Below are 70,152 nucleotides of genomic sequence, written 5' to 3'. Positions count from 1 at the left end.
TATTTTTCCTGCTTTAGTCTTAGCCCGATTCCCTTCATAGTCCAATTAAACCCATTTTTGTAAATACTTTAAATCTTCTTCTAAATAGTTTGGTTTTTCTGGTAGGGCTGGAGCCGGGAGTGTAGCCAGTTCTTGTACTGTTCCTCAGGCTCCTTGCTTTGCAGTTTGATCTGCTAATTGGTTTCCTTTTGAAATCAGATCAGTCCCCTTTTGGTGACCTGGGTAATGCATAATGGCCACCTCTTTTGGGTCCCAAATAGCCTAGAGGAGAGCCAATACTTCTCCTCTGTTTTTAATTCCTTATCATGCTGCTGTTAATAGGCCCCTTTCTTTATAAATAGCCACATGTATATGGAGAGTAGCAAAAGCATACCTGCTGTCCATATAGATGTTGGCGGTTTTACCTTAGGCTATCTGCAGTGCTTTGGTGAATGCAATCAGCTCCACTTTTTGCACCGATGTTCCGTGTGGCAGGGCTGCTGTCCAGAGTTCCTGCTCAAAAGAAACCACCAAAGCCCCCACATACCTCTTTCTATTGACCATGTAGCTACTCCCATCTGTGAACAGAGTCATCTCGGCATCTGGGAGGGAAATGTCTCTGAGATCCGGCCTTATTCCTGTGACTTGGGTTAGGACCTCCCCACAGTCGTGTAGGTGATCAGCCAGCTCCTCTGGCAGCAGCGTGGCTGGATTTAGCACCACTGGGGACTGGAAGGTCACTCTTGGTTCATTAAGGAGGAGGGCCTGATACTCCGTCACTCAGGCGTTTGTCATCCATTGGTCTGGTGGAGCCCAGAGAAAGCCCTTGATAGCGTGTGTGGTGGTTATGATGAGATTTTGACCCAAAGTCAATTTACTTGCACCCTTGACCAAGAGGGCCGTGGCAGCAATTATGTGGAGGCAAGGGGGAACCCAGCTGCTACTGGATCTAGTTTCTTGCTAAGATAGGCTACTGGCCTTTGCCAAGGCCCCAGAGTCCGAGTCAAAACTCCTTTGGCCACCCCTGCTTTTTCATCCACATACAAGTGGAAGGGCTTGGTAACATCTGGGATGACCAATGCTGGGGCACTCAGTAAGGCTGTTTGTAATTCCTGAAATGTTCCTTCGGCCTCAGCTGTCCACTCTTATTATAGCGAGCCCCCCTTTTGCCAGTTTGTAGAGAGGTCAGGCAATCTCTGCTAACCACGGTATCCACAGCCTACAGTAACCCACCATCCCAAGAAACTCCCTCACTCTTCGGGACATGGTGTGGCAGGGGTATCGGGTGATCACCTGTTTCCTGGACTCAGACAGTGAACGCACACCCTCGTGGAGATCAAAGCCTAGATAAGTGGAATGGCTCTGACAGAGCTGTCTTTGCTGACACCCGATATGCTTTTTCCTGGAGAGTCTGTAAGAGAGCTCTCGTCCCCCACAAACATGACTCATAGTCCTCAGCGGCTTCTAGCCAAGTTATCAACATACTGTAACCGAGTGACTCCCGGGTTGGAGGTTCTGTACTCACACAAATCCTAGTGTAGAGCCTTGGCAAAAATGGTGGGTGAATTCTTGAATCCTTGAGGAAGTCTTGTCAAGGTGAGCTGGCCTTGGAACCCTTCTTGTGGGTCGGACCACTCAAAAGCAAAAAGGGGCTGAGATTCCCTTGCTAAATATATCCAGAAAAATGGATCCTTGAGATCTAAGATGGTATACACAGTTCTTTCGGGGCCCAGGAGGGAGAGTAGGGTATAGGGGTTAGGCACCATCGGGTGGGTATCTACAACCCGTTAACTTCTCGCAAGTCCTAAACAGGTCGGTACTCCCCAGTCTCAGGCTTTTTGATGGGCAACAAAGGTGTGTTCCATAGAGATTTGCAAAAAAATAGAATCCCATCTCCTCTGATCCCTTCCTTTGCTCCCTGGGGCAGGGGGGACTGCCAAACGCGAACAGCCATAGCCATCGCCTTTAATTGCACCACCACTGGCTGTTGTCCCCTGGCCAAGCCAGGCGGGTTCCCTTCTGCCAAGACCTAGGGAAACTCGACCTGTAGGGTTTGGAGAAGGCTCCCCCCCCCCCTTTGTCTCCTCTGGTTTTGAGACTGGCTCATAAAGGAGGTATTCATCTACTGCTGCCATAAGCACCTGTACAGTGGGTTGTCTCAAGGTTACAGTCATGTCTCCTTCCAAGAACTGAATGCCAGCTCATAACTTGTGGAGGAGATCTCTTCCCATCAAGTTATATGGGGCATTAGGAAGGGAAAAAAATCAATGTTTAACTACTCCTGAGGCCAAATTTAAAGTCCTTTCTGTTGTTCATTTATGCCTCTCTGTGCCTTTTGCTCCTTGTACCTAGACTTCCTCTCCAGATAGTTTCCCCATAGGTTTAAGTAATGATGAAAATTGGGCTCCTGTGTCCACCAAAAAATCAATTGATTTTCCCTCCACGTCAATTTTTACCTGAGGTTTGGAGAGGGGATTCGAACCATGGCCCCTTCAGTCTCTGGTGGCAAGCATTGCTGTCTTCTTTTGGGGGCACTCCTTGGCCCAATGTCCTTTTTCCTTACAGTAAGCACACTGATCTGAATCTAAGTCTTCCCGCCTGCCTTCTCTGGGCTTAGGCTTTTCCTTCCATTTACTATCCCCTACCTGTCTCCTCCCCTCCTCATGTAATGCCAAAACCTTAACCAGTTTTTTTTGTCTGCTTTTCATCCTCGTGTGCATCCCTGTTGTTAAACACCTTTTCTGCTATTCCCACTAACTCAGTCAGATTCTTCCCTTCAAATCCTTCAACTTTCTGAAGTTTCCTCCTTATATCTTGGGGCTGACTGACTGGCAAATGCAAGATTCATTGCCCTCTGATTTTCGGGTGCCCTAGGGTCAATCTGACTATACATTTTATAGGCTTCAATAAGCCTTTCTAGGAAAGCTCCTGGAGACTCATTCTTACCTTGAGCCACTGTACCAGTTTTAGATAAATTTATGGGTCTCCTTGCAGTTGCACGGAGGCCTGCCAGTAGAGCCTGGTGGTAGAAATGTAAGCTCTCCTTGCCTTCATTGGAGTTTGGATCCCAGTTGGGGGGTTCCCTCAGGCAGTAGTCCTCCATTCAGCAGGGATCGAGGTGAGGTCCCTGCCAAGTATCTCACTTTTCACCTTATGGGTTTCTCGCATGATGCGATCCCTCTCTTCTGCGTTAAAGAGAGCCATAAGGAGCTGTTGAATATCCACCCAGGTAGGTTGGTGGATAAGAAAGACAGTCTCCAAGAGACTAATTAAATCCTGAGGGAGGACATAAAAGGATTTGTGTTAGGCCTTCCAGTTATAGATGTTAGAAGAGGAGAAAGGGATATAGGTTAGGTGGGGGTGCCCTCTCCTGTATGGTAGAGCAAACTCACGGAGAGGCAGCATTGGCGCCAACAGCACTGGTGAGGTAAAGGGAGGCAGAGGGGGATAGAGGAAAGGGGAAAGATCAGGGCGGTCTCTCTGCTTGGTGGTCCCATAGGTGGACCCCAACCGCATATGAGGTGGACTGGTAAGGGCATCTCAGGACTGAGAGTCAAGTTTAGGGGACAGATGGGGACGGGGAATTCCACATCCTCCACATCCGATGGGGGTAGGACGGTCTTCTTCCCTGGTTCCCCTTTATCTGTCTGCTCTGGTTTTGGTCTTTGACCTGCCTTAGAGGGAGAGAGATGGTTTCATTAGCAGGGGAAGGTGGGACTTGAGCCATGACGGTGGCTCTTCTATCAGATATCACCAGGCCACAATGTAAGGTATTTGGTCTCGATGTAGATTGAACACCTCACTCAGGGTAGAATAGATCTGAGCCTAGGCAAACGTTCCTTCCGGCAGCCACCCTGTGGGCCACTCTAACTGGCAGAGTATTTTTAGTGTTCCGGGGAAACCTTGTCACCTGACTGGGTGGCTTTACCTTGAAAATCCTTGAAATGTTCAAGAACAAGACCTAGGGGTTTCACAAGTCCCTTACTCTCCACTTGTCCCATTTCTCCAAATACAACAAACAACACAACAGACAAGAAAAAAACAAGGCAAAGACAACCACAGGCCCAGCAATTCCCATCCAGAGCCCACTGATGGTGGGGACTTTCTTGGTCCCTGACAAACCAGACAATGGACAAAAAAAAAAAAAAAAAAAAAAAAAAGCTAGAGTGAAGACAAAAATAATATGTTTAACTAAAACTACAATAATTAGTTAAAAGATTTATATTTTAAAAAGGTTGTGACATCAAAAACATTAAACATGTGGTTCCCCACAGTATAGAACTTCAACAGTTTATATCAATGGAAAAGTCATCCACACAGAAAGTCAATAAGAAAAACATCAGTCTTAAATGAACCATGTATACTGAGGTGAATGGATAAAGATATCACACAAATCAATACTATTCAGCCATAAAAAATAATGAAATGGTGATGGTTGTGGTAACATGGAGAACCTTGAGAATATTTTGTTAAATAAAATAAGAGAAAGACAAATACCATATAGTCTCACTTGTATGTAGAATTGGGAAAAAAAAAAAAAAGAAACAGATTCATAGATACGGAGAAGAGATTGGTGTCTGCTGAGGGGAGGGACTTGGAGGCCTGGGAGGGTGGAGGGATAGAGCCACAGGGTGGGGCTCCCTCCCCCTCCCTCAGGAGCCCTTTGTGACCAGACACTAGCTCTGTGATGTGGGCCTGGGCCTTGTATCTGCACCTCCACACCCAGGGCTCAGTTGTCTGAGGACAGCAGTGTGGTTGGACGCTAAGTCTCAGAGCTCAGTTGTCTGAGGGCAGCAGTGCGATCAGACATTAATGTCTGCTGAGGGAAGAGATGGAATATTATCTCTTCCCTCAGCAATTCTTTTTTAATGGTTGGCTGAGCTCCAGTCCCATTATCTGGGCAGTTAATGTCATCTTTGCCCTTGTTTGTGGGATAGGGCTCTTTGTATATTTAGTTTCTTATTTCCAGCCTGATCCATCCTCACCACCAGGGAAGAAATACAGGAAGAGCGGGAAGGTAAGGAACCCTCGGACCAGACCCAGCAGAGTATGATTCTATCTTCTTTTCTATTATTCCTTCCACTTTTCTGAGTCACTGGAGAGACTCCTGAAATGGGAAAGAATAGAATGGGTATTCTCAGGAGAGAGCAGACCACCATCCATCCAGGACAAGCCAGACTCAGCAGGGGTTAGAGGGACACGAGGATTTCTCCCTGAAGATCTCGGGCCAGAATCCAGGTGTGGTGGAGGGGTCCAGGGCAGTGTCCCAAACACAGTGACCGGTGGACAAGGACCAGAGGCTAAAAGCTGCCTCTGTAGCGGAGGTCAGGCCCCTGAGCACTGTGTCACCAGCCACGGTCCAAGGACAGGTATTTCAGGTGAATGTTCCCCCTTCAGGGCTGATTGAGGGCAGTACTGAGCCCAGGAGGTCCCAAGCAGCAGCTAGAGTGGGGCTCTGGCCTTGGAAAGTGGGGTCCTATGTGAAAAAGTCCAGTTGCGCCACCAGGTCTGGTATTGTGTGTGTTTCTTGAGCAGAGGAACAGTGGCAAACTTCTCACATAGGATATCCTTCTGTACATTCTTCAAAGAAGGAAAACTGGAAATATTTGTATCCATTTTGAAAAGGAAATGAGTAAAACTAAAGAAAATCACAATCCGCCCACCCCCTTAGTTAAATATAGGAAGTCACACTACTCATGAGCAGTGAGCACCTGCTGCTGGGCTGGGGGTCCCAGCCTCCCAATGTTCTCTTATCTCAGTACCAAGCAGAGCCACGGAGGAGCATCAACAGAAGCCAGAGAAGCCAGACTCTGAAAGGTGAGTGTCCACCACTCACCCCTGCGTGCCCCAGTTACACTGTGCCCCCTGCTCTGAAACCCGGCCCCACCACCTCCCAAGACACCAGGGCCTGAGCCCATCCCTCAGGAAACAGAGCCCTGGGAGGCAGGTTGGGGGCTCCTGGGAGGGAGATCACAACCCACCCAGAGGCTTCCCAGATTCTGCACCAGAACAAAGCCCTGAGGGGCTGGAAACGGGTGTCGCCCAGCAGGGGCCCCAGGGCCTAGACTAGGGGCAGGACCTCCTTCTTCTACTGTTGACAAGCTGTTCAACTCAGCTCAGATTCCTCTGTAAAGCCATGCAGTCCTTCCTCCCCCAGCAAGGTCATGAGTGAGAAAACACTTTGGAAAAGACAAAGTAATCCCCAAAATGAACCCTGTAATCACCGTGTGGGCACGTGACCTTTGACAGTGCTGTTTGGGGCTTCCAAGTCCAATCCCCCAAAGGTTTCCCCTAAAGGGACATTATACCCAGTCTCCTGTAAGACACCTGGGCCCCCGCCTTCCCCTTGACCCAGTCTCCTGTTTCCAGCTTGCAGAAATTGCCTGCACGAGCTGGAAGAGTTCCGCAGTTTAGTCTCTCTTCTGCAAAGGTAATGAATCTGCCCCCCTTATCACCTGGGTGGGCCTCCCCGAGTCTGTGGTGTGACCCCCAGGGCTGCAGGGAACCGGCCTCTGGGGCTGCTTGCGGGTGCTGGGAGGAGCCCTGGGACAGATTGTGACCAAAGCCCCAGGCTGAGGGACAGCAAGAGCATTGTGATGTGGGTGTGGGGCGTGGAGAGCCATGGGGTCCTCTCCCGGCCCCAGGCTGCTGCAGCGACAGCTCACACCTCTTGTCTCCCACAGCCACCTGACAAGGGTCTCTGACCAGGGGGGCTTTCACCAGTCCTTACATCAAGCAGCCCCTGGTCAGGTGTGCCAAGGGGCACCAGCTGGAGCCCATCAGCCATGCAGGGAGCCTGTGGAAGGCGCTCCTCCTGCCGTGGCCTCATCACCTGCTCGTGCTCCACTGACAGGGCCCCCTCGGCCTCTGGCCTCCACCCTGCCAGTGAGACCTCAAGAAGAGCAAACTAACTTTAAAAAAATCCTACCAGACACAGCGAGAAAGAACTTTCTTCCAAGTCATTCCAACTGGGCCTCTCTCATTCCAGCCATCTCAGGCCTTGGCCATGCCAGCTACCCCATTTTTTCCTTTTCCTGGTGGTGGGAAAGTACCAAGTCCTTGTTCTTGCCTGGCACATTACAGCACAAGTGCCAGCAAGAACACGTGTCCTGCCACCCACCAGATGCCTCGTTCTGGGCTGGCCTTGCTAACAGGCAGATAGAGATTCATAACCCTCCATTTGTCAATTCGGATGTCCAGAAGCTCCTTGAACTACTAATCAGCAAAAGGGTAGAACTGAAGAGTTGGAAGGAGAAAGAAAAGGTTGGGTCAGTTTTCAAAAAGTGGTGCCCAGATGACCACGTGAGCTTCTGGGGGACTCTGTGGAAGCTTCTGGGTACTGAGCAGACCACCACCACCCCACCATCCTTCTGGAACATGAAAAACAAAGCAGAGCCACTGGCCCAACCTCAGCCGTTCTCATCTCCCAAGGTCTTGGAAGACCACTTGCAATGGAAACGCAGCCAGCTCTTCTGGGGTCTCCCCTCTCTGCACAGTGAGTCCCTGGTGACCACTGCCTTGTTTTCTACTCACTCTTCTCCACTACAGTCTCCCTCTGTTTTATTCAATGGGACCTCTAATTGCTTGCCCGTTCTAAACCAGGATCAAGTATCTTCACAGTTTTCCCATGCCCCACCATTGTTCCACCGTGGGATCCAAACTCAACCCTCAACACTAACCTTGCCCCAGCCCCAAGTCCCCCTTGCACCCTCTGTCCCAATAAGACCACCTTCTCTCCCATCCCAGAGGAGGACCAGTAGGGTATCTTTTGCTACATCCCAGAAAAAGACACAATCCTTCACCCCAACTAAAATGCAACATCTGGAGTGGCCCTTGTTGCCAAAGCAACAAGGAAGGGGGAAGACTTTACCCACTATGGAGGAAAGATCTCCAAAATTCTTTAGCCAAGTCCCTCCCAAGCTTCTAGAGGACCACCAGGCCTCCCGGGCCCACAGATCAGGTTCTACCTATCAAGGGGACTTTGTCATCTTTAATATCCAGAAGCCACAGCTTCAGAGGAAGCTCAGCAGGGATAAACAGCAAAGCTGCTTGCCCCACAAGGTTCAGCTGTCTCTGGAACTGAGATGGTCTCAGGATGAATCCCCGGGAATGAGTCAGGCACAGAGAGAGCAGGGGCTCTCAAGGCCCTTTGTGTTTAAAGGTAAAAGCAGCCAAGCTACATGGAGGACCAGGTCCAGATACTACAGGAAGTATAAAGCAAGATTCAAACTAGAGAAGAACTTTGGTAAGGGTCTATGGCAGTGTCTGAAGAGGACACCAACAGGTCTCTCCAGGATCTCAGCTAGATTCCCAGTGAAGGTTCTGGGAACCAACTCTGAGAAGGAGTTTGGAAGACCCTTAATAGGGGCCTTGGAGGGTGATCCAGGAAAATACTTAGCCAGGGGCCCAGACAAGAAACATATAGAAAAAACTTTAAAGGTTCATTTACACAGGAAATTAGGACAGATCAGTATAGGTCTGATCCCTGTGACTGTGCGTCGATCCTGGTTTGTGGCCAGCCATGCTTTACCCAAGTCCCAACCCCACATGGCTATCAGAAATCTAGCACCCTTAAAGGATCAGGAGCTCTGCGTAAACACCTCCCATGAGCTGTCCTTCCTTTGTCCTAACACTCAGCAGAAGCTGGAAACACACATCATAAGTTTTCGAGTGAGGCGTAAGTGGGACCTACCTCTCCAAACTGTTGAGCCCACAGATCTCAAACTACTTGAAGCTCAACATTTGCCTTTTCCCCAGTCCCCCTTTCCATGCTCAGCCACCTTTGTACCTGGGGCCCCCTCAAAAGCCAAATTTTACAAGTTCTTGGGGAAACCACCTCAGCCCCATCCAGAAGAGAAGGGTATAACTGAAAAGTCTGATCCCACTTCAGGGAGTCCCCTGCCTGTTCCCTCACCCATACGTGAGCAAATCCAGCAGGCCCTGGGAAGGACTTTACCTGGTGATGGCCATCAGTCCTCAAAGATGTCTTTATCAAGACAGGAGGGCAGTTCACCTTCTTGGGCCTCCATTCTCAGCCTCCCAAACAGAACCCTGCACAGCAAGACTGGTATGGGGGCCAAGAAAGACAACCTGGAACCAAGTCCAAGTTTAGCAATGGCCAGGGATGAGCTAAAAGAGAGTGGGGGTCAGGCCTCACCAGACATGGTAGCAACACTGAAGATGAAGCTCAGGTCCCAATCTCCAAGGTCTGAAGGGGCCACAGAGGCTATGGAGGCCAAGAAGGCTCCTGCTTGGAAAGTTGTCTTAAGACCCAGTGGGCTGGCCAACAAACCAGCCATTTATGTGGATCTGATATCAGGATATCCAGGTGCTAGGAAAAGCCCCTCACCATCTACAGTGTTGGTTGCTCAAGATCCAGAGGAGGTAAGCCTTGAAACAAAGGTTAGTAAGGTTGAGCTCCAAGAGAAGATAGAGTCGGAGAACCAGCCTAAAGGCTCTACCACTAGTGAGCTTCCTCAAGATTCTCCCAGTGACCTCCTCCTTCCAGACTTTGCCACTTGTGTGCTTGTTGAAGACAGTGGCACCAATGTGCTCCCACCAGACTCTCACACTAATGCTGTCCTTGCTGCAGACAGCTTCACCACTCAAGAGTCACCCTTCTGTTCCCAAATGGAACGTGCCAGTGGAGAGACACCATCTTCCCCGGTGTCACATAACCTTAGCTCAAGTGGATCAAGCAGTGAGGGGCAGCAAGAGCCCTGTGGACCAAAGGTTGAGGAACCAAGTGACAGCCAGAGCAACAAAGAGACCACTGATGAGGGAAAGGACGAGAAGAGACCCAAACCAGAAGAGAATGAAGACAGGTGTGCAGAACCATTGGCAATCAGGGCTTCCCAAGCTAGCAAGATAGGCCACCCTCCCCAGGTCAGAGGATCAGGAGAGAGCCTTGGGAGCAAATACCTCCGGCTCATGCCACCGGAAAAGGGACATGTTTTTCCGGAAAGCCACTTTAGACAAAGGATGAAAAACTTTATGCAGTGCCTTAATCCCAATAAAAAGAGCAAAGGACTGGAAGGCCCCCTTCAAAAAGGCAAGCCTGCATCGACTTCTGCCCCGAGCTGGGTACCAGTCAGAAGCAGATCAGTTATGGACAACAGGGCTGCCGAAACTCAGACGGTAGTGACAGCCGTGAGACAAATCCTGATGGAAAAATTGGGACTCCACCAAGGAATTCGGGCCTCAGAGATGTATCAGCACAAGGAATTGCAGGCCCCAGTACATAGGCATTCTTGCCCTCACAGGGCTTTCGCCTCTACAGACCAGAAGAGAATGATGGGAGGAATAGCCTCCAATCAGCAAGGTACCTCCAAGGGCCATAGCTGCCCTAGCAAAAGCCAGCTGACCAGAGACAGGAATGGTGAATGGAAAAGCCTCCCCAGGAACCTGGGGTCCCCAGGCAGACCCAGCCAGCACCAGCCGATGGTGGCAGGTGTCTCAGGTCGAGTTCACCATTATCCTACATGCAGTTTTCGAAAATATGCCTCAACCTATCAGGCAGAGAACGCTTCACACATCTTTTCTGGTCAGAAAGATTTCCCTCAAGAAAAAATCGAGTATATGCAAAGAAAGTCCATTTTTTCCCATATTAGCACATCCTCTGTGTGCTAATGACTTCCCCATGCCACAATTTTGTCTCCCAAAAATATATGTTTGGTGTTTTTTCTCTCAGGAGTGGTGCTGGACTTTGTGTGTGCCCTGCTTGGGTGGAGGGGATCAGAGTTTTCTCTCCCCAAAGGCCTTCTTTGGTTTCCAGAATGATGGGGCCTTGGAGGGCCAGGGACCTTGGGGTCCACCCTGTCCCCTTCCTCACACACCTTCCATTTCCACGACAAGGTGAACAAGACCCAGAGTGGGACCTTGCTCTGCCCATCCTCTCCTGCTTTCCTTCCACCTGAAATTTGTGTGGTTGTAGGGAGGGTCTGCTGAGGCATAAATCCCACTCAGGCTCCAGGAAGACAGAGTCTTAGATCAGAGTGGGGCCTGCAGTTGGGAGACGCAAGGCTGGCCTTGAGGGCAGAGGTGAGAAATCATGCCCCCATCCACGTATCCTGTGGGGAGTAGAGGACGGCCATCCCAGGAGCCTTCTCACCCCCAGATAATCTCATCTTAGCTCCATGCAGCCCCTCTTACACTCGGAGCAGCAAGGGATGAGCTCTCTCCCAGCACTGAGGGTGTGTGAGATGCCACAGAGACCCCTAGGCACCAGCCTGCCCAGCCCCAGGGCACTGAAGGGGCCTTCTCACCAGCACCCCCTTCCCCTTCTGGGGGATGGGTGGGGTGTGGCTGTTGGCAGGGGGACCCTGTACTTAGGGTGGGAGGCCAGGAAGAAAGCCAAGTGTCAGGGTAAGCCCATGCCTGGTGTGACGACTTAGGACCCTTTGTGTCCCACTGCCACCTACAGGCCCAGAGGGGAGAAGTTAGAGGCCCCGGGACTGTCCCCACAGGATTTCCACCCTACTCCAGCTGCCAAGTCCAGGGGTGGGGTTGTGAAGAGGGTGGGGCGGGGGTTGTACAGAAGCCACCTGAGCTCCCACATGGAAAGCCAGGTTCCCAGAGACAGCCAGGCCTTCAGGCAGAGAATTTAAGTTCTGCACAATTTGATAAGCTTGTAGGACTGCGGGCCCCGGGAAGACTTGTGGTCTGTGACCTTTATGTACACGTGTGGCCCAAGGATGGCTCCCAGGGGACTGGTGGGGACTCGGAGGCCAAGGGACTGGCCTGGCTCCTGGTCATGGTTACCTCAGAGCCCAGAAGGGCAGGAGGACAAGATGGGGCTTGTCCCACCACCGGCAGGAAGGAGGTGTCCAGAATGAGCGTGCAGTCCAGGAGGCTCCCCCACCACCCGTGTGCCCCGGTCCCAGCCCAAAATCATACTCTAGGGCCCCTCACACATAACTCACATGGTAGAGAGTCCCACAAGTCGGACGTGCACTCCACACTCCTGTTAGTAGAAGTGCCGTGGACAGGAGGCTGGTGGAACAGCCAGAAACAGGAAGGAGCAAATCCCCTTGCCCTTCTCCTGCCAGATGGTACAAGAAGGCCAGAAAGGGAAAGCCCCATGCCAAGAGACCTTGTGCAGAGACCTCTGACAGAGACCCACCAAGGCCTCCCACAGAGACTCATACAGAGACCCACACTGAGACCTCCCACAGAGACCCACACAAAGCCCGCATAGATCCTACACAGAGACCTCTTACAGGGGCCAACATCAAGAGCCCTCATGAACACCATGTCCAAGGATGATCTTCAAGGCCCTCCCACACAGACCTTATGCAGAAACTCTCACAGTGAACAACACCAAGAGACTTCACAGAGAACTGTGACAGAGATCCACACAGATTTCTCTCAGACACACCTCAGAAACTGATCTGAATACCCACACACAGCTCTGCAGAGCCCACACAGAGGCCTCCAAGTGCCCTGCAGACACCAAAGACATACCTTGAACAGAGGGCTCACCTCCATCCTTAGGAGCCCAAGTAGCCACCCAGTGTCAGGCCCCGCTTGGATCTGAAGCCACTTAACAAACTGGCAGTGAAGTTGTGCTGTAAAGGCATGTGTATTTTTTAATTACTTCTGAAAAAGACTTAGATTCCCCATGTAAACCTGAAAAATCCTTTCCTTCACAAATTTTCATTAGCCTGAGCTCCCATGCACAGTTTAAAGAATCAGAAACTGAAAACAAAACTTTGCCATCGTCTAATGAGGGAAGAACTCTTATTTGTCCAGTTTTAGCTATGGTTTAGTGAAATGGCCTCAGGGGTCATGTTCTTTATTTTGATAGGGACAAGTCCCTCCACCAAAAGTGACTTATTCACATTGGAAATGCTGTAGGGAGGCCTACAGCCATTGGAATGTGGGATGGAGTGAACGAGCAGAGAGGTCATCGACTCAAATGTACAGACAGCATGCTCTTTGGCCCAGAGCAGCTTGTGGTAGGTTTGGGAGGCTAGCTTTATTTTTAAATCAAAGAACTCACAGTGTCAAACACATGAAGCTGTTTTAGAAATGAAACAGTTTGGCAATATATCTTTTTAAAAATTTTTTTTTTATTTTTTAAAAACATATATTTTTATCCCCAGGGGTACGGGTCTGTGAATCACCAGGTTTAAACACTTCACAGCACTCACCAAAGCACATACCCTCCCCAATGTCCATAAACCCACACCATTTCCCAACCCCCCTCCCCCCAGCAACCCTCAGTTTGTTTTGTGAGATTAAGAGTCACTTATGGTTTATCTCCCTCTCAATCCCATCTTGTTTCATTAATTATTCTTCTACCCACTTAAGCCCCCATGTTGCATCACCACTTCCTCATATCAGGGAGATCATATGATAGTTGTCTTTCTCTGCTTGACTTATTTCGCTAAGCATGATACGCTCTAGTTCCATCCATGTTGTTGCAAATGGAAAGATTTCATTTCTTTTGATGGCTGCATAGTATCCCATTGTGTATATAAACCACATCTTCTTGATCCATTCATCTGTTGATGGACATCTAGGTTCTTTCCATAGTTTGGCTATTGTGGACATTGCTGCTATAAACATTCGGGTGTACGTGCCCCTTTGGATCACTACGTTTGTATCTTTAGGGTACATACCCAGTAGTGCAATTGCTGGGTCATTGGGCAGTTCTATTTTCAACATTTTGAGGAACCTCCATGCTGTTTTCCAGAGTGGCTGCACCAGCTTGCATTCCCACCAACAGTGTAGGAGGGTTCCCCTTACTCCGCATCCTGGCCAGCATCTGTCATTTCCTGACTTGTTGATTTTAGCCATTCTGACTGGTGTGAGGTGATATCTCATTGTGGTTTTGATTTACATTTCCCTGATGCCGAGTGATATGGAGCACTTTTTCATGGGTCTGTTGGCCATCTGGATGTCTTCTTTGCAGAAATGTCTGTTCATGTCCTCTGCCCATTTCTTGATTGGATTATTTCTTCTTTGGGTGTTGAGTTTGCTAAGTTCTTTATAGATTTTGGAAACTAGCCCTTTATCTGATATGTCGTTTGCAAATATCTTCTCCCATTCTGTCAGTTGTCTTTTGATTTTGTTAACTGTTTCCTTTGCTGTGCAAAAGCTTTTGATCTTGATGAAATCCCAATAGTTCATTTTTGCCCTTGCTTCCCTTGCCTTTGGTGATGTTCCTAGGAAGATGTTGCTGCGGCTGAGTTCGAAGAGGTTGCTGCCTGTGTTCTCCTCAAGGATTTTGATGGATTCTTTTCTCACATTGAGGTCCTTCATCCATTTTGAGTCTATTTTCGTGTGTGGTGTAAGGAAATGGTCCAATTTCATTTTTCTGCATGTGGCTGTCCAATTTTCCAAACACCATTTATTAAAGAGGCTGTCTTTTTTCCATTGGACATTCTTTCCTGCTTTGTCGAAGATTAGTTGACCATAGAGTTAAGGATCTATTTCTGGGCTCTCTAATCTGTTCCATTGATCTATGTGCCTGTTTTTGTGCCAGTACCATGCTGTCTTGATGTTGACAGCTTTGTAATAGAGCTTGAACTCCGGAATTGTGATGCCACCAACTTTGGGTTTCCTTTTCAATATCCCTTTGGCTATTTGAGGTCTTTTCTGGTTCCATATAAATTTTAGAATTATTTGTTCCATTTCTTTGAAAAAGATGGATGGTACTTTGATAGGAATTGCATTAAATGTGTAGATTGCTTTAGGTAGCATATACATTTTCACAATATTTATTCTTCCAATCCAGGAGCATGGAACATTTTTCCATTTCTTTGTGTCTTCCTCAATTTCTTTCATGAGTACTTTATAGTTTTCTGAGTATAGATTCTGTGCCTCTTTGGTTAGGTTTATTCCTAGGTATCTTATGGTTTGGGGTGCAATTGTAAATGGGATGGACTCCTTAATTTCTCTTTCTTCTGTCTTGCTGTTGGTGTAGAGAAATGCAACTGATTTCTTTGCATTGATTTTATATCCTGACACTTTACTGAATTCCTGTACAAGTTTTAGCAGTTTTGGAGTGGAGTCTTTTGGGTTTTCCACATATAGTATCATATCATCTGCGAAGAGTGATAATTTGACTTCTTCTTTGCCAATTTGGATGCCTTTAATTTCCTTTTGTTGTCTGATTGCTGAGTCTAGGACCTCTAGTACTATGTTGAATAGCAGAGGTGATAATGGACATCCCTGCCGTGTTCCTGACCTTAGCGGAAAAGCTTTCAGTTTTTCTCCATTGAGAATGATATTTGTGGTGGGTTTTTCATAAATGGCTTTGATGATATTGAGGTATGTGCCCTCTATCCCTACACTTTGAAGAGTTTTGATCAGGAAGGGATGCTGTACTTTGTCAAATGCTTTTTCAGCATCTATGGAGAGTATCATATGGTTCTTGTTCTTTCTTTTATTGATGTGTTGTATCACATTGACTGATTTGCAGATGTTGAACCAACACCGCAGCCCTGGAATAAATCCCACTTGGTCGTGGTGAATAATCCTTTTAATGTACTGTTGAATCCTATTGGCTAGTATTTTGTTGAGTATTTTCGCATCTGTGTTCATCAAGGATATTGGTCGATAGCTCTCTTTTTTGATAGGATCCTTGTCTGGTTTTGGGATCAAGGTGATGCTGGCCTCATAAAATGAGTTTGGAAGTTTTCCTTCCATTTCTATTTTTTGGAACAGTTTCAAGAGAATAGGAATTAGTTCTTCTTTAAATGTTTGGTAGAATTTCCCTGGAAGCCGTCTGGCCCTGGGCTTTTGTTTGTTTGGAGATTTTTAATGACTGTTTCAATCTCCTTACTGGTTATGGGTTTGTTCAGGCTTTCTATTTCTTCCTGGTTCAGTTGTGGTAGTTTATATGTTTCTAGGAATGCATCCATTTCTTCCAGATTGTGAAATTTGTTGGCGTAGAGTTGCTCATAGTATGTTCTTATAATAGTTTGTATTTCTTTGGTGTTAGTTGTGATCTCTCATCTTTCATTCAAGATTTTATTTATTTGGGTCCTTTCTCTTTTCTTTTTGATAAGTCTGGCCAGGGGGTTATCAATTTTATTAATTCTTTCAAAGAACCAGCTCCTAGTTTCCTTGATTTGTTCTACTGTTTTTTTTCGTTTCTATTTCATTGATTTCTGCTCTGATCTTTATGATTTCTCTTCTCCTGCTGTGCTTAGGGTTTCTTTCTTGTTCTTTCTCCAGCTCTTTTAGGTATAGGATTAGGTTGCGTACCTGAGACCTTTCTTGTTTCTTGAAAAATGCTTGTACCGCTATATATTTTCATCTCAGGACTGCCTTTGTTGTGTCCCACAGATTTTGAACCGTTTTATTTTCATTATCATTTGTATCCATGATTTTTTTCAATTCTTCTTTAATTTCCCAGTTGACCCATTCATTCTTTAGAAGGATGCTGTTTCGTCTCCATGTATTTGGGTGCTTTCCAAATTTCTTTTTGTGGTTGAGTTCTAGCTTTAGAGCATTGTGGTCTGAAAATATGCAGGGAATGATCCCAATCTTTTGATACCGGTTGAGTCCTGATTTAGGACCGAGGATGTGATCTATTCTGGAGAATGTTCCGTGTGCACTAGAGAAGAATGTGTATTCTGTTGCTTTGGGATGAAATGTTCTGAATATATCTGTGATGTCCATCTGGTCCAGTGTGTCATTTAGGGCCTTTATTTCCTTGCTGATCTTTTGCTTGGATGATCTGTCCATTCCAGTGAGGGGAGTGTTAAAGTCCCCTACTATTATTGTATTGTTGTTGATGTGTTTCTTTGATTTTGTTATTAATTGGTTTGTATAGTTGGCTGCTCCCATGATGGGGGCATAGATATTTAAAATTGTTAGATCTTCTTGTTGGACAGACCCTTTTAGTATGATATAGTGATATAGTGTCCTTCCTCATCTCTTATTATAGTCTTTGGCTTAAAATCTAATTGATATGATATAAGGATTGCCACTCCTGCTTTTTTCTGATGTCCATTAGCATGGTAAATCCTTTTCCACCCCCTCACTTTAAATCTGGAAGTGTCTTCGGGCTTAAAATGAGTTTCTTGGAGGCAACATATAGATGTTTTTTTTTTTTTTTAATCCATTCTGATACCCTGTGTCTTTTGACAGGGGCATTTAGCCCATTAACATTCAGGGTAACTATTGAGAGATATGAATTTAGTGCCATTGTATTGCCTATAAGGTGACGGTTACTGTATATGGTCTCTGTTCCTTTCTGATCTACCACTTGTAGACTCTCTTTTTGCTTAGAGGACCCTTTCAATATTTCCTGTAGAGCTGGTTTGGTGTTTGCAAATTCTTTCAGTTTCTGTTTGTCATGGAAGCTTTTAATCTCTCCTTCTATTTTCAATGATAGCCTAGCTGGATATACTATTCTTGGCTGCATGTTTTTCTCGTTTAGTGCTCTGAAAATATCATGCCAGCTCTTTCTGGCCTGCCAGGTCTCTGTGGATAAGTCAGCTACTAATCTAATATTTTTACCATTGTATGTTACAGACTTCTTTTCCCGGGCTGCTTTCACGATTTTTCTTTGTCACTGAGACTTGTAAATTTTACTATTAGGTGACGGGGTGTGGGCCTATTCTTATTGATTTTGAGGGGCATTCTCTGAACCTCCTGAATTTTGATGCTCGTTCCCTTTGCCATATTGGGGAAATTCTCCCCAATAATTCTCTCCAGTATACCTTCTGCTCCCCTCTTTCTTTCTTCTTCTTCTGGAATCCCAATTATTCTAATGTTGTTTCGTCTTATGGTGTCACTTATCTCTCGAATTCTCCCCTCGTGGTCAAGTAGCTGTTTGTCCCTCTTTTGCTCAGCTTCTTTATTCTCTGTAATTTGGTCTTCTATATCACTAATTCTTTCTTCTGCTTCATTTATCCTAGCAGTGAGAGCCTCCATTTTTGATTGCACCTCATTAATAGCTTTTTTTTAAATTTCAACTTGGTTAGATTTTAGTTCTTTTATTTCTCCAGAATGGGCTTTTTTATCTCCAGAGAGGGTTTCTCTAATATCTTCCATGCCTTTTTTGAGCCTGGCTAGAACCTTGAGAATTGTCATTCTGAACTCTAGATCTGACATATTACCAATGTCTGTATTGATTAGGTCCCTAGCCTTCAGTTACTGCCTCTTGTTCTTTTTTTTGTGGTGAATTTTTCCCTCTTGTCATTTTGTCCAGATAAGAGTATATGAAGGAGCAAGTAAAATACTTAAAAGGGTGGCAACAACCCCAGGAAAATATGCTTTAACCAAATCAGAAGAGATCCTAAATGGTGAGGGGGGAGAAAGGGGATAAAAAGAGGTTCAAAAAGGAAGAAAAAAAAAGAATTAAAATAAAGAAAATGAATAAAAAAATATAAAAAAGAAAAAAATATATTAGATAAACTAGTTAAAACACGTTAAAAAAGAAAAGGGTAAAAGTTAAAAAGAAAACTTTACCAGAAGGCAAGAAAAAAAAATGAAAAAGAAAAAAATTAAATTAACTGAAAGACTAAAAAAAGTCACAGGGAGAAAGCCATGAGTTCCGTGCTTTGCTTTCTCCACCTCTGGAATTCTGCTGCTCTCCTTGGTATTGAAACCGCACTCCTTGTTAGGTGAACTTGGTCTTGGCTGGAATTCTTGTTGATCTTCTGGGGAAGGGGCCTGGTGTAGTGATTCTCAAGTGTCTTCGCCCCAGGCGGCATTGCACCACCCTTACCAGGTCCCGGGCTGAGTAATCCGCTCGGTTTTGCTTTCAGGAGCTTTTGTTCCCTGAGCGCTTTCCATAGAGTTCCAGAGGAAGGGAATACAAATGGCGCCCTCCTGGTTTCCGCCCCGGAGGAGCCGAGAGCCCGGGGCCCCTCTCCTCAGTGCGCCCTCAGAGAACAGCGCCCAATTACTCCCATCTGTCTGACCTCCGGCTTCACTCCGAGCTCACCGAGCCTGTGGCTGGTTCAAGGTAACCCTGAGCTGTGAGCTTACTGTTGGCTCTGTCTCTGTAGCCAGTTTTCCCGTTATAATACCTGCAAGCTCTGTGATACTCAGACACCCCGATCCTTTTGTGACCCTGCGGGACCTGAGGCCACGCTGACCCTGTGTGGGCTTTGGCCCGCGTTTAGCCTCTGGAGCGATGTCCCTCAGTGGAACAGACTTTTAAAAGTCTTGATTTTGTGGGCCAGTGCTCTGCCGCTTGCCGGGAGCTGGCCCCTCCCCCCAGGGTCTATCTTCCATTCGCTTTGGATTCACTTCTCCACCAGTCCTACCTTTCAAAAAGTGGTTGTTTTTCTGTTTCCAGAATTGCTGTTCTTCTTCTCTTCGATCTGCTGATGGATTTGCAGGTGTTTGCAATCTTTAGATAAGCTATCTAGCTGATCTCCTGCTAGCTGAAGTAGTCTCAGCCTGCTACTTCTCCCCTCAGTTCGGCAATATTTCTATTACCCTTGGTTTGTTTATATTTACTGTTAACAACATAAAATAATTATATCTTTTTCTTTTTGTTTCTTTTAAAATATGATAGTATCCTTAGATGATATCATGTATATGTTCAGAACATGAAAAAAATCACAAGCTAATGATCAGCTATGGTAGCTTAAACTTCTGGAGTATTCAGAAATCTAGGGAGATACCCAAGTATTTTCTTCCCATAACTGAACTGACTGTCTTATACAGTTCATAGCTTTTATACCACCCATTTATAAAATGACCACTGTGGAAAATACAGCAAGAAGAAAGAGAGACATATCATTCCCAGGTTATCAAAACAAACAGCTAATCAATGTTCATGACATACACTAAAAATTGGTTACTAGGAAAAACAAGACTATTTTCCAGAAATGTATAAGGTATTATTGAGAAAACAAAACACAAAGAATACCTAAGTAAATGAATACACTATATTCATGGCTTGGACAACTTAATATTACAAAAATATCTCATTTCTCCACAAATTGGCCTATAGATTCAAGACAATCAGAATTAAAATCTTAGCAGATATTTTTGTGGAAACTGATAACTTTACTCTCAGACTTACATAGAAACTTGAATGGCCAAGAATAACCAAAACTACCTTGGAAAACAGAATGGATAAACTCACACTAATTATATAGGCAGAATCTAAGATGACGACCTCCAATGGATCCAACAACGTGACATGAACTCCTCTTAAATGGAAGAGACTTAAGTCCCTGTGATTGTGATACATTCTACAACAAAACAGATTTTGGAAGTATAAATGAGATCCTTTAATCAGTTGACTTTGGTCTAAAAGGAAGATTTACTTGGGTGGGCCTGACCTAATCATGTGAGTCTTTTATTAATTTATCTTAAATATTTTATTTCTTTATTTGAGAGAGAGAGAGAGAAAGAGAGCGCATGAGCACACGAGCAGGGTGAGGGGCAAGGAGCCCAACATGGGACTTGATCTCAGGACCCCAGGATTATGACCTGAGCCAAAGGCAGACACTTAACCAACTGAGCCACCCAGGCGTCCCACATGTGAGTCTTTTAAGGAACGTAAGATATCAGAGACCCTTCTTCTGACCTCAAAGAAGAAACAAGCTACTGTGACTCCTACGGCTGTACAGAAATAAAGTCTGCCACATATGTACAGATGGGAACCCAACCAAGCCTTAGATAAGAAGTCCCAAGCAACACCTTGATTGCAGCATTAATGCCTAAGAAACTTAGTTAACCTACTCCTAACTCATTATCGTCTATACATATGAGCCATATGAGCAGGGAGCCTGATGCTAGGATTGATCCCGGACTCCAAGAGCAGGACCTGAGCCGATGGCCAATACTTAACCCACTGAGCCACCCAAGAACTCCTGGAGAGACTTTGTGAAACAATCTCGTATAAATAGGAGTTTTCCAGAGTAGCAGATAGGATAATGAACATTTCAGTCTCCTAGGTGCCCTCAGGAGTATCCTTTTTTTAATGTCCAAAAATGCAGGTAGTTAACGTACAGCGCAGTATTGCATTCTGCAGCACAACTCAGGGACTCATCACTTCTCTCCACCACTCAGAGCTGACCATAACAAGTGCCTTAATTGCCCATCATCCATCGACCCCTCCCTGACCCCCTTCCCTCCATGACACCCTCAGAGTTCTGTCATGAGCCATCGCCACGGTGACCTGATGACACGCATCCAACGTTCCATTTCAACTGTCACTCTGTGAGCCGAGCCCCTGGCGGTTGGGTGAACAGGACTAACAGTCCCCACGATGGGGAACCTTAACTGCTGTTGTATAGGTAGGTGCCTATCGATTTTCTCAATTCTATTCTCTGGAGCTGGCTGTCTCCCTTTCACAGAGATCGGCTTCTTCTCTTTGGCTTTTCCTCTCCACCCTCTGATTCCCCCTCCCGGTTGGATGCCTGTGTTTGTTCGTTTGTCTGGGTGATTTCATTGGGATTTCGTGGGGAAGCTGCCTTCCTTAAAGCGCTTCGATGTTCAGAAAACCGTACTCTTTTTGAATGCCCATTTCGGACACAGTCCTACAGGGACAACACACAGGTCACACGCCACACTGCTGTCCCTGCATCAGGAGAATCTTGGTGCGACCCAGGCACCACATTTGAGGGGAACGAATTGCCGGTCTCCTCTTCCCGATGGACATGACAAAATCGGAGAGGAAAGGTCAGAGGTCGAAATGCAGCTGTTCTTAGAAGGAGAGACACTGGAGGATAGCGGGGTGGTCTCATGGGTTGATGTGCAGGGTTTCCCGGGCCGTCTGCTTGATGCCTGGGAGTGCACGGGAAAGGGCTGTGCCACCGGGTGGGTGAACAGAACACACGGCAGCTGCACAGTGGACTGTCTGCTGCTCTCAAAGGTACTGCTGGGCTGGGTTCTCCAGGCCCGGCCTAGGGAGGGAGACAGAAGACTGTCTGCTAAACCTACAGTCTCCAGAGGGGATCAAGAGACCTGAGAGTAGACAGGGGATGCTGGCAAAGAATGAGAGAGCAGGGAGGGACTCACGCCAGCCAGGGTAGCCTCACTTCCATCCAGCCTCCTCAGAGCAGTCCACACGGCAAGAGCGGGCCACTCAGCATCATCCGTCTCCTTCCTGAAACCAACCACTCCCAGCCCACATGGCCACCTACATGTCCGTTTGTACCCATCGACTGCTCCTCGGGACTGGCGAGCTCAAGGCAAGCGAGTTCTCAGCCAGGTCCTATGCGACTGTTGGGAGTTTGAATCAGCTTGGGAGCCAAGCAGAACCCCAGGAGCCTGGGCTTCAACTGGCCTTCAGGACGGCCTTGGGCGACTGGGCTGACCTTGCAGAGAGGTGAGGGAACGTGGCTCAAGCTACCCGTTCCTGGTCCTTCACTAGGGCCCCACTGGGCAGAAACCACCACTTAGTTGATGTCAGGGCCCCAAACACAGAGGTGAGTGAGGACTGAAGCTGGTCTCGTGGCCCTTGCTCTCCCCTACAGACACAGTGGCACAGAGGGATTTGAGACTGTGAGGGCAGCTCTTGGTTCAGGGCTTCAGAACCTTTTAGCAGGGGCCGTGGGTTGGTGTCAGGGGTTCGGGGATCTCCGGCCACAGGGAAACGACGACTTTCCTGTCCCAGATCCATCCTTCATCAGGGTGGCAACTCTGGACGGACCCTTCAGCACCCTATATTTCAGGGCCCTCCACTGTCCTCCACTGTGGCTTCACCCACAGCCAGCTGTCTAGCTGAGTCCCTAGGTGGTCCCTTCCTCAACACCTGCCGAGCGGCTGGGAAGCATCCAGTCCTCCCCTAGGTCCCAGGCACTCCTTGGACTCAATCACTTGGGACACCGTGGTGGCACACTAACGTCTACGCCGGAGGGCAAGGAAACAGGGCACAGAGGGTTCTGGGGAACACTCTCGGGTAGGAGTGGCTGCTCAGTGGATGTGACCGAGGCTATCACGCGTGCTCACGGCGCTCTGTTGCGTGCTTTTCTGTCCTGTCTCTGCTCCATACAAGCCGTTGCCCACGGAACCTGTGGGTGTGGGAGGGGGCGGAATTCAGAGCACAGCACATGGTGACCCCTTCCTAAGTCCCACCTGGAGGGAGGAATGCCTGCTGGGCAGCTGGCGAGTAGGGGCAGGAGACGGATGGACTAGAAGGAAAGGACTTCCAATCCCCCTGTGGGCTCCTGACGACAAGGTGCCGACACTGTTCTCTATTTCTGTGTGTCTCCCAGAAATCTGTGGGGAGTGTCTCCTGGAGGATGTGGAGACGCCCCCACCCACGCCGCCCCCTCCACAATGCCACAGCAAGAAGAGAGTCCGGTTCTCCCTCCACAATGAGGTCTTCACCATTGAGGACCCCGAGGAAGGTACCTTGGGGATTGACTCATTACGTTGATTAGAGACGCATTCTGTCATTCAGTAGCACAGACATAACCGAAGCTTTTAAAACTGCTGAGACACATTGTCCTCTGATTTCACTTGTAGCCATTTCCCTCTATGCCGTCCGTCCATCCCCTTTTAAGTCCACAAGTCACGATGAGATCCTCATTCAAACTGGATCCAAGGGGCACAGGAAAAAAGTGTCTACTAGCTGAAGGGATGGATCTTAGGTCTTTCTGGAACACACAGGTCCCTATAGGTCTCCCCAGGAAACATGGTTCTTAGATGTGTAGGAAGGAAGAGACTATGTTTTTTGCCAGGAACGCTGAACAGAAAAATGGAACAGAATACGACAGGAGGTTTCACGATGTCCCCCCTTCACTTCTGCCCATTAGCCACATCTTACATGGGTGTGCTACGTATCTTCAAAGGAACAGAACGACCTCACCACATTTGGGGAACTCAAGTACCCAGTACATTCCACGTGGTTACCGTTCTACAAATGGGGCCAATGCATTCGGTGATGTCTTCTCATTCTGGAAACAGACAGAAATCTGTGCACTAATGTCTCACACAGTTGGGTTCCCAATAGCCCCAGAGAGGCACTGCCCCCAAATCCATCACGGGAGGAATAACACATTCAGAGGCATCCATACACATCATAGAGTGCAATTCAGGCGTAAGAAGAAACTAAGGTTTCCAATATTTTACGAAACAGATGGAACCTGGAAACTTAACACACATTTTGAAAGCAAGCACACAAGGAAAGACGTACATTACACGATCCCAGGCTTTGAGGACACTCCAGTAGGGACATTCGTAGACCCAGAAAGTGGAAGGGACAGTGGAGGGAGGAAACGGGGAGGGCCGGTCATGTCCTCACAGATACAGAGGTGCCATGAGATAGGATGGCAACGTTTTCCCTGTAGATGGCAGTGCGGTCTACAAAGCATCACGGATGTCAGCAGGGTCACTGAACGGACACGCACTAACAAATATAACCCGTCCCCAGTACTTAGATTCCATCACCGAAAAACCCACTACTCCAAGGCACGATAGAGGAGCGATAGGGTCACACAGCAGAGGTGCAGGGGAGACAGCTGAACAGGCCCCATGACCAGCTGAAGAAGTGGCAAGCTGGCTTGGCTTCACAGTGGGCAGGAGGGCTCAGGGGACTGCGCCCTGAAACCCAGGGTGCCTTGAGTGTTTCCTAGACAGACGCTGAGAGTTCCCACTGATGACATCCCCTCCGTTAGAAAGCCAAGGCCCCATTTCCCTTTTCCATCCTGCTCCCCTCCTCTGTGTTTCTGTGTACACCACTGCGTTCTGCGTACACCACTGTGTACTGCGTCCACCACTTTCTCCACCACTGTTGGCCCACTGGGAAGTCAGGCCTTGCTTGGTCACCCTTCACGTCCATTCCCTCTGGCCCCACATCCATATCCAGCAGACTTAACTCCCGAAGTCATTCCTGAGTAGCGCAACCAATGTCCTGACAGCTCCTCTCTGTTCTCCTAGACCCTGTGGAGGGCCAGTCCAAGGACCTTCCTAGGAGCTGGACAAAAGAAGGTCCCCCAACTCTCCCTGAGGTAAGCTCGCCTCTCTGATTTCTCAGAGACACAAATGGTGCTTCCTTGATTTCTTCCATCAGTGGAGTTTGATGAACATCTGGCACTTTACCTCCCAGGGGAAGGGGGCAGCAGTCTCCCCTCGTGGAGGAATGCTGGGACTGACCTCTTACACACATAGACCCAAAAAGGGTGAGGACACAGGACAGCCTCAGTTACAAACTCCATGGGATCAAACACCTTCTTCAGCAGAAAAGGTTTCTCCTTGAAAGAGAACATTCTGTCTGTTGATCAGAATGGACTTCGGAGATTGAATGATGCTCCAGCATCATTCAAATGGTCCACTTGAACTCAGGTGGGAGGACATGGACTCAACCACCGGACCTCTTCCAATTAACTGCCTGAAGTCCTCCCCAAACCAAAGAGCTGGCCCAACAGGACAGGATGCTGGGATCCTCACTGTATTTCCTTTTCCCCAATCGCAGGTAGACGCTGGGAGCAAGGACAGCTGTACGTATTTAAGACCATCGGGCTCTGGGAGGAAATCTAGAGTACAAAGAAGCCTGCCCCCTGATTCTGGGTTCTAACAAGGAACGGGGGTTGGGGGATACTGACCGAGACTGTCCGGTGAGGCACGGTCACCACATCAAACAGGGCCTGGAAGAACTCGTACATAGGGAAGGGGTGATCTGTGTGCACGTGGGATGAAGGCCCTGTGTGCGTGGGTGTGTGCGTGGGGGTGTGGGTGTGTGTGTCCCCATGCATTATGCTTGTGAACACAATTGTGTGCCTTTACCAGGAGATCTTTCTCACACTTCCACCACAATTACAGTGTCCCTCTTCCAATACACACTCATCACCCTGGCACACTTTACATACTCCTTCCCCTACTCCCCACAGCTTTACCTGGAGGACATTTCCCTCTGATTTCCTGGGGCGGGCATCGTGCGGAGATAAAGGGTCCAAACCCTTGACCTCCTACTTGGAAAGCCATGATTGGAGCTCAGGTTCCAATCTGAAAGTTGCTCTGGCCTACCCACCTCTGTTAGTCCCTCAGCCAGGGCGTCATGATGTACCATGGGTGCTAGCTAGCAAAGGGCCATCAGCATCTGTGCACACAGCCAAATACCTAGATTCTATGATGGTCCCCGACAGGACCCAACATGACACAGTGGCTTCCATGGACACAGAAGCCAGGGCAAGCTTAGAAGCCCACCTTAAAGATTACAGGCTGGTCCCTGGAGTCAAGTGCACAGAGAAAAGCCACATCCTCATGCTCAAGCCCACATGGCTGGAAAGCGTGTGGACCCGTGGAGGACAGAACAGGGCAACATCGGTCATAGCCGGTCTCAGTGTGTACACACGACCGACCAATGGCAGAAAAGCATCACGGAGGGAACTGACTGTACTTGATAAGATTTCCCTAAGCCTCAGGAAGGTTCAAATTCTCTAAGCACACACTCAAACACCACTGGCCAATAGGAAATCAAGGTGAAGCTTGGGTGGAAGCTTTGGACCCACATCCCCGGAGCAAATCTCCTGCAAAGCAGGCCTACAGCCGATCAGCACACACTCCCAGACTCCTCTGTGTAAGCAACTTCCCACTGGTCAGAACACCTGGGAGGGTTCAGACAGCCACTGTCTTCAGGGGAAACACACACACACACACACACACACACACATGGGACAGCTCAAGAACAGTGGAAGGAATCTATCACACTCATCGACGGTGCCGGCTGTTTATGGAAGCTACGATGTCCGTGCTCTCAAGTGTTGCACATGGCATTTTCTGAAGACAAAGGATGAGTGAAGCAAACTACTAGGCTCCTTTCCTGAGGGTTGAATGCAGCCTGGCAAGCAAGGCTGCTTTTTATGCTGTGCAAGATCTTACACAGACGTGATGCATATAGTCGCAGCAGGTGGGGATCTTGGGCCCAGAGCTGATGTCCAAAGCAGCAGCGTGGGACACCTTAGTGGCACGTCAGTCAGGAGAGGTTATGGGACTCGGTCTTCACACAGAAGCCAGGTTAGGCTTCCCATGTCCTGGACTGGCTATTTGGCTTTGATCGGGCTCACCTTAGCTAGAAAGACAAGAACCCTCTTCGCGTTTCCTCCCTGCTCCTCTCCCGTCCCTTCCCCTCTGCACCAGGACAAGGCCTGGCAGCAGTGCGGCCTGTTCCTCCTAGGAGCCCCCACACGTGCACACACCCCTCCTGTCCTCATCCATCCAAACTCCCTGCCTACTTCCTGAGCAGCCTCACCAGTGTCCTCATGGTGCCTCTGTATCCTCCTAGCTCTCCACGATGACCTGATGGAAGAGCTACTACCCACTTTGAGGGCCGAGGAGGAAACTCTGACTCTCCCTCAGGTAAACTCATTGTTCCTCAAGATTTTGTTTATGTGAAAGACAGAAAGACAGAGAAGGGGAGAGAGAGACAGATAGACAGAGAGTGCACGAGAGCGCAAGCAGGGGGAGTAGCAGAGGGAGAGGAAGAAGCAGGCTCCCCTTTCGAGCAGGGTGCCCAATGTGGGCCTCCATCCCAGGACCCTAGGATCAGGTCCTGAGCTGAAGGCAGAAGCTTCAATGTCTGAGCCGCTCAGTCACCTCTCTAAAGTCATTTTGTGCTTCTGAGGGACAGCCAGTGTTTGATTTCTCTTTCCATGAAAGTGTCTGAGCATGGACATGCCAGAGGGAAGAGACCATGTCCTTGGTGCTGAGAGCCTGCCGTGAGTTTATACCATTAACGGACAGCAGATTGAGACGGGCACCACCATTGCTTAGGCAATGGATGGTCGTGAGCATTTCCCACCAGGTCGTTCTGTCTATGGGAAATGGCTTTGGAATGAGTTGCTGACGAAAATGGATGGGGGAATTTTGACATAACATGCTGGAGCCAAGGACAAGGGGGTCATTTTCGGGAGGTCATTTCCTCCTCCTCTGGATCATAGACTCAATGACCGCATCCCATCTAGCTTGCTTACGACACACACCAAGGGCACAGAGATGTGTGCACACGGTGTGCACAGGGTGCGGGGATCCTCACTGGGTTTCCCTTTCTCCAACTGCAGGAGGCGGCGACTGGATACACCCCATATGCTTATACCCCCATCATTCCCCTTAGGGGGACAGATCTAACTCAACAAGGTAGGGTTTTCTCTCCTCCTTTGGTCTGGAGAGCTTCCCCCCTTCTGAGTTCCTCCCGGGAACAGAGGCTGGGGCGGACTGAACAAATGGAGTGTCCTGCAGAAACCCAGGACCCTGTGCTACAGTCCCTGCAAACCAGTAGGTCATTCGGGCGGTGTGCTTGGTGCGTCGGAGGGTTGGGGCTCGCTTTCGCGTGGGTCGATGCGACGGGACCGGGCATGTGGGTGTGTGGACTGCGTGCGTTTCACCAGAAGACATCTCCCACTGAATGGACTTGAGGGCACGGGTCAAAGTTTCAAAGCCAAACCTCCTTCATTCCTGCTGCACACACCCCGCTAGGACACCACATTCCTCGCTGACCACAGCTCCACCTGGAGGGTTGCTCAGGATTCCGTCTCCTCAGACAGGGACGGGGAGAAAGGAAGGGGCCCACATCTGTCCTAGCTCGGGACGTTTCTCAGACAGGGTCAAAACACAAAGAAATCAGAAGCTACTTTAGTCGACCCAAACATCACCACCAGCCTTACAAAAATGCTCCCATCTTGAATGCACATAGAGGGAAGGCTCACTGGGAAATGGCAATGGCCAGGAAAGCTTCATCATTAGCTCGGGGCCCGATCCGACTTCCTGACAATCTGCTACATGGCCAGGTTAGAGAGTGCCCCTCTCGCCTGGCCTCCGCTCTCTCGTGAACTTGCCGGATCCTGACTGGGGGAGCTGGGTCCTGGGAAACTGGGTCCCGCGGACTCCAAGGACACATCCACATGCCACAGGAAAGGAAAGACTGGGAAGAATCAGCACTTTGCGGATGGGGACTCTGTTGGAATGGTCAGATGTCAGTACATAGAAATCCTGGGTCTTTGGTTTTCCTGACCCTGCATGACTCAGGGACAAATAGAAACCTATAGGGTACTTGTGCTTGCATTGCATGCAACCCTGCCACACAGTGTTCTTCTGCAGAAATACAATCTCCTAGAAGAGGCGAGAGGTAGGTGGGAACAGCCAAGAAACGATCTTGACCATGACCATGACACAGGCGCTGGTTGGAGGAACTTGCCTGTCAGTACGGAATGTGTCTCTTAGTGTTTCCCTTTCTGCTTGAAGAGGTCACCCTGATTCCACTCCCTGTAGCTCAAGTTCAGAGTCAATATTTCTCCCTCCATTCCTGCTCCTTGCCCTGACCTCTCTCGATGCAGCAGCAGCTTGCTCAGTCCATACCAACACCATACACTCCCGGGCACGCCCACCCCAAGCGAAACTCCCTGAGCTCTTCCTGCCGAGCTGGACTGACCATTCTGTGGATCTCTCCCTAGCTTGGCTGGATGGACAGGCGGGTGAGCGTTCAACAGGAAAGAATGAGAAAGACGCCCCATTTTACACCAGAGTGGTACGTTGGCCTTTCTTTGGGGGAGACACAAAACTCTTCTGGCTTTTTAAATCAAGGTCACATAAAAAAATTCTCAGCATGCACCATTGACAGGGTAGGGAGAAGTTTGAGAGAGAATCTGTTACCAAATGCTACCTAACCCCGAAGGCATTGCAGGGGGGCTGGGACCACCACAGCAGGGGGGCTGGGACCACCACAGCAGGATCACCTACCATCTGGAGGGCAGGGAGCTTTGGTACGGGTAGCAGCTATTCCTCCTTACCACCTATTTTGTCCAGTGGGACCTGGAACGTGGGACCTCTAGGAAGACTGGGCGCATCTGCGGAGGACTCATTTTGCTCTCGTCACACTTTGGGGCTCACAGGCCTCTAGCACACTTCCGCATTGGGCTTCCTCCCATCCCCCAGGGAACAAAAGAGCCATGCAAACGGGACAAAGCCTGATTTGATGTTCATACTGTTTTCTTTTCTGAAATCACAGGTGTCCCTGCTGGAAGAGGATGGCGGTAAGTATTCTGTACTCTAGAGTCACTCACTTGTTTGCAACAACCTGGAAAAGGGCAAAGGTTGGGGCTTCCTCACAGGCTCCACCACGAGAACCACCCTGATTCCAGGTCCGGCGGGACTGAGAGGAAGGGTCGGAGTAACAGAAAGGGATTTTCTGGGGAAAGACCCGTGGCCTCATGGCCCTGTCCCCAGAAACTACTGCGCTGCTCTTAGGTGGTGCAGGTTTGGGGGCAGGCAGTAGGTGTGCCTTGGAGATGGACTATTTCACAGCCAACCTAGGCCCTGTAGCTCCAACAGGAGCCAGAGTTTCTATTCACATCCCTGCTCCTCTCCAGGACCTTTCATCCTCCATCCAGGAAGGGCCCACTGCAGCTCAGTCCATACTGATGAGCTCCCCACTTCCACACACTTGTCCACACGTGCACGCCAAGCAAAGCTCCCCGAGCGATTCCCGAAGAGTCCCATCGGGGTCCCGACACTCTCTGTGTGTATCCACCTAGATCCCCTCGATAGTCTGTTCGATGACCTTGACGTGGACAGCACAGAAGGAGAGGTCCCATTTTTCACCGAGGTGGTAAGTTAGCCTTCCTTCAGGTGAGGTACAGCATCCCTTGATTCTCTGATACTCGCAATCAGATCCAAACACCTCAGCACGTACAATGTCCTTGGTGGGGAGATTATTGAGGGAGCGACTCTTAGCCAGGGACACCCCATTTCAAAGACCCTGAAGGAAACAGCAGGTTCGGTTACAGTCCACAGGGTCCTTAGCTTTTTCACGGGTGCTACTGACACCGCCATGCCACCAATGGACCCAGGGCATGCGACCTCTAGGTGGATTCCATATCACTGCCCATAACCCTGCCCATCACCAAGAGACCAAAAGAGCTGTGCACACAGGACGAGGCAGGACTTGATGTTCATCATGTTTTCTTTTCTGAAATCACAGGTGGCCCTGCTGGAAAGGGAGCATGGTAAGTATGCTGTCCTCAAGAGTCACTCATTGCTTTTGAGCAACCTGGACAATGGGCAAGGTAGGGCCTCCTTGCAGGCTCCATCTTGAGAGCTACCCAGAATCCAGATCCTGTTGCAACGAGACTAAGGGTCATGTTCCGGACCGAGACCCGAGGCCTCGTGACCCTGGCCCTGGAAGCTACCGTGCTGCTCTTAGGTGCTGTAGGATCGGGTGCTGAGCACAAGGTCTGTTTCCATGGGAATCCATGTGCTGTGATTCGCAGGGTTGGTGTGTGTGTGTGTCAGGTGGATGAATGCTGTGCTCTCGAACGTGTCTGGTCCCCTCAAAATGGCGATTAACGGTGTCCGCGTTCTCAGAGATGTTGCCCATCACTGTCACATCATGAACGTCCATTCATGGGAAAACTCTTCAACACCTACAATTGAAAGAGGTGTTCTTTCCTTGCAAATACACATCATTTCCCACAGAAAACAAATCCCGTCGCTAACTAGGAAGGGCTAGACTGTGCCCCAAAGACACAAGTGTGTCTTTTCCAATCCCTGTTACTGAGTCAGTGTCCATGGGCTCTCCTGCCAAGCTAGGTCTCGGGCAAGAATGGTCACAGCACCTCCCTCTTGACACTGCACTCACACACACATATCTCTGCATTAGAGGCCCCACGATGCGTCTTCCCAACCTCATCGGAAACACTGAGTGCGGGGACACACTTCCTCCCTTCTGCAGGTGGCTTCCGGGGCAGCCGCGTACAACAGCCCGTTCGGGGATGACCCGCACAAAGGGGTAGTGGCCAGGGAACAGATGGGGCCAATTCACTCCGTGTTTCTCCATGGAGATCTACCATTTCCCTGCAGATACTGTGTCTAAGAATGCAACTGGCCTTCTCCCAGGGAAATCCCACACCCACCACTGGTCCTTGCTGGGGATCTTGGAGGAGGGTCCAAAAGGTGTCCTATCCAAGGGGGAATGAGGTGGTCTTCAGGGACTGCGCATCACTGGGGGCACCTGGGCCCCCTCCATGCAGGAACAAAGGGTGCTCTGTGCATCGCAAGGTGGCCAAAGAGAACCTCAAACCTCAACAGGGGTGACAGGACAATCATCACCCATTTCGCTGGCCATCTGTCCATGCAAGAGGGCCTTGTTAGATTCGGAAGGTTTGGGCCAAGAGACAACTCAAGGGAGTTCAGTGCCTGGGAATGGAAACAGAGCCAAATCAGGGTTTCAGGGTTCTTTGGCAGACAACAAGACTTTCTCTCATGAGAAACATGTATTGGAACAGAATCTGATTTTCCAACATCTCTTTTTCTCACTCGCATGCGCGGAATCCACGGGAGTACCTTTCGCTGCTCTCCGAGGACACTCAACGGGCTTTTCCAGGGTAGTTGCACCAGTCTGCATTCCATGAATTGCATACAAAGTCTCTAATTTTCTGCCTCCTTCCAACATGGGTCCTGGGTTTGGATTCCTGGTTTGGGTCCTCGCCACCCTAACTGACAATGCCACAGCTCAGCATCCTTTGGATTCACATTGCCCTCACAATGCCTTACGTTGAGCATCTTTTCGTACGATGTCTGTCTGATTGGCCGAGTCATTAGTTCCCTTTGCAGCACAGACTACTCCAGTCTTTTTCTCGATTCTTTCATTTGGTGAAATCCCGGTCTTCTTTTGTTTGGTTGGTTTTCTTTGTTGTTCTTACTTTTTGTCAGTGAACACACCTTTTCTGAAATAAGGATTGCCAAGGGTGTCTCCAATCTGTGGGCTGCCTTTTCACTCTGTTCACTGTTTCAGAAGAGGATGCTTTTCCTGGGCGGTCCTCTTGGGAAGCATCGTGATGCCAACATGAGCACATTTCCTGGGCATTTCTCTTCCGCTCCCAGGTGCCCCTGCCTATTTGTATGCCAGCACCCTCCTGTTGGCTCGGGGAAGTCATCCAAGGTATTGGAAGGTCAGCTTCTAGAGACCCACCACCGACTTCTTCATATTCAGAAACGTCGTGGTTCGCTGTGTTCCTTTATGGTTCCCTTATCTATTCTAACAGCTCCTCTGTCCTGAGAGCATCACATTGTATGCTTTAGATCAGTGCTGCACGGAATCCGTTCCCCATTTATTCTAGGAACTGGGGCTTCACCTTAATCTCTTCGGGTCCAAAGACCTCCAGCAGCGCCTGGTGGGTGTGTGTGAGCCCGGGAACGTCTTCCCTTGATCAACGTCCCTGTCAGGCCAGCCACTGATGCCCGAGCAATACGCAGGAGAGCAGGCCTCCTCTCTCGCTCCTGGTTGGTGTCTAGTGCTGAGTGATCCAGGAGAGAGTCTGTCTAGCATCCATCATACACAGTCATTTATTATCTCAGCGCAGTACACGGAAATCATCAAGGGAACGAAAATGTCCAGTTGCTCACTCCCACTAGCCACACGTCAAGAGTCCCATAACGACTGGAGTTTCTGATGGTTGCGCTGGGAGGGGACAGCGGTCATGGGCATGCAGAACTGACACTGAGGTGACTGCTGCAGCGTCCTGGTCTCATTAGAAGGCATGAAACTCCAATCCCTGTCTCCTCCAAGGGCTCCGGCTCCGCCAGCCCCGTGAACCTCTGAGAGCACTGCAGAAGGGTCAGGCAGATGCTGCACGGCCCAGAGACATCTCAACGCACCTGGGATGAAGGGGTGAGGCGGTTTCTCTCCTAACGGCATTGCTCCTCTTTCAGTTCTTGCAGATCTACTGATAGAGAGCATCGAGGACTACTCCTTCAGTGAGGACGAAGTCTCTTCAGGTAGGGAATGGCACCGAGGAGGGGAACACTGGGACAGGGCTCCCGGGAACATGGGGTTGCCCCTGCCGCTCTGGAGAAGGAAGAAGGTGGGTCAAAAACCACCAAGGAAAGCAATGCTCTGTCACAGGCATGATTTGCTCATGTCACGGTCTCAGGATGAAAAGAACAGACGAGGTGTCCACGGGCTTTTAGGGTAGGCTGGGTTTGTCATCACCACTCGACTCCTTGCGCGGCTCCTTGAAGGATCTTTCCCATCAAAGCTGCTCGTGCCTCCCTTGGCCACTGCCACACGTCAAAGCTTGGTGGAGCAAAGCTCTTTGCTCATGGCCTATCGGGAATGGTGCACAAGAGATTCTGCATCATTCTTGGCACGGGCCCAGACCTGGTCATGCTCAGGACTTGGCGGCCCGAACCGCACTCTCCTGGGCAAGAGACACTACGCGACACTCCGTTCTGGTCTGAGCCAGGAGGTGTAAGACAGGTCTAAATTCTCTCCCTCATAACCTCCACTACCAAACCATCCTGGTTCTCTCCAAGCTGCTGTACTTCAAGGGGACGCCCAGAGCTGCAGAAGGGAAAGTGTACTTCTCCTGGGTTCACTACACAGGCTCCCGTAAATCGGAGCTTCTGCCAGCCTTCACACCCCAGCAGAGTCTGACCTGGGGACGTGTTCCCAAGGGTGGGATGCCCCTATGCAGCTGCCCTGGAGAACCCCTGTCGTGGGCCACGGTCCCCTGGGCCTGTGTGATGGGGCTGATGGACCTGCTTCACACACTTGCTGCCCCGGGTCCACTCTACCTCTCACTAGCTGGCCTCGAAGCATAGCACAGAGCCTCTTGGGAGCAGGGCCAGGGAGTCATGGTTCCTCTCACAAACCCACCTCGCTGGCCCACAGCCCTGGCCATGCTCCCCACTCCCTAGGCATGCCCAAATGGCAAACATTCCTCAGGCCTGCCCAGGGCCCTACATACACCCCGACCCCGTCCATTCCTGGCAAGCCTCAGCAGGAGCACTGGCAGGAATCCTGTGTTTCAGTAACCACACCGCTGGACGTTTTCCAGCCCTGAACAGCTGAGGGTGCCTGCACAATTTCCCATGCTCCTGTCTCCTGTCTCTGTAACACTTAGGGAAACAGAGGGCGTTGCGTTCCCTGAAACACGTCCCTGGGAAGGTCATCCCAGTCCCTGGGCAGACATGGGCTGTGGGGTCGTGGTGGGCCATCTCTCCCGGCACTTCCCCAGCAATCCCAGACCCATGACAGCTGCTCCCAGCACAGACGGATCGGGGGATTGATTCCAGGGGACCCAGGATATCTCCTCTCTTTCCTTGGTGGCCACCTCCTGGACAACAATAGGACTGGTGGAGCTTGGCAGGGGGAAGGACATGGAGCATCTCTAGGGGAGGAGGTGGAGGAGGAGGAGGAGGACGAAGTAGAGCAGGGAAGGACAGGAAAAAGGACAGAGGAAAACAACGTCCCGCAGAGGCAGTCTTAGGGACAGTGACAGCATCCAGGGGGGAAAGGATCACACAGCCAGGATTCCGGGTCTTGGAGAGAATCGGAGGTGGGAAGAGCAGGTGGGCAACCAGAGACCCCCCTGTACCCTGCGGAGATCAAACGACCAAGGCCAGGGAGGACTCGGAGCTAGGGACGCACCCCACTGAGGGCAGAGCCCAGCATCCCCAGAGCAGCAGGCCGTGGGTCGTCACCTGCACTAACTCCCCTTTGTTCTCTCTCAGGGCCAACCCCAGCACCCTCGCTGCTCCCTAACCCGAAGGATTCCACAGAAGGCGATTCCGATGGAAGGAGCCACCCTGCGCCTGTAATTCACTTCCACCTCCATCTCTTGGGCTTCCTCTCTCCTCTGTCCCTAAGTGCCTCCGCCCAGCTCTTCCCCTTTCCCTGCTTTGACGACGCCAACTCCGGAGGCCCTCGTCTCTGACAGGCACTCGGGCTCTGCATGGGAACTGCTGCATGAAATCCCTGGGAAGCCCTCCTCACCCCTTTCCTACCATCACCCTGACCCCTCACCGCGGACTCTGGGAAGCAGCCCCGGACAGCAGAGCAGGGAGGAGGGCTGGGAATCGGCAGGGCACGGATCACCCGGCTGGAGAGGCCTCGGGAAGGGAGGCTGGGCCTGGGTGTCCCCACTTGGTTCTCTGATGCCGGGGAGTCTGTGCTCATGCCCACTTCTGCTCTTGCTCTTAGCTCTCAAGAAACTTTCCTTCAGTGGACTTGGCGCAAACGACAAGGGAAGCAGAAGAAGAGGAGGACTCGGGAACGGGGTGAGTCGGGCAGGAAAAGGGGCCGGTGAACATGGATACACCTTTTCTATCATTGCCCCGTCCCTGTTGTGGGTACCTCAGCAAACAGCACAAAACCCGGGGTGCTGCCCTAGCCTCTGACCACAAAGAGGAGAGGAGAGGAAGATCCCAGTCCCTGCAGGCACTAGGAAGTCCTGAGAACATCCCACGGGGAACCTCCACCTGATCCCTGCAACTCCCTGTGGTGGTTGGGCGCTGTCGTCCAGGAGCTGCTGATCTTGGAGGAAGGGCCCTGGCTGCCTGGAGGGACTGGACCCCAGGCAGCCTAGGCACAGTGACCTTCTGGCAAAGGGCTCCACACCCCCCATTGAGCCCCTCCCTCTGCATGACCCAAACCTTGTCCTCCCACCCTGCAAAAGCCAGCAGACGGCTTGCTCCCGGACGACACTAGTCGCGAAGAGACAGTGGTGAGGTGGCCTCATCTCCCACTTCAGGCACGTGAGAAATGAGCAAACAAGACAGGCCCCCGGGCTCACAGGAGCAGGACAGCTCACCCCTCCCAGCGCTGCATCCCTGTGGGCGGGGAGTCAGGCCCGGTCTCCAGCTGAGTCATGTCCGCCGGCGACTCCCATACAATCTAACCAACACCTCCAGTCCCCTGAGCCTCCAAGATGCCTCGTGGGAGGTAGTGGGTCCCCTCATGGCACACTTTGCTTTGTGAGTTTCATACTCTAGAGACTCACCTCGATCCCTCAGTCGGCAGGGGAGACCCACCAGGGAAAGGCCACCCTGCCTACTCCCACCTTGCCCAACACCTGCCCACAGCCCGTGGACTGTGTGAACTCACTTCCCATGGGGGTCGGGAGCATGTCGTCTCTGCCACGCCACCTGCAACACTCATGTGGGCAAAGGCTCCCCCCACAGAGAAGGGCACGTCCAGGGCTCTCAGAGAGGCTGGGGAAGGGACAGCCCAGCAGGAGGAGGACCCCGCCGTCATGGAGGAGGACGCTCAGGGAAGGGGCCTGAGGGACCCTGGCAGTGTAGCCTTCATTCAGCTCCAGGGGGCCCACGGGAAATTCCCCTTTCTTCAGGTCATGCATGGGTCTTGCAGGAAAACCTCTACCTCAACACCTCAGAAAACACGTCCCACAAAACCCCACAGGCCTCTGGTAAGGCCCAGGCCACACGCCACTCGCTATCTCACACCACTCTACCCTTGTCTCCACAGCTGCACCAAAGGACAGTGTGCCCACCACCCCAAGGCACCAGAGGCTCCTGGGGTGCTCCGACAAAGGAAGCGAGGCGGGCCCTGGGGCCTCACTTGCTGCTCCGATTTGGGCCCGGAGGAGGATTCGGCGTGAACGTACAGGGAAACACGCCTGCAGGAACGGCTCTCTTACGCCTGACCTCCGTAGGCCAAAGAGAAGACTTCTGGGCAGCCCACCAGAGGACGGCACTGGAGCCCCGAGGACAAGACGAGAGGACCCTCTGAGTCGGCCGCCACACCCAGAGTTGGCTGCCCGGGCCCTGCCGATGACGGACACTTGGAACACGAGGCAACCACCTGGGCCCACAACAGTCCATTGTGTGGGGAGAGTGGGCCACCTGGGACTGGGCGGGACAGCAGCCTTCCCGTTGTCTCCCCTGTCTGCTGCAGGGGCTGCTCCTCCTCCCGCTGTCCCCTGCAGTCCCCGACAACCCTGCAGGGCATGACACATGCAGGACAAAGCGGCACTGCCAGGGCCCCTTGACCACCCTGGGATCGACTCGAGGGGCAGCAGCCCTACCCCTGCTGGATTCCCCGAGGGTGCCGCACCCGAACCGCCCCCGTCACTTCGACGCACAGGACCGTGACCAATGCTGGGCTCAACACTGGCAGCAGCCCCACAAAACGGGCCCCGCTCAGCCTGTGTGTTTGGCAGCAGCAAGAGGTTTAGGGAGGAGAGGCTCTCCCCTGCACTCAGCGGCCTCTTCCTTTTACAACTCAGACAGCAGAGGCCTCCCCCAGCTGGGCCTCTGCCACCTGACCAGGAAGGACCCACGCGGAGGGACAGCTCTACGCCCCTATTCAGCAGGAAGAAGCTACAGAAGATGAGACCGTCCTCCTTCAACAACCTTAACCACGCAAGGCTCCGCCCTGGTCAGGGGCACACGAGGAGGGAGGGGAAGGCTAGCTGAGCGCCAAGCAGGAGCTGGCACGCCACACCGCCCCCCAACCTGTGATACGGGGGACATCCCTCAGGCGCTCTGACTGCCCTCAAGCTGAGGAAAGGAAAAAACAGATTCTCCACAGATGGAGATCAAAACCCGGCAAGACCGGAGTCTCCCTCGGTTTGTAAAAGTCCTCCTGATTCTGCAGGAAGAGGCCTGCTTAACGAGAGCCTAGCGACCTGCCAGAGGCCCGGATCTCCGTTTCCTGAAGCCCTGACATCTCCCTCCCCTCCACGACACTGAGGGAGGCTGAGGCCGAAGGAAATGTCCGTAGGACAGAGTTTCTTTTCAAACGTGCAGTCCCTGGGATGGACCTGTGAGAGGAGGAAGGTAACATTCCTCCAGGAAGCTCTGCACCATCTTTCAACTCATGCCTTCCTAGCAGGAAAAACCACCTTCCCTTCACAAGAGCAAAGCCAACTGTATCCTCAATGTCCTCTGCCCTCCTGCCACATTCTTGCAAAACCTCCCTTTTGCTTGACCTCCTCCAATGCCATCCCAGAAAGTCAGCCTCCTGTCACGACCCCAGCAAGCAGCCCTTTCTACCCAAGGGTCGTATCCCTGTTCTTTAATAAAAACTGCCTCCTGCCAGCAGAGCCGTCTCAAGACTTCTTTCTTGACCATCGGCCTTGAATGCTAACCTCTTTCCTACATCAGTCCTGTCTCCTGTAGGGCTCCTGTGGAAACAACCCTGCAACACGAACCCATTTCTGTCAACCCTTCCGACTCCATCCACCTCACCCACTGCACATTCTGTGTCCTCCGAGGACTGGACCCTTCTGTGATTCTTGCACTCAAACCCTCACATGGCCCCTCTTTCGGTCCTCGACGTGGTTGACGTTGCCCTTCTGAAACTCCCCAGCCTCCCATCCTCATTTTCTTTGTCTCGCAGGTTTATCTGGTCCATAGGTTCTCATCACCAACACGCTACAACCGGTTTCTGCTCCTGAGTAGAGGACTCCATTCCTTTCCTTTCTCATCAAGCTCAAATCTTAACTCTCAGATGTTTGTCTCACAACTTTCAAAATTCTTCTTTCCCCTAATGCCTCTCTACCAGTTTCTCTTCTTCCTTTTTCAAGCCGCCCTCCCTCCCTCCCTCCCTCCCTCCCTTCCTTCCCTACATGATCTTTTAATTCTTTGTATTCTTTCCTCCCTCCCCCTCTTTCATTTTCTCCTTCTGTTCTGTTAGTACCCACAAAGCACTCCAGTACTTTTTCACCAAGTGTTCCGGGACTCACTCTTTGTGTACAAGACCCAGGAGCTCATGGCAATTCGTTCCCTATTATAAAGGATGAAGGGAGACCCACACGGGGGCAGCTCAAAGGTCTGCTTCTCTGCAAGTCAACGGGAAGCTTCAGGGTCATGAACCCTGGCCTTCCACACTAGAGCTAGACACGGGCTACGCTAAGCATTCCCCACAATCCCCTGTCATCCAAGACCCTGAGCATACGGGCTGTCCCACCAGAGACCTGAAGAGTTTCATTTCTCAGCTGAAATGGGCCTCGAGCCAAGCTGCCGCCCGAGTGTCTGGAAAAGTCACTGGCTTCAGCACGACTCACGGGTATATAGTCTTTGAAACGGAAACATCAAAAATTTAATCAGCAGTTGACGTGGTATGAGGCTACCATGTAGAAAGATCTATCAATTCCGAAAAGGAACAAGGCACGCGACTACAAGTGGCTTGCAGGGGTAGACGCAGCGACCGTTCCTGAAGGGAGGGGCTAGAACGCGTTCCTTGAGTCAGGGAAAGGGAAAAACTTGAGTGAGCGATCCTGCCACAGCCCCTCGTGCTCTGGCCATTAGCACAAAGTTCACACTGCACAGGAACCCGGGCAATGCTGGAGCACAGCACGGAGAGGTCTCACGTGCCTCACCTCACTCCCGGTGTGCTGTGTCCTGGGAAGACAAGCCTTGTATTCGCTGACAATGTGGAAGAGCCTTCAGCCATGGGTCCCTGGTGCCAGGGACATCAGAGCTCGTTCACCCTCGATCGCAGCACACCCATCTCCCCAGTGTGGGAGAGCCTTTAGTCGGGGCTCTAACCTCGGGAGACACGAGAGAACTCACCCTTCCGGGGAACGGAGAAGTGATACACATGGGGGGAACAACTCCAGGGCAGTGCTCAGCTCTGTACACAGTAAGACCACTGGAGACGCACCTCAGCGATGGAAAGAAGGTGGGGGACCCTTGTTTCAGAGAGCTCTGCTCTTCTTCATGTCCAGGACCTCACACGGGGTAGAAGCCATGTGCTGGGATTGCTGCACAAGAGCTCACAGCAACATACATCTCTTTGAGGCCATGGGCACATTCCCACAGACAGAAACCAACTGAATTTCATCTTCAGGGAAAAGCATTTAGGCCAGCCACACCCTTAGCCAGTATCTGAGGATCCACATTGGCGGCAACCCCGACAAATGCGGTCAACGTGGAAGAGCCATTCAATACAGGTCTCACATTTGGAGACACCAGACAACTCAGAGCAGAGAAACCCGTGTCTGTCATCACTGGGGCCCCACCTGTACCCAGAGCGCCCACCTTGCTCACCGCCACAGAAATCACACAGTACAAACCCTTGTCTCCCGTCACTGAGGCAGAGCCTTCAGCCAGAAGTGGGCCCTTTCCCAACACCAGAGAACTCACACAGGGAGAGCCACTAGCCCGGTATCCTGGTGGGAGAAGCTTCAGGTGGGGCTCAGGCCTGAGGCGCCCGCTACCATCTCAGAGTGTGCTTCATCCCTCACATGGGAGCGAGGTGCAGGCACCCCTGGGACCCCCTGCATCATCGCTGTGGCTGAATGCGAGGACATCCCATATGGGAATCCCATTCCTCACGGAGCCAACACAGGAAGGACCTGGCAGGATTCGCACACAAGAAAATCCTCCCGGTCTGATGAGCAAAGGAATGGGCTCAGCTATCCCTTCTTCCCTAGCCAGCAATGACACCCTCACACCGAGGAATCAGAACCAAGACAACTTACCACTGCGATGCACGTGCACCAGCGAGATGACAGCGGTCACACTCCTGGACGTGCTGCACTACCATCTGCACTGAAGAGACAGAAGCCAGACGCTCTTGATGCTGCCCAGTAGGTCACGTCCCCTGAGCCTCAAAGCACCACCTGTAAAAACAAGGAGAGCATTCAGTCGAGGTCTCAAGACCCGCACGTGGGGAGAGACAGAGTCACCCATGATGGAAGCAGGCCCCTCCGTCCCAGCAGGGAGGGCAGGTTCAAGGAGGCCAAAGCCACAGGGCCCCGCCATCTGTCAAAGTCTTAGCATTGCTGCTGGAAGGCCTTCCCCTAAAGCATGCTTGGCCAATTGCCTGCCAAGAGTTCCATGAGGCTGAAAAGGACGTCTGGTCTTTCCTTGCTAAGACATGCCTCTCATGGGCCCTGGTACTCAACAAGGGAAAAAAAAAAACAAAAAACCAACAACGACTGACTACCTTCCCCTTCCACAACACCCTTCCACTTCAGGGTCGTGACTATGGCAGAGTTCACACTGTGCGCATTTTGCCCTGATAAACGCCAACCCTCCAATAAAGCACAGAGCAGAGTGTCAGGCTTGAGCACCCCAGCGACCTGGCTGGCTGCTGTGGCTCCCTGGGCCTCCCTCCCTCGCTCCCTCCCTGGCTCTAATCCTTTCCAATAAGCATCTGCCTGGGCCCTGGGACTCTGGCTGTCCCCATGTGCCCCGGGCCCTGGGTACAGGCCATGAAAGGCAGTTGAGGGGCTACAGACTCCAGCCGGCCGGCCCTGTGCTCCCCTCAACCCAACCACCGTGGTAACCAACGTGGGCCCAGGTGCCAGATCCAACTGCAGCCCCCGCCTTCCTGCTCAAACACAAGGTCGCTTCCGAAGCAAGGCACATCGGCCCCAAATAACCTGCCCCTTTGCCCCCACCCCACCGGCCTGAATATCCCCTGGGGACAGAAACCCCAGAAGACAACACAACCTCCATTCCAGTCAGCACATTTCACTCATCCTCACGTCTTGCACAGGCTGTCTGATGGGTCCAGAAAAATCCGCCTACGGTATGGCCCACGTGCTGCTGTGATGTTAGGAACCCTTCACCTCCCCAGAGTTTGAAAGGTCACCTGACCCATTTTGGAGGGCTGTCCCAGCGACCACGCCCACTTCTCCTGCCAGCCTGGGACTCTGCCTGCAGAAAAAGAACAAGAAAGAACAAGAGTTGGTGATAATGTGAAGAAATAGGAACCTTGTGTTCTGATGGTGGGGATGAAAACTGGTGCAGCCATTATGGAAAACAATGTGGGGGTTCCTCAAAAATTTAAAAATAGAACTGTCATGGGACGCCTGGGTGGCTCAGTTGGTTAAGCAGCTGCCTTCGGCTCAGGTCATGATCCCAGCGTCCTGGGATCGAGTCCCACATTGGGCTCCTTGCCCTCCGCAGGAGCCTGCTTCTCCCTCTGACTCTGCCTTCCACTCTGTCTGCCTATGCTCGCTCTCGCTCACTCTCTCTCTGACAAATAAATAAATTAAAAAAAAAAAATAGAACTGTCATATGTTCCAGTAATTCCATTACTGGGTATTTACTCAAACAAAATGAAAACATTTGAAAAGATACGTTTATATTGCAGCACTATTTACAGTAGGCAAGATATGGAAGAGCCCGGCAATAGATGAGTGGATAAAATAACGTGGTGTATATATAGATATATATAGAGAGAGAGATATAGAGATTATATAGATAGCTAATAGACTAGTACTTGGCCAGAGAAAAGAATGAAATCTTAACATTTGCAACAACACGGATAAATCTAGAGGGTATAATACTAAATGAAATAGGTCAAAGAAAGACAAATATCCTATGATTTCAACCATATGTGAAATTTAAGAAACAAAACAAAGCATAAAAGAGACCCAAAAAAAGAGACTCACAAATATAGAGAACAAACTGGTGATTACCAGAGGGAAGGTGCGTGGAAAGAGGGCATGAGACAATGAGGGTGTGTCATTTAAAAGGAAAAACAAAACTCTATCTGAAGTCAATATTATTGTCTATGTAGAAAATCTCAAGTATCTTATAAAAAAATTCTATTGGAAGTAATGAGGAAATACCAAAACATCATAGGATACAAGGTCAATGTAAAAAAGTCAACTATTTTCCTATATCTGAATAAAGAATTGAATTCCAAATTTTCAAATGAAAAAAATACTCTTTACAATACACCCCTAAAAAAGGTACTCAAGTATAAAATCTAACACAATACATATACACAGGAAGACAAAACTGATGGAAGAAATCAAAGATCTAAATAAATGGAGAGAGAGTTCGTATTCATCAGTAGCAAGACTCAATATGGCTAAGAGGTCAGTTCTTTCCAACTTAATCAATAAATTCAATAAAATCCAAATAAAACCTCACAGTTATTTTGCAGATAATGACAAGAAGATTCTGAAGTTTACACAGAAAGGCAAATATCTAGAAGAGCCAACACACTGGACACCTGGGTGGCTCAGGTCATGATCCCAGAGTCCTGGGATCAAGTCCTGAGTCAAGCTCCTTGCTCAGAGGGGAGCCTGCTTCTCCCTCTGCCCTCTCTGCCTGTGACATCCCCTGTTTGTTCTCTCTCTCTGACAAATAAATAACATCTTTAAAAAAAGTTTAAAAAAAAAATTGAATAGCCAACACAATGTGGAAGAAAAATGAGAATTCACCTCACCTGGTCTTGAGACTTACTATAAAGCTACTAGCCACCAAGACAGTGTGTTAGTGCTGAGAGAGACACACAGATCAACAGAACAGATTACAAGGACCAGGAATAGATCTACCAAAATAAAGTCAAACATTTTTTGACAAAGGCACAAAAGGAATAAAAGGAGAAAAGATAGTCTTTCAACAAATGGTGCTCGAACAACCGAACACTCATGCAAAAGAAATGAAACTAGACACAGACCTTACACAAGTATTAACTAAAAATGAATCAGAGATATAAATATAAAAATACAGGAGAAAAATCTCTAGGACACTGGTTTGGGGGATGGGTTTTTAGATTCAACAGCAAAAGCATATTCCACAGGGAAAAGCATGTGTTGGATATTATTAAAAATAAAGTCTTCTGCTCTGTGAAAGACATTTTTAAGAAAATGAAGGGATAAGGCACAGACAGGGAGAAAATATTTGGAACACAGGTATCTAATAAAGGCTTTGTGTCCAACATCACAAAAGAGCTCTTAATGATTCAATAATAAGAAAAGAAATGACCAAATGACAAATATGCAAAAGATTTGAACAAACTTTTCACCAAAGATATAAGGATAGCAAATAAATACACAAACAGATAGATGCTCCACATCACCTCAGTGGGAATATGCAGACAACATGACACAGGTATTGGAATGGTTACATCAAAAATAATGACAGTGCCAATTTCAGGTCCAGAATCAGAACAACAAGATTCTCATTCATAGTTGGTAGGAACAAAAACTGATACAGCAACTTTGTAGAAATAGTTTGGCAATTTCTTGCGAAGCTAAACATACATACATACATACATACATACATACATAACAAACACAGCAATTTCACATCCTATGTTTTTGAAAACTTGTGTTTTAAAACCTACATGTGAATATTTCTAACACCTTAATCCAAATGGTCCCAAACTGGGAGAATCAAGCATCCATGGGTTAACCAATCTGAAATCATGTATGCAACTCTGAAATCATGTATGTGTATTCTGGAATTGAACTATCAAATAAATGAAATCCTGATGTTAGCTGGATTCTCACTGTTAGTGCAGGAGATTACAGACAAGCAAGGAGAGAAGGTTAGAATGTTGCATCTGGTAATGCTTACAAGAGGAGACAACAGTGTGAATACTTAGCTTACTATAGATAAAGATGGTGACATACTAAAATATTTTTAGACACGTGTATATACATGAGTGAGTATACACAAACACCCTGTTCAGTTAGCTGAGTGGGTCTTTGAGCAATGACTTAACAGTCACAACAGACACATCTAGTCCCCCAATCTTGGTTTCTCATACTATGCTCCAATGAATAGAACCAGAACTACTTAGGGGGCAAAAATGGCTAATTCTAGGGCAGGAAAGACAGAAGATGCACCTGGAAAATCTACTGCCACAGAGTAAGGTAGAAATATTCAAACAATAACCGGGTATGTCAATAGACACAGGAAGCGACAGAAGGTGCTTTTTAAAAAATTAATTTACTTGTTTTTGAGAAAGTAGCAAAAGGAGAGAAAGCATAAGCAGCAGGGAGGAGCACAGGGAGAGAGAGAGAATTTCTATTTATTTATTTATTTATTTACTTACTTACTTACTTATTTCACAGGCAGAGATCACAAGTAGGCAGAGAGGCAGGCAGAGAGAGAGGGGGAAGCAGGCTCCCTGCTGAGCTGAGAGGCCGATGTGGGGCTCGATCCCATGACCCCGGGACCACGACCTGAGCCGAAGGCAGAGGTTTTCACCCACTGAGCCACCCAGGCACCCTGAGAGAGAGAATTTCAAGCAGGCCCCACACTCAGCAAAGAGCCCAACCTGGGGATGGATCCCAGGACCCTGAGATCATGACCTGAGCTAAAATCAAGAGTCAGACACTCAACCAACTGAGCCACCCAGGTGCCACTAGAAGATGCTTTTACTAACCAACCTGGAACAACTTGAGCAACAAAAGGAACAAGGTATCATTGTACTATAACCAAAATATAAAATAACTAGCCACGAATTCGTGCTGATATAAATGGATTAGTAAATAGGAGAGAACAGAAAAATCTCCTATGCAGAATTCCTGATAATTTATGTACATAATCATGTAGCTACTCCAACAGGAAGGAGGTATAGTGTAAGTGGTATAGTGTAATTGCCCACTTCCTTCCAAGGAGTACAGTATGAGGACAGAGAAAACAAAGTAATAAGTCATGTCCAGAGCACTAACCCTTGATATGATAAGACCAAAGGACATTTTATCTCTGTGGTCTTCCTCCAAGAAACCCATAACCTCAGTCTAATCATGAAAACAACAGCAGACAATTCCCAGTTGAGGGACATTCTACAAAACACCTAACTGTACTCCTCAAAACTGCCCAGGTTATCAAAAACCAGGGAAGTCTGAGAAATTGTCACAGCCAAGGGGAGCCTAAAGAAATGACTAAGTGAAAGGTGGCATTCTGAAACAGAATACCTGCATGGGGGAGAAAACACCAGGGTCAACTATCAAAAGACAAATCACATCCTATAAAATAAGAGTTTGCAACCCATAAAATGGACAAGCACTGGTATCCCTAATCTATAAAGAGCTAGACACTGAAGAAGAAGAAAAACAAAAAAAGCCACAAACCTAAGAGCAAAATGGGCAAAAGATATGAACAGAGGGTTCACAGAAACGTAAATACACCTTTCAGATACATGAAAAAATACTTAATCTCACTCATAAATAAGAAGCTTGCAGAGATAAACTTCATAAAATACCACGTTTCTCTTTCCACTGCCAAAATTCCAGAAGTTGAAGCACATGTTCTATGGGTGAAGCTGTGGACAAACAAGCATGGATGTGGTGTTGATGGGAGTGACACAAAATGATACCAAAATCCTGAATGATCGAGTTATCAATTCTATGCACCCGTTGACCTGGCAGCACACTTCTAGGAATTTATCAGATAGAAAAAACCTATATGTACAAGGTCATTCACTAGAACATGGTTTGTAATAGCAAAAGGTTTGAAATAGTGCATAACTAATAATAAACAGTTAACTAACTATGGAACGTCCATGCTTGAATTACTGTGCAGTTATAACAAAGAAACAATCCATGTTTGTTTAGATACAGATGTCTTGGATGGGCTTTTAAGAAGTGACAAAAAATCAAAGAAAGAACAGAAAATCATGTATAGACTTGTTACTCAAAGTGTGGCTCCCTGAGCAGCAGAGTCAGCTTCACCTGGGAGCTTTTTAGAAATGCAAAACCCAGGGTCCCCACCAGATCTACTAAATCAGCATCTGCATTTTAACAGGATGCCAGTGGTATACAGCTGCATCTAAGTTCTGAAAGCCCTAAAGATGATGGATTCCCTTCTAAATAACAGTAGGGGGCATACAAGAGTATCCTTTACCTGAAAAAAGCAGCACTGCTAGGACAAACAATACAGACAGACATATCTACAGCAAGAGGACCATAACTCCAGTTTGTCTGGTACTGTCCCAATATAGACAGCTGTACCATCATAACTTTATGGAACCTCTTTCATTCTCAGTGGAAGTGTCTCAGTTGAGATGAAAAATGTCACCCTTCCTTGAGGGAACATCACTTAACCTTTAACCATGTTATTACTAATTCAGAAGTATTTCATTAAAAAGAGAGAGAGAGAAGACCAGTCAGGGAAAAACACAGACTGAAGAAAAGCAGTGAGCCAAGGATGGTTGGGCAACAAACCCAAGGAGAGGCAACGTCTGGGGCAAAAGGGAAAGACAACTTTGTGAGGAACAGTAAGGAGATGTATCAGAGTTAAGAAAGGAAAGCTAGCAGGCAAGTGTCAGAGACAACAGAGACTGAGGGTTATGCTGCAGGATGGTCAAGTAAGACTAAAGCCAGAAACTGGATTTGACTACAATTTGGTAGCCTTTTCCAGAGCTCAGGTGAATGTCGAAGAAGCAAGAATGCATTCATGAAGTTGAAATATGAATGAGAAATGCAGAAACCAAAGCCAGAACAGTCGGCTATTCAAGCTAGAGATGTGAACAAACTGACACAAACCCTTAGGGAGAGTCATCTGGAGGACATGTGGTCCCTCCATTCCACCAGATCTTCAAAGTCCTATTCATGGATCAAGCAGGACCATGAGAGGGCTGTCCACTCAGACCTCATTGTTCGGTCCCCTGAAAAGCATCCATACACTTCTAGTACAATGCTGTGTCTATCAGAAATGATTATAGGCAATTTCAGTGTTGTTATTAGAAAAATCAAAGGAAGTTTTACAACTTGCACAACTCTGTGAAATTAAGAGTCCTGCTTCTCATTCTACCAACTGTTCTTTGAATTTGCTTGATATACTTGATACACTTCCCTTCAAGTAATTCTTGCCTATTTCTATCTTTTCGGGTTTTTTTTAAGATTTTATTTATTCATTTGACAGACAGAAATCACAAGTAGGCAGAGAGGCAGGCACAGAGAGAGAGGGAAGCAGGCTCCCTTGCTGAGCAGAGAGCTCAATGTGGAGCTCGATCCCAGGACCCTGGGATCATGACCTGAGCCAAAGGCAGGGGCTTTCACCCACTGAGCCCCCCAGGAGCCCTCTATTTTTTTGTTTTAAAAATATGATTCCTTTCAAATTTTAGAATACTCATTTTGAAACAAAGTGGAAATAAACAAACAAAAAGATCACCTGAGATGTGTTCATTTTCTGCTCTTAGTGGAGGAGGGACAGCTGAGGAAGAAGGAAGGAAGAAGGAAGTTAGAAGAGACTTGGCCTGCCTTGCAGTTCCTGGATTTACCTGCCTACACAGCTCCACATACAAGATACTTACGTGTCCATGTGTGGCTCAGATAGATGTTGAGCTTAGACATGATACTTTTCACTGAGTGAATGTAAACATTTGTTTCTTATTGATTTATTACCAATTTAGGTTCTGTGACAGAGAAAAATTAAAAACATGAGAAGATGAGTTTAACATTTACCAGTAGCCTAAAGGAGGAAACACTATGGCTTTTTCAGAACTGATGTGGGAAAAATTAAAAATTAAAAATCTCAAGCCACGCCGTTCATCTGTTTTCCTGTGAACACTATTAATCCCCGGAAGTCAGAAAATCCAAGCAACCTCTGGAAAAAAGAGATGCGGTGTTTAAGGCAAGATAAAAAATAAATGTTTAATGTTTGTTTCTTACAACTTTCAAAAGGTCTTAATAAGAAACTATCTTTGCCTTTATTAACAGTTACAAAATGAGCCGTGGCCTGGGAATTCGCAGACCTGACTTAACCATGGTTCTGCCACCAACAAACTGCATGATCTTGGTCAGTCACCTTCTCAGACTCAAGTTTTTTTTTTTCATTTTTCAAATAAGGCCAAAGCAGATAACCTCGTGCCTGCACTACCATCCTGTACGTCTATAAGGCCAGGAGAGCAGGAACCTCTGCATCTTTCTAGACGCCATCAACAATGGCAAATGGGGAATGGAAAATGAGGGGAGGAGTGGGTATTCAGGGAGGGGTGATGACAGAATTTCCTTCGCTATGGCTGGTGAGCCTTTCATCCTGACCATGCCCTCACAAACTCTCCAAAGGGGTGACATTTCCTGTGTAGCCTGCATGCCCACCCTCTCAGCTCCAGCTCACCTCGCTCTTCTTAAATTTGTCCCAGACCTTCCACCATCACACAGCCTTCGATGCTTTCAGGATACTGTCATGCTTATATGTAACAAATAACAAATGAATACATAATAAATAATAACTGGGGACCTAGGCAATGTTAGAGTCAGGAAAGGGCCTTGGTGGCTAGCTAGTACAGCCTCTTCCCTCTTCCATTGCACAAATGAGTTAACTGAGCAATGAAGGCCCTAGAGAATTGTCAAAGCTCCAGCCGCACGTTATTACATACACAACAAATACAACAGCAGCTAACAAAATGTGAGTTTCAGAAAAATCTTGTCGACTATTCATTCAGGGCTCAGGAAATGCTTCTTGAGACCCTTTGACTTGGAGGGCTCAACCAGAGTCAAATGCGCCATGCTTTTAACGTGCTTCCAAAGGAATGTTAGGTCCCATTTCGGTACGTCCTAGGTGTCTAGCATTGCCATCCCTGAGGCCCAAGTTTTCCCCGAGGAAATTCTGTCATGGGGCCCCAGTTCCTCTGGCGTGGTGTCTGGGGGCTCCCGAGTCAGAGCTCAGATGAGAGACAGCCTCTCCTCGCTACACCTCTTGCTTCTGCCAAACACACAGGCTGAGCGGGGCCCATTTTGTGGGGCCGCTGCCAGTGTTGAGCCCAGCATTGGTCATGGTCCTGTGCGTGGAAGAGACAGGGGCGGTTCCGAGGCAACACCCTCGGGTAATCCAGCAGGGGTAGGGTTGCTGCCCCTCGAGTCGATCCCAGGGTGCTTTCCAAGGACATGAGCCCTGAGTTGGCTGTCTCTGGAAAGGAGTGTTCTTTTGAAGAGGAAAAGTCAGTTTCAAGAACCCACCTTTGTGCATGTTCCCGTCTAACTCTGGTGGCCTTTCCAAATATGTCACTTAACTAAGCTAGACAACTTGAGGTCACCCTCAGAAACATGGCCACATTAGCTCGTGGGTGGGCAGTCCCCTTGCTCCTTATTCTGCGGGCATAACACCGGGACCCCATGGGCTCAAGGTTCATTCAGCAACTGGACCATGCGATTGATTCCTCCACGATTGTGGAACTCAACGAGCACCTTGACCAGCTTGATGGGGCTGGGATGAGGAATTCTTTCCCTCAAAGCCAGAGAACACGCACCACTCCACAGAGTTCTCTGGGGACTTATGGGGACAATGAAGGACCTCGCTCTCCACCTGGAGTGGAGGGTGCACTTGGGGTGCCCTTATCTCCCGGACAAGTTTTCTCCCACTCACCGGCGATTCCTACTAACGAGGATCTCCCAGCGGGACCTCCAGTCAAAAGGGTTTCTTGCAATGGTTTCTTCCCTCCCAGTCCCAGTGATCCAAGAAGCCACCCCTATTCAGGTACACTGGAAAACAAAGGCTTTAGCTAAGCATCCAATTGCCCTCATGGGAAAATTCATACAGGGATAACCCCTGACTGTAAGGACCTGGCATCAGCTCCAGAGTGTCCCAGAGAACAAAGGCCACCAAACCATGACAGCAGGCCCATGATATTACCAAGTACCACCTTCCACTTCCAGATATGCCTGAACTAACACCCGAAACCAGCACAACTGGAAACCCAGTGATCCTTAGGCCTGGACCCGACTGCTCTACGCCCATGGCTCCTAACTCTGGAAAGGTTCTGAAGTCCACCACACTGCAGAGGCCCCTACGAAAACGTGGAGGACAGGTGCTTTAGCAACGGCAACAGTTTCAGGGAAAGGCGGTAAGAAGAACCAGGAGTGCTGTCATCAGTCGAACTCGGACTGCTGAGGCCAAAGCCTGTCAGCAAACATGTCTGCCCCCAAAGCAGAGATCCTAGTGCCCACCTGTTGGTTCTCATTGGCAACAAATCATACAAGAATTTATCCGGACTCTGACAGGCCTTCCTCATCCTTGTCGCCCATGAAGCAATTGACAGAAAAGGCTCTTCTTCCCAAGCCAGAACCCGCCAACCCGATATGGGCCTGAAATGCTTGCACGTTCCTCCCAACCCAAGGAGCCCTTGAAAGCCTGACTGCGGTTTAAGGAGACTGGGGATTCGATAAGGGCCCCTAGCTGGGACGCAATGGCCATGAAGCTCTAACCTGGGCCCATGGCTTCCCCAAGCTCCAGAGGCTGCCAGACATTTGGCCTGGGCCAAATGCATGGGCGCATCATGAAAACCATCACCGACCCAGCCCACCTTCCCCATTTTAAGCAATGGTGCACGGGTGCTCTGTTCCACTGACGTGGCCACCTGGCATCCATCGTTGCCCCTCTTTGGGAATGGAGGATGTCGTGGGGCATGGGGAAGTCCTTACTGAGTACACAGTCAAGGCCCACCGTGTCACCCCAAACAGGATTTCTCAGTGAAATACGGGAATGAACCCAACGCATAAAGCAGTTCTACAGAACACAAAGGCTTCAGAGGTGGTAACTGCTGCACAAGGTGGAGCCTGTGCCCATCGAAAGACACAATGCTATGCATACATTCCCCATGATCTCAAAGAGAACTCTGGGTTTCTACCAGACACCACTGCTCAAATCCCCACTTCCAAGGATTCCTCTCCTTAAGGACTGGCTCAACTCCTGGCCTGGGGAAGGGTTCTCACCCACTATCAGAGGACTCTTCATGGGGATTCTCCTTCTCTTTCTTCTTCTAACCCCGCTGTGTTGTTTCCCACCCCATGCCCGGTCTCTGCAGGTGGTGCCAGAAACCCTTCACTGCAGTAACTTCCAGATGACAAATGGTCCTTTCCGCTCAGGAAGATCCAGTCACAAGTTCTCCCCTGCACTCAGCGACCTCTTCCTTTTATGACTCTGACAGAAGAGGCCTCCCCCAGCTGGGCCTCCCCCACCTGACCAGCAATGACCCACAGGGAGGGACAGCTCTATGCCCCTATTCAGCAGGAAGAAGCTACAGAAGATGAGACTGTCTTCCTTCAACAACCTTAACCACACAAAGCTCTGCACTGGTCAGGGGCACACGAGGAGGGAGGAGAAGGCTAGCTGAGCACCAAACAGGCACTGGCACGCCACACTGCCCCCCAACCTGAGATACGGGGGACATCCCTCAGGCACTCTGACTGCTCTCAAGCTGAGGAAAGGAAAAAACAGATTCTCCACAGATGGAGATCAAAACCCGGCAAGACCGGAGTCTCCCTCGGTTTTGAAAAGTCCTCGTGATTCTGCAGGAAGAGGCCTGCTTAACGAGAGCCTAGCGACCTGCCAGAGGCCCGGATCTGCCATTTCCTGAAGCCCTGACATCTCCCTCCCCTCCATGACACTGAGGGAGCCTGAGGCCAAAGGAAATGTCCGTAGGACAGCTTCTTTTCAAACCTGCAGTCCCTTGGGAAGGACCTGTGAGAGAAGGAAAGTAACATTCCTCCAGGAAGCTCCGCGCCATCTTTCAATTCATGCCTTCCTAGCAGGAAAAACCACCTTCCCTTCACAAAAGCAAAGCCTCCCGTATCCTGGGTGTCCTCTGTCCTCCTGCCACGTTCTTGCAAAACCTCCCTTTTGCCTGACCTCCCCCAATGCTATCCCAGAGAGTCAGCCTCCCGTCACGACCCTAGCAAGCAACCCTTTCTACCCAAGGGTCATATCCCTGTGCTTTAATAAAATCACCTCCTGCCAGCAAAGCCATCTCAAGTGCACCCTCAATGTATGTTCAAGAAAACCTTAACCTATCGACGTATGTATATCGCGCAAGGATGAATGGCCACAAAATTCAACACATGGTTTGTGATCTACCTCTCATGTGTCCTTAATTCTACTAATATTGTCCTTACAAAATGCAAAGGATTTACAAATTAATTACATGGTTAGAAATATTTCTATTTACTTCACATATCGGAGAATGACAGAGCTAGAGAGAGTGCAAAACAGTCAGGGTCGCTCAGCAAGGAAGATGGAGAAGGGTGCTCAATACAGGGCTTGATATCCAGCATTCAGGTATCCTACCTCAGCCAAGGGCAGATGCTTACCCAACTGTGCCAACCGGGGGCTGGCAAATTAATTTCATCTTTTACAAAGAAGCTCTTCTGGAAGACCTGTTGGGATCAGGGCAGGAAAACCTCGACAGTTCAGCATCAGGCAGTGAGGGCTTCCTCCCTGACTATGAGAACATGGGAGCCCAGGGCTTTTCTCCACCACCAAGAACAGCTATGTATCTCTGGGCCTGAGAGGGTGTATGACCACAGCAGATGTGGAAATACTCCCCGATTCGGTAGATTTTAGAACAGAAGGGGGTTCTAACAGTCCCTTCCATAAACACAAAGACTGTCCAGGAATGCCTCCGTGGTTCTTTCAGTTAAGGGACCAACTTTTGGCTTTGGCTCCAGTAATGACGTCAGGGTTATGGGATTGAGCCCGTGTCAGGCTATGGAAGGCATGTGGAGCCTGTTGAAGTGTCTCTCTCATCCTCTGCAACTCCCACTCCGCCCACAAAAAGAAACATAGAGATAGAGAGAAAGAGAGAGAGAACACATGTGCGGAAGTCCACTCAGACATCCATTTGTAAAGAGGCCCGGGATTCTTTGCTCTAGATGTATGGCCCAATGAAGCAAGTGTGGGCAGATAGTTGATCGTCGAGAGAATGTCTATTCAAGGTCAGGTTGCAATAACTCAGGATTCTGCTACCAGAGGCAACCTGGAGCTCAGAAGTATTTTGTGGGGCAGGGACTTGCAGAACCTTCTCCACATGTGCAACTAAGTCATCTTCCACAAGCAGCCAACTCTAAACATTCTGGTTCAGGGTACCTCTCCAAGTTAATCGACAAGGGGTATTTTTCCCTCCAGAAGAAAGACAGAAGCTGGCAAAAAAGATACCCCAGTCAAGGCCTAAACCTCAACCCTGGCAGGAGGTTCAGAACCATGACAACTTACAACTGTGATATACATCCACCAGGGAGATGACAGAGGTCACATTCCTGTATATTTTGCACTTGAATCTGCACTGAAGAGACAGAGGCCAGACGTGTTGGATGCTGCCAACGAGGTCCAGTCACCTTAGTTTCGAAGCACCACCTGTAAAAACAGGGAGAGCTTTTAGTTGAGGTCTCAGAAACCGCACTTGGGAAGACACAATGTCACACAAAACTGAAAGCATGCCCCTCCCTTCCAGCAGAGAGCACAAACTCAAAGAGGCCAAAACCACAGAATCCCGAAATTTAAAGATTTAGCATTGCTGCTGGCAGACCTTCAAATGATACATGCACGGTCAGCTGGCTACTGGGAGTTCCACGATATCTTTGCCAGACCCAAGCAGGAGGATGTGGGCCAGGAAATGGCCCAGAGGTCAATCACCATGTGCAACTAGTGACAGGAGTCTAAATAAAGTTTCTGCTGCTCCCATAAACCAAACAGAAGATCTGCATAAACCCTATTTCAACTGCATTTTGCATGACCGTCCTAGGGTTGCTTACTTCTCCTTGAATCTTCATTCACCTTTGACATGCATTCTCATTCCTCTACCCTGTAACTTCAATGACACGGAACTCCCATTGGAGATATGCATATACTCTACCTCCTCAATGTCTTTTCTACTCTATGTGAGTGACTCTGTTAGTCTTGCTTTCTTTCTTTCCTCACAACTCTATTTGGCTGAAATGAGCCTCTGGTCTTCCTTTCTAAGACATGCCTCTCATGGACCCTGGAACTCAAAAAAAGAAATAAGAAACCAACAACTAATGACCACACAATATGAATGTAACCTATACCTTGGAGATCGAAGTTGCTTCACTCCTAACCAGAGACTATGCTACTGACCTTAAGGGCAAGCCCTTCAACAACCAGCTTCTAGAGGATTCTGGGATGATTTTGGGTATAGTTCTGATAGGATTTTCCCAATCTGAAAACACTGCCACCCTACAAAGAGGTCCCCAAACCTGATTATCAACTAAACAGATTCAGAGCTTCATGGGACCCATTGTGAGGCACATAAACGCCTGGCGGTGGTGGCAGCAGGTGCCAGTCCACATGGGTGATGGCTTTCAGTTTAACAGATTTGGGACGGTTTCTTAGATGCAAGGAGGCAGCCGCAAGCACACTTGGTTTCTTAACATCTATTCTAAGCCTGGCAGGCATAGTGATGGACTGTTCCATACAGATTTTGAAACCCTGCTGTGCTGGAACTTCTCATGAGGAATCTCTAGAGTGAACTTTCAGTAGTGTGTCCAGGCCAAAGCGAAGCGCAATACTCCCATCAGACTTGACTGCAATACCTGTCAACTTGGGTGGATTCCTCTTCTTGAGGTCCCCCAAATATCCTGAGGTTCCTATACCTGCCAACAGGTAACATTCCCTACTCATCTGGCAAGGCTCCTAAGCACTGTGTCATCAAGGTGTGAAGCCGCTATTGACAAGGGGCTCCACAAAGTCACCCTTAATTCCTGAAAATTGTCTGGTCATTATCTGAGTCTATACACATAACTGTCAAATTGGACATTTCACTCAATCCCTTGGTAAAATAACCAATGTTTCTAGCGGTGTCCTGTTACAGGAAAAAGGCGCTTGTGCTGAACTTGTGCTAATAATCCTAAGTACCTTGGAAGAAAGAATTCTCCCTGAGAATTTCTGAATGATGGAGGGTTCAGGAAGGGAGAGAAGTTAAATTTTCCCATTTGTTCACACAGAAATACTTCATCACATTTCTGTAGATCATGGGTATTTTCAGATAAAGTTTCTCTAAATCTGGAAGAAGAAATACTAAAGAACCAGCAACATTTCAAACAAGAGTCACAAAGGTAGGCTCATGTTCCTCAACTCACTCAGTTCCCCTTTACTAATTCTTGATTGGCTTGAATGCAGCTTTTCCATGAGTTCTGCAAACCTGTAACCAGTTGAGTTTGAGAATTTTCACGATCAGACACTAAGACCCCACAAGACACATCACCGTGTATAGTCACAGGCATTTAATGGAAAAGTAGGGATAAAAGGCCTGTGGACACACACTTAATGAGATATATTTTCACCTAACATAGAAGGCAAGACATCAAAATGGAAGCAGAGAGGCCACAAGACCTGCATCCTCGTTGCCAGGGCATGGCGTGTCCATGAGTTTCTGTATCTCCAAGACAAATACGCTCATGTCTTCTGAGCTAAGGTTTCTGCTTCTAGAATTTTCTCCCAAGGAGAAAATCAGAGAGGTTGTAAAGGATTTGCAACAGCGTTTACGGAGGTTTTCTGGATAATGGCGAAGCCCTGCAGCTCACCGCCTTGCCCAAGGCCCACAAACCTGTTCAGTGCCCCCTTTGCATCCACCATGGTCAGGCAGGTCTAGCCCCTTCTCCCCCTGTTGCACAGCACACCCTCTCCTGGTGTCCACCAGGTCGCTCAGCCTCTGTGTTCCATGTCCTCAATGGATCTCTTTGGAAGAAGGTAACCTGCATAGTGGTGGAAAGAGCAAATATACTCCTTCCCACCCTTTCTCCTTCCTTGCACCCAACCAAGGTTTCTGCAGAGACATGCAGATGGGGTTCTTCTTTTGTGGTGCCTCCAAGAATCCCCTTGCACAAAACCTGAGCCTTAGCACATAGCAGGCTATTTTGGTCTCTACCCCACCGCCCACCTCAGCCACGGGGCAGCATTCCACCTGCCAGCCACCTCAGAAAGAACTAGTTAGCTGCTCTCTGTCCAACGCCCAGGTGCTGACCTAGACATTTGAAACTCCTTTCAAATGAGGAGGAGGAGGAGGAGACACACCCATGGCACCCAGGTGCCTGAGTGCACGCCACATCACACCATCTACTTCAGGGTTGTGGTGATGGCAGACTTCCCACTGTGTGCTTTTTGCCCTGAGACATGCCAACCCTCCAATGCAACAGAGAGCACAGAGCCAGGCTTCAGCCCCCCAGTGACCTGGCTGGCTGCCGTGGCTGCATGAGCCTGCCTGCCTCCCTCCCTCCCTGGCTCCAGTCCTTTCCTATGAGCATCTTCCTGGGCCCTGGGACTCTGGCTCTGCTCCAGTGCCCCAAGCCCTGGGTGCAGGCTGTCAACAGGCAGTTGAGGAACCACAGACTCTGGCTGCAGGCCCTGTGCTCCCCTCAACCCAACCACCGTGGTAACCAACGTGGGCCCAGGTGCCAGATCAGACTGCAGCCCCCAGCCTTCCTACTCAAACACAGGGGGCTCTTCGGAAGCAAGGCATGTCAGCCCCAAATACCTGCTCCCTAACCCCCTTCCCACCAGCTGAATAACCCCTAGAGACAGATGTACAGAGAAGCCAACATAATCTACACTCCAGGCACTGCATTTCACTCAGCCTCTCATGGTACGCAGGTGGGTCAGAGAAGGATTCAGCATAACAGCACAAATAACGCTTGAGTAGTGAGCAAATGTGTTTCTCCCAGGGCGGCAACATTTCCAGATAGGCCTGGTTGTCAGTCTACCTGTGATCCAGTAAGAGCCCTGCTCTGACACTGATGAGCAAGCCATAGACCAAGAGTACCTCTGCCGGTAAATGGGCCCAAATGTATCCTGGATCCTTTCATTTTGTTTTGATTTTGCTCCAAAGTCCAGGGAGATAGCTCTGGGACATGGATGGGGCTCTCCGTTCAAGAGCACAGGTGGTAAATGAGCCATATGTTCCCCTCAACACCACTCCTGGGACAGGCCAAGTCAAGCTACCACCCGTGTGCTACCTTGTGGCCTCAGCAGGGCCAAAGCACAGTCTGATCCCTGGATGTGGAGAGAACAGGGATGCAGTCTCTGAGCCACACATTCTGAAGCCAGAGCTCTAAGGGAACTATGCATGTGGGCTGGTGGTAGCACAGAAACTGGCAGGCACCACGCTGCCCTGAGAGCCACGCAGGAGCCTGGCAGCCTCAGATTGGGGGTCCAGTGCCTGCTCTGCACTCCAGATTGCCCCTGCTCTGTCCTGACTCAGACCTAAGCTGGAACCCTTGTGGTTCCTCCAAGTTCAGGTGGGATAAAAAGGGCCTATAGTAGTTGGGGTGCTCCTGGGAAGGGAACCCCGAGGCAGATCCCGGGATGAGGCTGGATGGCATATCAGGGGCTCACTGAGATGGGAACCCACAGCAGATTGCTGTGGGAACAGGGAGCCCAGTGTCTGTGGAAGGTGTCCACATCACTGCCTCAACAGCTGTGTCCCTGGCAAATGACTGAATCTGTCTGTGCCCCATGTCTTCTGTAGAACTGGACCTCACAGCACTTTGTCCCCCAGAATTTGGTTAAGGATAAACCAAGACAATGAAAAATAAGCACCTCACTAGGGCTTGGAACAGAAGCACCATCCAGGAAGACATATCTCCCTAGGATTGCTTGGTAGGAAACCTGTTTTGGAATCCCTGGCTCAGCTGTTCATGTGGTCTTGAACATCAGAGAAAAAGCACCTGGCTTCAGGGAGCCTCCCTCCAACATGGTGACTCAGAGCCACCCAGATCCAGTTACACAGCCTCATGCCTATCTGGTAAATATCGGGCTATGTAGACGCACTACCCTGCAAGCCCTGCCCCAGAAAGCCTTGGGCCCAGCTGTCTTCCTACATCACCAGGACAAAGGACCTGGGCCTCTGGCCTTACCTCGCTTCTCAGTGGTGATGATGGTGGCCTCTAGGGGCTCCCCAGCCCTGCCTCATCTTGATCATCAGCCTGAAGATGTATGCTGACTCTGGGTCCAGCTCGGTGGCCATGAATTGTCTCACCATAGAACCCATCTCAACTGTGGTGAACGTGCAGGAGTTGCTGTTGGCCAGGCAGTAGGCAATCTGATACCCTATGGGTGGGACAGGAGGGCCACGCATCAGTCTCATCACCCCGTTCGGACCCCAACTTTCTGCCACCACCACTCTGCCATGTTTCCACCAGTCCTTCATCCTCTGCCAGCATCTGAGAGGAATGACACAGCCGCAGTGGCAGATGGAGCCTCTGAGTGCTGGGCCCCCATGACTCTCCCTTCATCCATCCCACCACCAAGATATGGAAACAGTTTCATCTCTAGTGATTCAATTCTTAAATAAAACACCAGTACTCACCGTATCAGCCATTTAAAACCTCCCAAAAAACCATGTTTCAGAACCAGATGTCTTTTATGGTAAATTCTACCATTCAGGGAAGGATTCATACCAGTCCTTTGCCCGCTTTTCCAAAAAACAGAAGAGAAAGCTTCTAAAGCCACTTGCTGAGGCCAACATTACCCTGATACAAAAATAAACGAGGACACCCCAAGAAAAGAATCTTATAGTCCAATATCCCTGATAACTATAGATGTAAAAATGTCCAACAAAATACTAAAAACCCATGTTCACCAATATGCTGAGATGATCATATACTATGATCAAGTGGGATCTTGCAGGAATGCAACGATGGTTTACAGGAGCACATCGATCAAAGTGATATAGGACATTAACAAAATAAAGAATAAAAATGATGTGATCATCTTGAGAAGCAGGGAAGCATTTGACAAACTTTAATATCCATTTGCAATCAAAATTCTCAACAGAGCACGTAGACCAGGAACATACCTCAACACCAAAAAGGCCATATATGGGCCACCTGGGTGGCTCAGTGAGTTAAAGCCTCTGCCTTAAGCTCAGGTCATTATCCCAGGGTCCTGGGATCAAGCCCTGCATCGGGCTCTCTGCCCCTCTCTGCCTCTCTGCCTACTAGTGATCTCTCTCTCTCTCAAATAAATAAAATCTTTTTTTTAAAAGACCTTATGCAACAACCACACAGATTACGTCACATCCCATACTGAAAAGTTTTAGCTGTTTCTATTTCCTCTAAGATCGCCGAAGTTAGGAACACTGTCACTTTTTCCTTGCCACTTTTACTGAACACAATATTAAAAATCCAAGGCAGAACAATTATGCAAGAAGATAATCAGAAGGCATCAAAACTGGAAATAAAAAAGTAAAATGGTCACTATTTGCAGATGATACAGAATATAAGGAAAACCTCAAAGAAGCCAATGAAAGCTTGTTCAAACTATGACTAAATTCAGTAAAGGGACAGGATACAATATTACTACCCCAAAACCTACTGCATTTCTATACACTAATAATGAATCATCAGAAAATAAATTAGGAAGATCATACCACCTTAAGTTGCATCAAAAAGAATAAAATACCCAGGAATACACTTCACCAAGAGGTAAAATCTTGTATAATTGAAAACTACAAGACAGTAAGGAAAGAAACTGAAGGCAACACACATAAACCGAAAGATATCACATATTCATGGGTGAAAAGAATTAATAGTGGTAAAATGTCCATACTTCCCTAAACCATCTACTTTGTCATTACTATCAAAATTCCAAGGACATTTTTCACAGAAAGAGAACAGAAGGATCTAAAAATTTGTATGATGCCACAAAAGACTCTGAATACCAGAGCAATCTATAGAAAGAAGAACCACACTAAAGGCACTGCGCTTGCACTTTTCAGACTAATGACAAAGCTTGAGAATCAAAACAATCTAACATTGTCATAAAAACAGACACACACATCACCAGAAGACAGGAGAGAGCCCAGAAGTGAAACACACATCTATGGTCCGGGACCTTTATGACAAAGGAGCCAAGAATAAACAAGGGGGAAAAAACAGTCTCTGTCATCAATGGTGCTGGGAACACTGGAGAGCCACATGCAAAAGAACAAAACTGCACCATTTTCGTACACTAGACACAAAATTTAACTCAAAATGTGTCAAATACTTGGATATAAGTCCTGGAACTATAAAACTTGTAGCAGAAAACACAGGATTTGGAAAGGCCCTTGACACAGGTCTTGGTAGTGGTGCTTTTAAGCTGATACCAAAGTAAAAACAAACAAAGAAGCAAAGTGTGGGCCTACATCAAACTATAAAACGTCCAAACAACAAAGGAAACCATCAACAAAATAAAACGGTAACCTAAGGTAAAACATTTGTAAATTATATATCCAGTAAGGGGTTAATGTTTAAAATATAAAGAACTCATGCAACTCAACAGCAAAACAAAACAAAACACACAAAAACACCAAAAACTCCACAAGTAATCTAATGTAACAGCATCAGATCCAAATGGACATTTTCCTGAAGAAGAAATACAGATGGTCTACACGAACACGAAAAGATGCTTAATATCATTAATCATCAGGGAAATGCAAATCAAACCAGAATGAGGCACCACTTCACACCTGTCAGAAGGGCCATTACCAAAAATACAAGAAATAGCAAGTTTTGGTGAAGATGTGGAGTAGAGGAAAACTCTAGTGCACCATTACTAGGAGTATAAAAGGGTGCAGCCACTATGGAAAACAGTACAGAAGTTCCTCCAAAAAATGAGAAACAGAACAACCAAAGGACCCAGCAATTCCATTTCTGAGTATTTATCTGAAGGAAATGAAAACACTAACTCACAAAGGTATATTCACCCCTGTGTACACTGCAGGAAAAGAACAACAGTGAAAATAAAGAAACAACCTAAATGCCATCAGTGGATGAATGAATAAGGAAACTGTGGTCCGTAAACAGTGGAATTCTACTCAGCCATAAAAAAGGATGAAATCTTTCGATTTACAACATGGTGGCCCTTGAAGGCATGATGCTAAGTAATACAGGCCAGACAGAAAGACAAATACTAGAAATCACATGTAGAACCTTAAACAAAACAAAAACAAAAATATAAGTTCACAGACAGAACAGATGGAGGGTGGCAGAAGTTTGGGGTTGGAGGTGGGAGAAATGGGTGAAGGGGTCAAAAGGAAAAAGAAAACAAGCCAAAATATAGCATCTTTTTTTTTCAGTTAAGTAATCTGTACCCCCAACATGGCTTAAACTCATAACCTGGAGATCAAGAGTCAGACACTCCACCGACCCAGGAAGCCAGGGTCCTGGAATTGTAGCATCTTCCGATACTCAATGTATGGAGAAAGGGGAAACTAATTTAATCTACGGTATTTTGAAGGCTACGTATTTTTTGGTAAATGTAAAAAGTAAAGAACACATTCTTCATGGTCACACACTCAGGACTATATCTAGTTCTAACATTTATCATGACACTGAGCAAGTAACTTACCTTTTTAATTTAATTATTTATTTGAGAGTCAGGGGGGACATAAACAGGGGGAGACATAAGCAGGGGGAGGGACAGAGGGAGAAGATGACTCCCCACTGAGCAGGGAGCCTGACCTGGGGTTCGATCCCAGGAACCTGGGATTATGTTCTGAGCCAAAGGCAGAAGCTTCAATGACTGAACCACCCCAATGCCCCTACTTAACCTCTTTTCTGCCTGTTTGCCCACCTCGGAGTATATTATGAATATTTGCTTTTAGAATCGCTTCTATTTAAATTTAAAAATAGTTTTTAGAATTGAGTGAAATGGAGATCACTTAGAATAGTACCTATGAGAGTAAGCCCTCAAAAAATGTTGTAAAAAATCTTATTCTGGGGGTACCTGGGTGGCACAGTCAGGCAGCTGACTCTTGATTTTGGCTCAAATCAAGAACCCAAGCTCCTGGGAGAGAGCCCTGCACCAGGCTCCACACTCAGCGGGGATGCTGCTGGAGGATACCCTCTCTCCCTCTGACCCTCCCTTCTCTAGCATATGCTTGTGCACTCTCTTTCTCTCTCTACAATAAATACATATGTCTTTAAAAATCTTATCCTGAACATTTGGTGGTTGCGCAATCATTTTCATAATTGGGCAGTATCTCCTAGTTTATAAAGCACTTTTATACACATTCTCGTATTGGAGTCAGGATATGGTCATTGGAGAAGAATTTATTGTGTTTATTTACAGAGGAAAAAAAAAAGAAAACCAGACTTAGAGCAGGGGTGTGCTTTGTTCATGGCTGCAGAACTAACAGATGATCTTCTTATTTTCAGCCCAATGGAGTAGAACAAGAAAAAATCCAAACACTGTAACAAGAGCCAATGAAGGGCACTACAACTGATAATGGAATTAACGCAGTAAAATTATCCAACATTTATAAATATTTACCGCCCCGGCATGGAGCAACTAAATATGTAGAGCATATATGAACAAACCTAAGAGAAGCAATCAGCACCAATACCATAGGGAACTTTAATACCTCACACTTCTCTCAATGATCCCCCATCCAGATAGAAGATCACAATGGAAACATCAGCCTCAGACAACCCCTTACTTGGATGGACTTGACAGATACACACAGAACCCTCCATCCAAAAGCAGCAAAAGGAATATACTCCTCTCAAGTGCCCCTAGAACGTTCTCCACCTTAGGTCATATGTAAGGCCACAAGACAAGTCAATAAATTCCAGAAGCCTAGAATTTTCCCAAATGAGGACTGAAATCAAATCAACCATCTTTTCCAACCACAGTGGTATAGAACTAGAAATCAATTACAAGAAGAAAACTGGAAATTCATAAACACAGAGACTAAACAACATGCTACTGAACAACCAATTGGGTTCATGGACAAACCAAAATAGGAACACAGAAATACTTTGAGGTAAATGAAAAAATAATACAATGAAACAAAGTTCACAGAATGCAGTAAAACAGGTTCTAAAATGGGGCACCCGATTAGTCGATTAGTCTAGTCGATTAGTCAGTGGAGCTCTGTGACTCCTGATCTTGTGGTTTTGACTTTCAACCCCAGACTGGGCATAGAGCTCACTTTATGTTTTTAAAGATGCCATTTATTTATTTGACACAGAGCTGGGGAGAGAGACAAACAGACAGACTGAGCAAAGTGGAAGGAGCAGCAGGCAGTAGAAGAGAGAGAAAGGGGCTCCCCGTGCTGACAAGGGACCTCATGCAGGGCTCAATTCCAGGACCCTAAATTCATGACTTGAGCCAAAGGCCAACACCTAACAGACCAAGCCACACAGGCAGCCCTTAGAGCCAACTTTAAAAAAAAAAAAAAGTTGTTCTAAGAAGGAAGTTTATAGTGATACAGGCCTAACTCAAGAAACAAGAAACATCTCAAATAAGCAACCTAACTTGATACCTCAAGGAAACAGAAAAGAACAAATAAAGTCCAAAGTTAGTAGAAGGAACACATCAGAACTTAAATAAATGAAATAAAAACTAAAAAAACAAAAGAAAGATATATATTAAAAAAAAAAAACACCAACAAGAATAACAGATCAACAAAGAGCTGGTTCTTTGAAAAGAACAAAGCTGACAGAGTCTCAGCCAGATTCAAAGAAAGAGGACTCATCATCAGAAATGAGAGAGATGTTCCCTGAAACCATTGATATGCAAAGGCTCTTAAGAATGTACTATGAACAATTACACCCCAACAAGCTGGATAATCCAAAAGAAAAGGACACATTTCCAGAAACATACAACCTACTAAGATTGAATTCTAAAGAAACAGACATCTGACTGTTCAGCTGTCTACTAATGACCAGTAGAGAGATTAAATAAGAAATCAAAAACTTCCAACAAGCAAAAGTCCAGGACCCCATGGTTTCACCTGTGAATTCTACGAATCATCCACAGAAAAAAATGAATACCAATCCTTCTCCAACTCTGCCAGAAAAACAAGAGGAAGAAACGCTCCCCACCTCATTTTATGAGGCCAGCACGGCCCTTATCGAGACCTCCCAAGTATCTGTGATGAACATAAACATAAAAATCCTCACCCAAATATCTGCAAACCAAATTCTACAATACAGGAAGAGGTATGATCCAGTACGATGTATTTCAGGGATGCAATGGTGGTTCAACATCCACAAATCAAACTAATGTGCCGCATTCACAAAACAAAGGATCAACATCATAGGACCATGTCAACAGATGCAGAAAAAGCATTTGATAGCGCCGCTACCAAATCACTGCCACACCGACCTGTGCTTCTGCCGCCTGGCTGGTCCCCACACCCTGTACCACTGCCACCCCACTGTGCCATCCCCCACTGCCACCCTGCTGCACCCCACACACCCACCGCTGTCCCTTCCACCCCCCCCATTCCTGACATGCTACTGCCACCAGCGCTGCCACCCTCCACCCTGCTACTCCACAGCAGTGCCCTTTTTTCCACAACAGCTAACCCTCACCACAGCTGCTCTGCTGCCCTGCCGTTGCAACTGATGCCCAGCTGTGCCACCCCTAGTGCCCTTACCACTCCCTTGTGCACCCCCCAGGACTCTGCCACCCTGCTGCGCCACCCTCCAGTGCTTCTACTGCCCTGATGCCTGTGTTTCCAACAGCACCACCACTGCTACCGTGGTCACCCTGCTCCTGCCCATCTCCACTGCCCCACCCAGCCCCCAAGCCATGCTGTGCCATTGCCATGTGGCTGCTGCACCACTAGTCCCTCCCAACCACATCCAGGCCAATCCCTCCCCGCTTCGCCTCCCTGCTTTGCCTCCCCATCTGCTGCCATCTCAAGTCACTGCCTTCCTCTAATCACTGCTGCCTCACTGCCCTCCCACCGCCATTTCTTCACTGCATACTCTCCCCTTGCTGCCACTGTGCAGAGCCCCTGCCCTGCCCACACAGCTATTAACCTGATGCTCTTGCCCTGCTGGTCCCACCAAACACCCCCGAACTTCTCCCGCCTGTCGGCCCCCCACCCCTGCTCCAGTGCCTCCAGATTCCCTCCCCGTTGACCTGCTGCTGCCGCCCCACACATCCCAGCCTTCTCCCAATGCTGCTACTGCCTGGGTGCCCCTGCCTCGTGACCCTGCCCTCTGCAGCACACCCCTCATACTGTCCACCTTACCACCACTGCTGCAGCTAAGCTGCTGCCCTGTGCCCGATGCCACTGCTGACCTTCACTGTCCAGCCCCATTGACAGGCACTAAGGCCCTACCCTGCCATTCGTGCTCTACCTGTGCAGTTGCTGTGCCGCTGCCTCCCAGATGGTTCTGTCCCCCCTTCTCTGCATGCCACCACCAACCGCCTGCCACCCCACATGCACCTGTGCAGCTGTGCTGTCCCACCCCACCCACCAACATGCTCATTCCTGTCCTGATGCCCCACCACATTGCTGATACCACCTCATCTGCTCTCTCCACACCCCCACTACCAATCCCCTGCCCCTCGCCGTCACTGCCCCCTTACCACTACCCTGCTTCTGATCTGCTGCCACCCTGGGTCCCACTCTTACCCCATGTCCTGCTGCTCCCCTGTGTTCTGCAACTGCTGGTCTTCATAGCCCTGCCCTGTTGACTTGCATGACTGCCCCACCTACCACGCTGCCCCTCTGCTGTTCCTGCCCACCCCTCCCTGCAGCTACCACCTAGATGCTACCCCTGTCCCCCACTCGAGCCTTCCCAATTTCCTAGCCCTGTTGCCGCACTGCTGCCGCCCCATGAGTCCTACTCCACCTTCCCCGCACTGGTACCACCAGGCTGCCCCCACCACGCTGCACCACCGTCCACAGCGCCCCCACTTACAACCACCATTGCCTCTCCACTGCTACCCTGGGTCCACGCTGCTGCTGCTAACAGTGGTCCCGCCCTGTAGACATGCACCAAGCCCAGCAAAGCCAGGCCCTTTGCTTTGCTGCCTGACCCACCACACCATGATGTTGAGACCCCACTCATACCCAGCTAGTCCTGCCCACCCCCAAGGACACTACCGCCTAGCTACTCCCCTCCCCCCACTCTGATGCCTCCTGGCTGCCAAGCATGTGTCTGCCCAGCACATCCACCACCACCACCCCCCGTGTGGCTACCAGCTTGCTGCCCCCAAAAATGTACCCATGCCACCCTGCGGTGCCCCCCCACAGGTCTCCTCACTGCCGGGCAGCCTCTGTCCTGTGCCCCGGCCTCTGCTGCGCTTCGCTTCCCCACCTCGTTGGCATGCACTATGAGCAGGCCCAGCAAGCCAGCCAAGCTGTCTCTGTGCTGCTGCCTCAGGGCTGGTCCCACCCTCCCTATACTGCCCTGCCACCTCTAATCTCCCCACCCCCTCCAGGTGCCACACTGCTGACCCCCTCAGATGGCACACAGCTCCCGACCCACGGGCGCTACCCCTCCCTGCCCCTCTACTGATTGGTTGCGCCCTCCCCTAACTCTGGTGACCCCAGCTCTCTCCCCCACTGATCCCGCCCCCATACGTGAGCGTTTTCACCTCTCTGACACCTCCTGGCACCCTTGCAGCCCTGTTACCCTGCTCACCACCCCAAACACTGGCCTCCCGATGATGCCAGGTTGGTCCCTCCCCTCCACCCACCACCACGGCCTAGCTGCTTCCCTCACCCCTGTCTCCGTGGTCTCCCCACTGCCAGCCACATTACTGTGTTACTAGCACCCTATCCACCACCTCCCCGTGCTTCCACCACATTGCAACCGCCCACATACACCCCTGTCCCCCTTACCTCAGAGGCTGCCGCTCCACTGCGGCCCTGTGCTCCAGACCTCTGCTGCGCTTCACCTCCCCGCCCCCTTGACACGCACGATGGGCCGACCCACCACCCCCTCTTAACTGTTGCTGCCCGGCTGCCTGGGGCTGCTCGCACCCTCACCGCCTCACCCCCTCTGCTCCCGCCTAGATGCCGACCATCCCCCACAGGTGACACGCAGCTCCCACCACTCCCTGTGCCACTACTGTATGTTCCCTTCCCCACCTCTGGTGAGCCCTGCTCCCTCCTCCGAGATCCCGGCCCCGAACCTCAGTATTGCCTCCCAGTTGCAAACCCCTCAGGCTCATGCAGCCCAGCCCACCATGCCCTGACTTTGTCCACCCGCTAACGCCCGGCTTGTCCCGCCCCCAAACCCCACTACTGCCCGACAGTTTCCCCCTCCACCCTGCTCCGTTGCCTCCCCGCTGCCAGGCATGTTACCGCTACTTCCACCCTGAATATCCACCCCCCTCCCAGCGCTTCCTCCATATTGCTACAGCCCACATGCACCCTGCCACCCTGCTGTGCGCCTCACCCTGCCCCCCTTACCTTAGCTGCCGCCGACTGGATGCGGCCCTGTGCCCCAGGCCTCTGCGGCGTTTCGTTGCCCTGCCTCCTTGGCGTGCACGATGGTCTGGCCCACCACACCCGCCCCCGCCGTTGCTGCACTGCTGCCTAGGGCTCCTCCCATCCCCTCACCCCTGTGCTGCCTAGATTCTACCCATCCCCCAGAGGTGCCACGTGGCTGCCCCGCTCGGGTGCCACGCAGCTCCCACCCCTCCCTGTACGACTACTGCCTGCCCCCGTCCCCGCCTCTGGTGACCCCTGCTCCCTCCTCCGTGATCCCGTCCCCCTACCTCAGTGTTCTCTCCCGGATGCAAACCCCTCCGGCTCATGCAGCCCAGCCCACCATGCCCTGACGTTGTTGACCGCTAACGCCCGGCTTGTCCCGCCCCCAACCCCCTACTACTGCCTGACGGCTTACCCCTCCCCCCTGCTCCGTTGCCGCCCCACTGCCAGGCGTTACCGCTAGTTCCGCTCTGAATATCCGCCCCCCTCCCCGCGCCTCCTCCACATTGCTACAACAACATGCATCCTGCCACCCTGCTGTGTGCCTCATCCTGCCCTCCTTACCTCAGCTGCCGCCAATACGCTGCGGCCCTGTGCCTCAGGCCTCTGCGGCGTTTCACTGCCCTGCCCCCTTGGAACGCAGGATGGTCCCGCCCACAACGCCGCCCCCCCGCCGCCCCCCCCCCCCCGCGCCGTTGCTGTGCTAATGCCTGGTGCTCCTCCCATCCCCTCACCCCTCTGCTGCCTAGATTCTACCCATCCCCCAGAGGTGCCGCATGGCTTTCCCGCTCGGGTGCCACGCAGCTCCCACCCCCTCCCTGTACGACTACTGCCTGCCCCCTTCCCCGCCTCTGGTGACCCCTGCTCCCTCCTCCGTGATCCCGGCCCCCTACCTCAGTTTTCTCTCCCGGCTGCAAACCCCTCCGGCTCATGCAGCCCAGCCCACCATGCCCTGACGTTGTTGACCGCTAACGCCCGGCTTGTCCCGCCCCCAACCCCCCACTACTGCCTGACGGCTTCCCCCTCCCCGTCCTCCGTTGCCTCCCCGCTGCCAGGCATGTAACCGCTACTTCCACCCTGAATATCCACCCCCCTCCCAGCGCTTCCTCCAAATTGCTACAGCCCACATGCACCCTGCCACCCTGCTGTGCGCCTCACCCTGCCCCCCTTACCTTAGCTGCCACCGATTGGATGCGGCCCTGTGCCCCAGGCCTCTGCGGCGTTTCGTTGCCCTGCCTCCTTGGCGTGCACGATGGTCTGGCCCACCACACCCGCCCCCGCCGTTGCTGCACTGCTGCCTAGGGCTCCCCCCATCCCCTCACCCCTGTGCTGCCTAGATTCTACCCATCCCCCAGAGGTGCCACGTGGCTGCCCCACTCGGGAGCCACGCCAGCTCCCACCCCTCCCTGTACGACTACTGCCTGCCCCCTTCCCCGCCTATGGTGACCCCTGCTCCCTCCTCCGTGATCCCGTCCCCCTACCTCAGTGTTCTCTCCCGGATGCAAACCCCTCAGGCTCATGCAGCCCAGCCCACCATGCCCTGACGTTGTTGACCGCTAACGCCCGGCTTGTCCCGCCCCCAACTCCCCACTACTGCCTGACGGCTTCCCCCTCCCCCCTGCTCCGTTGCCTCCCCGCTGCCAGGCGTTACCGCTAGTTCCGCTCTGGATATCCGCCCCCCTCCCCGCGCCTCCTCCACATTGCTACAACAACATGCATCCTGCCACCCTGCTGTGTGCCTCACCCTGCCCTCCTTACCTCAGCTGCCGCCGATATACTGTGGCCCTGTGCCTCAGGCCTCTGCGGCGTTTCGCTGCCCTGCCTCCTTGGCGCGCAGGATGGTCCCGCCCACCACGCCGGCCCCCCCACCCCCGCCGTTGCTGCGCTAATGTCTGGTGCTCCTCCCATCC

The 70,152-nt window shown here is 49.6% G+C and overlaps 4 protein-coding genes across 5 annotated transcripts; 3 read left to right on the top strand and 1 right to left on the bottom strand.

Moving 5' to 3' along the window:
- Positions 1–4,731: 4,731 nt before the first annotated feature.
- LOC309859785 (spermatogenesis-associated protein 31E1-like) lies at positions 4,732–10,671 on the top strand. The gene is made up of 4 exons (XM_082720895.1): positions 4,732–4,996; positions 5,739–5,796; positions 6,349–6,409; positions 6,663–10,671. The coding sequence occupies exons 1-4, from the start codon at positions 4,811–4,813 to the stop codon at positions 10,606–10,608; spliced, it is 4,251 nt and encodes a 1,416-aa protein (XP_082577021.1). The 5' UTR covers positions 4,732–4,810; the 3' UTR covers positions 10,609–10,671.
- A 10,381-nt stretch (positions 10,672–21,052) lies between these two features.
- LOC309859788 (uncharacterized protein) lies at positions 21,053–28,487 on the top strand. The gene is made up of 6 exons (XM_082720896.1): positions 21,053–21,200; positions 23,124–23,258; positions 24,790–24,860; positions 25,325–25,349; positions 27,134–27,207; positions 27,909–28,487. Exons 1-6 carry the CDS (start codon positions 21,173–21,175, stop codon positions 28,260–28,262), a joined length of 687 nt encoding a protein of 228 aa, XP_082577022.1. The 5' UTR covers positions 21,053–21,172; the 3' UTR covers positions 28,263–28,487.
- A 1,383-nt stretch (positions 28,488–29,870) lies between these two features.
- LOC309859329 (uncharacterized protein) lies at positions 29,871–38,646 on the top strand (the record flags this gene model as incomplete). The annotated part of the gene is made up of 7 exons (XM_082719982.1): positions 29,871–29,876; positions 30,119–30,451; positions 30,824–30,848; positions 33,553–33,618; positions 35,356–35,438; positions 35,825–35,901; positions 37,109–38,646. 7 exons carry the CDS (start codon positions 29,871–29,873, stop codon positions 37,239–37,241), a joined length of 723 nt encoding a protein of 240 aa, XP_082576108.1. The 3' UTR covers positions 37,242–38,646.
- Positions 38,647–40,869: 2,223 nt separating this feature from the next.
- Positions 40,870–68,376, bottom strand: LOC309859796 (uncharacterized protein). 2 transcript variants are annotated; one of them, XM_082720909.1, is made up of 4 exons: positions 56,413–56,459; positions 54,277–54,417; positions 42,188–42,252; positions 40,870–41,210 (listed from the first exon to the last, which is right to left on the bottom strand). In XM_082720909.1, the coding sequence occupies exons 1-4, from the start codon at positions 56,433–56,435 to the stop codon at positions 41,128–41,130; spliced, it is 312 nt and encodes a 103-aa protein (XP_082577035.1). In that variant the 5' UTR covers positions 56,436–56,459; the 3' UTR covers positions 40,870–41,127. The 2 variants fall into 2 exon arrangements, 1 of the variants encoding a protein (XP_082577035.1); XR_014308909.1 differs by lacking the exons at positions 40,870–41,210; positions 56,413–56,459 and adding exons at positions 58,932–59,124; positions 68,222–68,376 and having other exon boundaries at positions 41,792–42,252.
- Between the last annotated feature and the right edge of the window lie 1,776 nt (positions 68,377–70,152).

This window comes from Mustela nivalis (genome assembly GCF_964662115.1).
Source record: "Mustela nivalis genome assembly, chromosome: 2".
NCBI lineage: Eukaryota > Metazoa > Chordata > Mammalia > Carnivora > Mustelidae > Mustela > Mustela nivalis.
Note: the sequence above shows the minus strand (reverse complement) of the source record. Positions and strands in the feature narration are given on the sequence as shown.

What these genes read in the sequence shown, in the direction of transcription:
- LOC309859796 (XM_082720909.1), bottom strand. Translation starts at nt 56,435, where the DNA reads ATGCCCTGGCAACGAGGATGCAG. An exon ending in CCCTGGCAACGAGGATGCAG is followed by an intron (nt 54,418 to 56,412) that starts GTCTTGTGGCCT and finishes CTGTTTTTACAG; the next exon opens with GTGGTGCTTCGAAACTAAGG. An exon ending in AGCCCTCCAAAATGGGTCAG is followed by an intron (nt 41,211 to 42,187) that starts GTGACCTTTCAA and finishes TTGTTTTTACAG; the next exon opens with GTGGTGCTTTGAGGCTCAGG.
- LOC309859788 (XM_082720896.1), top strand. Translation starts at nt 21,173, where the DNA reads ATGGGGAACCTTAACTGCTGTTGTATAG. An exon ending in CATTGAGGACCCCGAGGAAG is followed by an intron (nt 23,259 to 24,789) that starts GTACCTTGGGGA and finishes CTGTTCTCCTAG; the next exon opens with ACCCTGTGGAGGGCCAGTCC. An exon ending in GTCCCCCAACTCTCCCTGAG is followed by an intron (nt 24,861 to 25,324) that starts GTAAGCTCGCCT and finishes CCCCAATCGCAG; the next exon opens with GTAGACGCTGGGAGCAAGGA.
- LOC309859785 (XM_082720895.1), top strand. Translation starts at nt 4,811, where the DNA reads ATGGAATATTATCTCTTCCCTCAGCAATTCTTTTTTAATGGTTGGCTG. An exon ending in GAGAAGCCAGACTCTGAAAG is followed by an intron (nt 5,797 to 6,348) that starts GTGAGTGTCCAC and finishes TCCTGTTTCCAG; the next exon opens with CTTGCAGAAATTGCCTGCAC. An exon ending in TTAGTCTCTCTTCTGCAAAG is followed by an intron (nt 6,410 to 6,662) that starts GTAATGAATCTG and finishes TGTCTCCCACAG; the next exon opens with CCACCTGACAAGGGTCTCTG.